The 71,828-nt window shown below is 35.1% G+C and overlaps 7 protein-coding genes across 8 annotated transcripts; 2 read left to right on the top strand and 5 right to left on the bottom strand.

The window, feature by feature from the left end:
* Positions 1 to 29,766: 29,766 nt before the first annotated feature.
* On the top strand, positions 29,767 to 31,569 carry LOC139891091 (ABC transporter G family member 10-like). Of its 2 annotated transcripts, XM_071874018.1 has the most exons (2): positions 29,767 to 31,372; positions 31,433 to 31,569. In XM_071874018.1, exons 1-2 carry the CDS (start codon positions 29,767 to 29,769, stop codon positions 31,567 to 31,569), a joined length of 1,743 nt encoding a protein of 580 aa, XP_071730119.1. The 2 variants fall into 2 exon arrangements, with proteins under 2 accessions (XP_071730119.1, XP_071730118.1); XM_071874017.1 differs by having other exon boundaries at positions 29,767 to 31,569.
* A 583-nt stretch (positions 31,570 to 32,152) lies between these two features.
* Positions 32,153 to 35,575, bottom strand: LOC139891090 (protein DJ-1 homolog B-like). The gene is made up of 8 exons (XM_071874016.1): positions 35,366 to 35,575; positions 35,086 to 35,286; positions 34,674 to 34,823; positions 34,379 to 34,564; positions 33,606 to 33,686; positions 32,893 to 33,093; positions 32,678 to 32,818; positions 32,153 to 32,591 (listed from the first exon to the last, which is right to left on the bottom strand). Exons 1-8 carry the CDS (start codon positions 35,492 to 35,494, stop codon positions 32,391 to 32,393), a joined length of 1,290 nt encoding a protein of 429 aa, XP_071730117.1. The 5' UTR covers positions 35,495 to 35,575; the 3' UTR covers positions 32,153 to 32,390.
* A 2,233-nt stretch (positions 35,576 to 37,808) lies between these two features.
* LOC139888026 (increased DNA methylation 1-like) lies at positions 37,809 to 42,424 on the top strand. The gene is made up of 9 exons (XM_071871061.1): positions 37,809 to 37,894; positions 38,421 to 39,730; positions 39,813 to 39,933; positions 40,138 to 40,220; positions 41,057 to 41,301; positions 41,402 to 41,488; positions 41,639 to 41,738; positions 41,905 to 42,094; positions 42,178 to 42,424. Exons 2-9 carry the CDS (start codon positions 38,471 to 38,473, stop codon positions 42,366 to 42,368), a joined length of 2,277 nt encoding a protein of 758 aa, XP_071727162.1. The 5' UTR covers positions 37,809 to 37,894; positions 38,421 to 38,470; the 3' UTR covers positions 42,369 to 42,424.
* A 303-nt stretch (positions 42,425 to 42,727) lies between these two features.
* LOC139891089 (transcription factor IIIA-like) lies at positions 42,728 to 45,174 on the bottom strand. The gene is made up of 6 exons (XM_071874015.1): positions 45,002 to 45,174; positions 44,559 to 44,693; positions 43,796 to 44,075; positions 43,468 to 43,700; positions 43,231 to 43,374; positions 42,728 to 43,139 (listed from the first exon to the last, which is right to left on the bottom strand). Exons 1-6 carry the CDS (start codon positions 45,134 to 45,136, stop codon positions 42,960 to 42,962), a joined length of 1,107 nt encoding a protein of 368 aa, XP_071730116.1. The 5' UTR covers positions 45,137 to 45,174; the 3' UTR covers positions 42,728 to 42,959.
* Positions 45,175 to 45,945: 771 nt separating this feature from the next.
* LOC139891088 (uncharacterized protein At2g24330-like) lies at positions 45,946 to 49,689 on the bottom strand. The gene is made up of 6 exons (XM_071874014.1): positions 49,461 to 49,689; positions 49,102 to 49,346; positions 48,304 to 48,448; positions 48,042 to 48,151; positions 47,167 to 47,566; positions 45,946 to 46,505 (listed from the first exon to the last, which is right to left on the bottom strand). Exons 2-6 carry the CDS (start codon positions 49,336 to 49,338, stop codon positions 46,162 to 46,164), a joined length of 1,236 nt encoding a protein of 411 aa, XP_071730115.1. The 5' UTR covers positions 49,339 to 49,346; positions 49,461 to 49,689; the 3' UTR covers positions 45,946 to 46,161.
* Positions 49,690 to 57,990: 8,301 nt separating this feature from the next.
* LOC139891087 (ubiquitin-conjugating enzyme E2 36-like) lies at positions 57,991 to 60,940 on the bottom strand. Its single transcript, XM_071874013.1, has 8 exons — positions 60,905 to 60,940; positions 60,751 to 60,778; positions 60,265 to 60,351; positions 59,626 to 59,684; positions 59,153 to 59,194; positions 58,982 to 59,055; positions 58,203 to 58,300; positions 57,991 to 58,111 (listed from the first exon to the last, which is right to left on the bottom strand). Exons 1-8 carry the CDS (start codon positions 60,938 to 60,940, stop codon positions 58,074 to 58,076), a joined length of 462 nt encoding a protein of 153 aa, XP_071730114.1. The 3' UTR covers positions 57,991 to 58,073.
* A 4,936-nt stretch (positions 60,941 to 65,876) lies between these two features.
* LOC139888025 (14-3-3-like protein C) lies at positions 65,877 to 68,328 on the bottom strand. Its single transcript, XM_071871060.1, has 6 exons — positions 68,187 to 68,328; positions 66,988 to 67,294; positions 66,785 to 66,872; positions 66,303 to 66,412; positions 66,060 to 66,208; positions 65,877 to 65,989 (listed from the first exon to the last, which is right to left on the bottom strand). Exons 1-6 carry the CDS (start codon positions 68,257 to 68,259, stop codon positions 65,877 to 65,879), a joined length of 840 nt encoding a protein of 279 aa, XP_071727161.1. The 5' UTR covers positions 68,260 to 68,328.
* Between the last annotated feature and the right edge of the window lie 3,500 nt (positions 68,329 to 71,828).

The raw sequence follows: 71,828 nt of genomic DNA, 5'->3' as shown, positions 1-71,828 counted from the left end.
CTTGGGTGGTCAATTGTCTATATGAAACATATTTCAATTAATCAAGTCTTAACAAGTTTGATTGCTTAACATGTTGGAAACATTTAATCATGTAAATATCAATCTCAATTAATATATATAAACATGGAAAAGTTCGGGTCACTACAGTTCCTATGGAAATCGTACCCTGAAAAAGTCGTTTATTTATTAATAATTGTTATTATTAATACTTTTGATTTATCGAATGTATGTTATTACATTTACATGTTGCCATGATTGCCCGTACTTGACTTTAATTGCCCGAAACGTCTTTGTGACACACGAAACTTTCACGAATAATATTTTTAGAATATTATTTACTTTCATGATTGATATTATTAATCATTTTAATTAACTAAAGTTATTAGTTAATTACTTGGGACTTTATTAGTGTTAATGGACTTTTACTTGGATTAATTTGTTAATTAATACATACTTGGGCTTTATGATTGAACATGGGCTTATAAGCCCACCCTACTTCTTAGTTGGACTATTTAGCCCATTCTCACATGTAAGTATTATTTGAAACTAAACTTGATGGCTTAACTTGTATAGAATCTAGTTACTAGTTTGGTTATACATCCTTCCCATGTAAACACCTCCATTAACCAACTTTGTAAAGCTTTACATGCAAGTAACTAGTGTACAAAACCCTTCCTCTTGATCCCTCCCAAACCGTCAACTTGAAGGGTACAAGGGAGGTGTTTTTGTTTCATTTTGTGCATTACTTCTTACTCATAATTCTCTCATTCCAAAACACACTTACTTGCTTTCATTATTTTCTCTCTTTTTCTCTCAAGTCTTGTAAGTAACAAGCTCACTTCATCTTCCTTTTCTTTTGTAAAAACTGTGGCCCAACACCCCTATATCATCATCATCTTTGTTCTTTGATGTTGTATAATTACTTGATACTTGTTAGTTGTTGTTGTTACTTAGTTACATGAACTTTGTTGTTGTTATTTTCTTTACTAGTTACAAGAATCAAACTCTTTAGTTTCATTCTTCATTTTATCTTGTAATTACAAGAACACACAAGAACTAAACTTACTAGTTTATGTTCTACATATGTTGTTTCAAAGATTGTAAGTTCATGGTTGTAAAGCATACTTGTAATTCATGTTAGTAAACTTTAGAGTTTACTTTCTTAAAGATCAAACTTTGGTTTGAATCTTTAAAGTATGAACCACCATGAATTATTTACTTGTTTACTTAGTTTATTACTTCATATTATGCACTTTAAATTCATTTTTTTTTGTTGGTTAATATTGGTCAAATGTTACTAGTTAACTTTGATCTCATTAATCTTGAACTAAAGTTAACTTTAAAAGTTCAAGAACATGTAAGTAAGCTTCTTTAATTATAACTTTATACACTTATGTTAGATCTAGACTTTTGAGTCTTGGATCTTCAAGTTCAAACTAAGAACTATGTTCTACAACTCAAGATCTTGATTTCATAAGTTTACTTTCAAGTTTGTAACTTATTATTAGTTTTAAAGTTCATGTATGTGTTAGATCTAAGACTTTGATGTAACTTTGGTTCATCAAAACACTTGCAACACTTAAGTGAGTTGTGCTTCATGTCTTAGACTTACACTAGGGTTATGATGGTCAAACCTTGGTGAAAATGATGCAAACACATCAACGAGTTGTACACTTGAAGCTATATGCATCAAGGATGAGAACCATGATAAGCATCGAGCACCAAGAACCACCGGAACCTACTGACCCTACTGTTTTACTGTTACTGTGTCTGACCCGTACGATCTAGGCTACTGTAATTATAATTTTCAGATAGCTCTATTAGAGTAGATAACTTTTCATATAGGACTCATCTTAATCCGAGTAATGGTTTAGGATTTATGGCCCTCCGATCGTCACTATGTCCATTTAACGTTGTGCTGAAAATTCTGACCTACTCGCACTTAGACCGTCGCCACGGTCAAACTAAGACGATTTTGCTTCTGTAATTCTTACCACAACTAAAGGACTCATATACGGATCCATGGCCACTGGTCTCACCTTATTTCAGTAGGTGTAGAGGCCGTGGTGACTGACCGAACTCAGCCTTTGTTTTAAACTCCTTTCATGGACGAAACTTACTTTACACCTTTTGTATAAAGATGAATGATGATGACCCTTAAGACCTTATTTACATACTTTTAAACCTATTTGGACAATTTACTGACTTAGTACTATTTGACTTAGCTTGAGGACCCGTTGGACAACCTTCATTACTTGCTTACTTTCCGAGTCATACTTACCGCTACTTTATCATTGTGAGTTATAGCATTCCCTTTTTACTTTAACTTATTTTGGGAACTGAGAATACATGCGGATTTTATATTTTACATACTAGGCACGAGTACTTAAACTTTATATATGTGTGGGTTATACAACGGCATAAACATTCCCTTTAGCTCGGTAACGTTTAGTCATTGGTTTTTGAACCGGTGAACGCGAATCTTAGATATGGATCCATAGGGTTTGACATCCCCACTCGGGCTAGTCGCGCTAGCATTTAACGAGTGTTTAATACTTCGTAAACATACGCACTTGCCAAGTGTACTTTCAGGGGGTATAAATGTTATGTTAATTACCAAGTGCCCACGGTTAACATATACTTTATCATACTGTTTTGAAACGCTCTTTGTAGCACTGAAATCTCGTGGCCTACCTTACATTACTGTTATACTTAAACTATAGCTCACCAACCTTTGTGTTGACATTTTTAAGCATGTTTTTCTCAGGTGCTTAAGGTTATTTGCTTCCGCTGTCTTGCTAGTCTTACCGTAGACACCCGCTGCTCTAGTGTTATCACCGCATGAACTGTTTATCTTGCATTCAAACCTTAATACATTTGAAACTATGTTTTGTAACGACCTAAGGGTCACATACATTTATTCATGCTTGCTATTCGTAGAAGCATACTGTTGGTGTAAAACAATTGACGTCGGTTATGACGTCATCTTTTTATCGTGAATGCAACTTCTTTTATTACAGCATGTAGTACTTAACCTTGTAATGATCCTGTTGTTGATGATTCGTACACGATGGTTTTGTACGGGGCATCACATTTGGTATCAGAGCATTGGTTTTAGGGAATTAGGTTGCATTAGTGAGTCTAAGACCGACCCGAGTAGGATTCACTAATAGGACTAATCTACAACTTGCCAGTTTACTTGTTTCCGCTGAACTTACTGCATGCTGCTGCTTACTTTTACTGCTATATGCCGTATACTACTACATGATTTCACTACTGCATGCTATTATATGCTTTCGATTGCATGATACTTGTCGTTATTGTCATGCTACTTACTGTTATACATGATTTAGACTGTTGGCTTAATACGTGCTTGCTTTATGACTTACTGACATGGAAAAATTTATTTTTCCTTGTTCAGATGTCGGATACTCCACCTGCTATCATTTTGGGCAGTTCAGACTCGTCAGCCACCCCACCTGCTGCTGCTGCCGACACACCGATCCCGCTACCCACGAGTGACCCCGGCGCTTCATCTTCCGGGACTAGCAGCCAGGTGCCTGCCCCAGTGGTTACTTTTAGCGGAGCCCAGGACCCTTCAGAGATTCCAGCTCCATCTGCCCCCGGGCCCTCAGGATCACAGCCCCGCTCCGGTGAGATTGTGATTCCTGCGGAGTTCGGGGAAGGTCCTTTCCGTAACCGGTATCGCCATTGGTGCCGACAAGCCCCTGATGGACGTCTCATTCCGATCGGACCCGCTCGTTACCAACAGATGATGGCCGCTCAAGGACGGCCAGTTCAGCCACCCGTACAGCCACCACATGATTCGGACGACCCGTCATCCACTGATGCTTCATCCGACGACACCTCCTCAGACGAATCCAGTGATGATGAGGACCCTGCTGATATACCTATACAGGCACCCTCTACCCCGCCGAAGAAGCGGTACCGTTTTGATGGCACTGTCATTCCAGGGGTGAATGGAGGTTGTGCTTTCACTGACGCATTTGGTCGGCGTCGTAGGATTACTGCTCGTAAGCGGCTTGTGCCGTACCCTGCCGACCCACAAGTGTGTAAGGCACCCTGTTACGTACTGACTATTTCTGGAGCCGGAACATCTGCACCCCGTTATGTAATGTCTGCACCACCGGCACCACCCGCACCACCAGCATCGCCAGCACCGCCTGCCCCACCATCTCCCACTGTCGAGGAATTGACAAGGGAGGTGGAGATCCTCCGAGCTCGAGTTGCTGAGCTAGAGGACCAGATGGCCCATGTTATGGACATCCTTCACCCACCTTCACCGTAGGGCTTTTGTATTTAGATTTCATTATGTAATCTAGTTGTAGTTTTATGTTTCACTTATGTATTGTACGGACTTATTCAGATGTATGAAACTTATTATTATTAATGGAACTTTGCGTTATTTAATTCTTGCACGATGTTCTATTTACATTACTGTACGATGATTATGTGGTATTTGTACCTAGATGCGTTATTTAATAACATGTAATGTTTTGATTCCATGTTGGTTACCATATACTGTATTATTACTATTTGCATACTGGATTTTGACTTGAGTCAAAATTTTTGTTTAGAACACCATGGCTAACGGTCGATCCACACCTACTGCTGCTCAAATTGAAGAGATGATCCAAGAACGTGTAGCCGCAGCCATTGCAGAAATGCAACTCCAAGCTCCACCGCAACCGCCACCACCACCGGTTATTCAACCCGTTCGAAATGGGTGTACTTACAAGGAATTCCAGAGCTGTAAACCACATAACTTCAGCGGCACTGAGGGACCAGTTGGTCTCACCAGATGGTTCGAGAAACTTGAATCAGTATTCCGAGTTAGCAACTGTTCAGAGGACAGCAAAACCAAATTTGCTTCTTGCACGCTATCTGACAGCGCGCTCACGTGGTGGAACACAATGGCACAGGCACAAGGCATTGGTGAGGCGTATGCTACGCCATGGGAAGAATTTAAATGTGCCATGATTGAGGAGTATTGTCCGAGAACCGAGATACAAAAGATGGAAATGGAATTCATGCAGTTAAAGGTCGTTGGGAACGACCTTGATGGTTATAACAGGAGATTTTTGGAGTTAGCCCTGATGTGTCCGACAATGGTCACCCCAGAATTCAAGCGTATGGAGAGATACTTTTGGGGACTCCCTAAGTCCATCAAGGGTAATGTCACCTCGTCCAAGCCACTGAATGTTCCCAAAACGATGCGCATGGCGCATACTTTAATGAATCAAATAACCATTGATGAACCGGAGAAAACTAAGTCTGAAGCGGGTACTAGTGAGAAGCGCAAATGGGATAACCACAACAACAACAAAAACAGGGGAAGGAACTATGATCAAAACCCGGCGAAACGACATGAGGGTTTCAGGGGAAACAACAACGGTGGAAACCCCAATCCGAACACCAACACGAACCCGAACTACAAAGGAACCCTACCACAATGCAAGAGGTGCTACAAGCACCATACTGGATATTGTAATGTTGTTTGTGAGAAGTGCCAACGGACTGGGCATGTTGGAAAAGACTGCAAGGTCACCACTTTGAATGGGAAGCCGAACCCCACAGGGCCGAGGAAGTGTTACGAATGCGGACAGATGGGCCATTTCAGAAATGCGTGTCCAAATAAGCGAAAAGATGGCGGACCACCCCGCACTAGAACTTTCAATGTTAATGCAAGGGACGCACACTTGGTGACAGGTATATTCACTATCAACAATCTTTTAGCTTCTGTCTTGTTTGATACTGGTGCGGATAGAAGTTATGTATGTAGACATTTTTGCGATAAGATTAATTGGTCATTAGTCCCGTTAAAAGAGCGTATGCTTGTCGAGGTCGCTAATGGAAAACTTGAAAAGGTTGACCATATTAGTCGTGGAGCTATTATCAACATAGCTGGTGCAAATTTCGAAATTGATTTGATACCCATCAAATTGGAAAGTTTTGACGTGATCGTCGGTATGGATTGGTTGAGTAAGATAAGGGCCGATATTATCTGTGGAGATAAAGCTCTTCGTATACCACAAGGAGATGGCGAGCCACTGGTTATCTATGGAGATAGATGTACCTCGAAGTTGAACCTCATTAGTTGCGTGAAAGCGCAAAAGATTATGAAGAAGGGACGTCTTGCTGTCCTAGGGCATGTGAAAACGGTAGAAACTGAGGTGAAGAGCGTGAACGATGTTCGAATTGTGAACGAATTTTCTGATGTTTTCCCTAAAGAATTTCCTGGATTACCGCTGCCAAGAGCAGTAGAGTTTCAGATTGATTTAGTGCCAGGAGCTGCACCTGTAGCTCACGCACCTTATAGACTCGCACCTTCCGAGATGCAAGAATTACAAAGCCAACTACAAGAACTACTTGATCGAGGATTTATCCAACCAAGTTTCTCGCCTTGGGGCGCACCTGTTCTGTTTGTGAAGAAGAAGGATGGATCCTTCCGTATGTGTATCAACTACCGTGAGCTCAACAAATTGACTATCAAGAATCGGTATCCTCTTCCTAGAATTGACGATCTTTTTGATCAACTACAAGGATCGAACGTTTACTCAAAGATCGATTTGCGATCCGGTTATCACCAGTTGAGGGTGAAGGAAAGTGACGTGATGAAAACTGCATTCAGAACTCGTTATGGTCATTATGAGTTTCTCGTAATGCCATTCGGTTTGACCAATGCACCTGCCGTATTCATGGATCTCATGAATCGTGTCTGCAAGCCGTACCTGGATAAGTTTGTTATCATCTTCATAGATGATATCCTCATCTACTCTAAGAGCGAAGAAGAGCATGAGCAACACCTCCGACTAGTACTTGAACTCTTGAGACAAGAGTAGCTTTACGCCAAATTCTCCAAGTGTGAATTTTGGTTGAAGGAAGTCCAGTTTCTGGGTCATGTTGTGAGCGACCAGGGTATCAAGTTGATCCCACCAAGATTGAAGCTATCAGCAACTGGGAAACTCCCACTACTCCGACCCACATTCGCCAATTCCTAGGTCTCGCCGGTTACTACTGAAGGTTCATTGAAGGATTTTCTCTGATTGCGCGTCCTTTGACCGCGCTGACTCACAAGGGCAAGAAGTTCATTTGGGAACCCGCACACAAATTAGCATTCCAAATTTTGAAGAAGAAGTTAACCACCGCACCTATCCTATCTCTTCCTGAAGGCAGTGACGACTTCGTCGTTTATTGCGATGCTTCGAAGAGTGGTTTTGGTTGTGTACTGATGCAACGATCAAAAGTTATTGCCTATGGCTCCCGCCAATTGAAGATTCACGAGCGGAACTACACTACTCACGATCTTGAACTTGGAGCCGTTGTCTTTGCACTCAAATTGTGGAGACACTATCTTTATGGAACTAAGAGCACTATCTTCACCGATCACAAGAGTCTCCAGCACATCTTCGACCAGAAGCAACTGAATATGAGACAGCGTCGATGGATCGAGACGCTGAACGACTACGATTGTGAACTTCGCTATCATCCTGGCAAGGCCAATGTTGTAGCTGACGCTTTAAGCCGAAAGGAGAGGATGGAACCTCTTCGTGTTAGGGCTCTGAACATCACCATTCATTCGAATCTCAACAGTCAGATTAGAGTAGCCCAAGATGAGGCTCTCAAGAAGGAGAATATAACTCATGAACATTTGAACATACTTGTCTCTCGATTCGAGGTTAGGGATACTGGACTCCGATGTTATGCCGGAAGAATTTGGGTACCTCTTTATGGAGATCTACGGAACCTTATACTTGATGAAGCACATAAATCGAGATATTCGATTCATCCTGGAGCGGGCAAAATGTACCACGACCTTAAGGAACAGTATTGGTGGCCGAATCTTAAGAAAGACATTGCAACTTATGTTGGGAAGTGTTTGACTTGCTCGAAGGTTAAAGCCGAGCATCAGAGACCTTCTGGTTTACTTCAACAGCCGGAAATCCCGTAATGGAAGTAGGAAAGGATCACAATGGATTTCATTACCAAGCTTCCAAAGACGGTGGGCGGATACTATACCATTTGGGTTATTGTTGACCGCCTTACTAAATCTGGACATTTCTTAGCAATGAAAGAAACAGATACAATGGAAAGACTTGCTCAACTATACATCAAGGAGGTTGTATCTCGTCATGGCGTACCTTTGTCGATCATCTCAGATCGTGATCCCCGTTTTGCTTCTAGATTCTGGCGTTCTTTGCAAGAAGCCATGGGAACTCGTCTTGACATGAGTACTGCTTATCACCCTCAAACTGACGGGCAAAGTGAACGAACGATTCAGACCTTGGAAGACATGTTGAGTGCATGTGTCATCGATTTTGGAAAGGCCTGGGAAAGGCATTTGCCATTAGCCGAATTCTCGTACAACAACAGTTATCACTCAAGCATTAATGCCGCACCTTTCGAAGCATTGTATGGCCGTAAGTGCCGATCCCCTATTTGTTGGGCCGAAGTAGGCAAAAAGCAAATCACCGGACCCGAGGTAGTCCATGAAATAACGGAGAAGATTGCTCAGATTCAAGCTAGACTTAAGACTGCCCGTGATCGTCAAAAGAGTTATGCCGATCTTAAACGTAAGGACTTTGAATTCAACGTTGATGATAGTGTAATGTTGAAGGTTGCACCTTGGAAAGGTGTAATCCGTTTTGGAAAACGTGGAAAGTTAAACCCACGATACATTGGTCCTTTTGAAATTTTGGAACGTGTTGGACCCGTTGCTTACCGTTTGGATCTACCAGCACAATTGAGCTCAGTTCATCCTATCTTCCACGTTTCAAACTTGAAGAAGTGTCTTGCTGCACCTGAACTTATCATACCACTTGAGGAACTTACAATTGATGACAAACTCCACTTTGTGGAAGAACCTGTTGAGATTATGGACCGTGAGGTCAAGACTTTGAAACGCAACAAGATTTCGATCGTCCGAGTACGATGGAATGCCAAACGAGGACCTGAGTTTACTTGGGAACGAGAGGATCAAATGATGCGGAAGTATCCTCACCTTTTCTCGACTCCTCCATCTACCTCAGCTTAAAATTTCGGGACGAAATTTTCTTTAACAGGTGGGTAATGTAACGACCCTGGATTTTCCAACGTTTATTTATTAATAATTGTTATTATTAATACTTTTGATTTATCGAATGTATGTTATTACATTTACATGTTTCCATGATTGCCCGTACTTGACTTTAATTGCCCGAAACGTCTTTGTGACACACGAAACTTTCACGAATAATATTTTTAGAATATTATTTACTTTCATGATTGATATTATTAATCATTTTAATTAACTAAAGTTATTAGTTAATTACTTGGGCCTTTATTAGTGTTAATGGACTTTTACTTGGATTAATTTGTTAATTAATACATACTTGGGCTTTATGATTGAACATGGGCTTATAAGCCCACCCTACTTCTTAGTTGGACTATTTAGCCCATTCTCACATGTAAGTATTATTTGGAACTAAACTTGATGGCTTAACTTGTATAGAATCTAGTTACTAGTTTGGTTATACATCCTTCCCATGTAAACACCTCCATTAACCAACTTTGTAAAGCTTTACATGCAAGTAACTAGTGTACAAAACCCTTCCTCTTGATCCCTCCCAAACCGTCAACTTGAAGGGTACAAGGGAGGTGTTTTTGTTTCATTTTGTGCATTACTTCTTACTCATAATTCTCTCATTCCAAAACACACTTACTTGCTTTCATTATTTTCTCTCTTTTTCTCTCAAGTCTTGTAAGTAACAAGCTCACTTCATCTTCCTTTTCTTTTGTAAAAACTGTGGCCCAACACCCCTATATCATCATCATCTTTGTTCTTTGATGTTGTATAATTACTTGATACTTGTTAGTTGTTGTTGTTACTTAGTTACATGAACTTTGTTGTTATTATTTTCTTTACTAGTTACAAGAATCAAACTCTTTAGTTTCATTCTTCATTTTATCTTGTAATTACAAGAACACACAAGAACTAAACTTACTAGTTTATGTTCTACATATGTTGTTTCAAAGATTGTAAGTTCATGGTTGTAAAGCATACTTGTAATTCATGTTAGTAAACTTTAGAGTTTACTTTCTTAAAGATCAAACTTTGGTTTGAATCTTTAAAGTATGAACCACCATGAATTATTTACTTGTTTACTTAGTTTATTACTTCATATTATGCACTTTAAATTCATTTTTTTTGTTGGTTAATATTGGTCAAATGTTACTAGTTAACTTTGATCTCATTAATCTTGAACTAAAGTTAACTTTAAAAGTTCAAGAACATGTAAGTAAGCTTCTTTAATTATAACTTTATACACTTATGTTAGATCTAGACTTTTGAGTCTTGGATCTTCAAGTTCAAACTAAGAACTATGTTCTACAACTCAATATCTTGATTTCATAAGTTTACTTTCAAGTTTGTAACTTATTATTAGTTTTAAAGTTCATGTATGTGTTAGATCTAAGACTTTGATGTAACTTTGGTTCATCAAAACACTTGCAACACTTAAGTGAGTTGTGCTTCATGTCTTAGACTTACACTATGGTTATGATGGTCAAACCTTGGTAAAAATGATGCAAACACATCAACGAGTTATACACTTGAAGCTATATGCATCAAGGATGAGAACCATGATAAGCATCGAGCACCAAGAACCACCGGAACCTACTGACCCTACTGTTTTACTGTTACTGTGTCTGACCCGTACGATCTAGGCTACTGTAATTATAATTTTCAGATAGCTCTATTAGAGTAGATAACTTTTCATATACGACTCATCTTAATCCGAGTAATGGTTTAGGATTTATGGCCCTCCGATCGTCACTATGTCCATTTAACGTTGTGCTGAAAATTCTGACCTACTCGCACTTAGACCATCGCCACGGTCAAACGAAGATGAGTTTGCTTCTGTAATTCTTACCAAAACTAAAGGACTCATATACGGATCCATGGCCACTGGTCTCACCTTATTTCAGTAGGTGTAGAGGCCGTGGTGACTGACCGAACTCAGCCTTTATTTTAAACTCCTTTCATGGACGAAACTTACTTTACACCTTTTGTATAAAGATGAATGATGATGACCCTTAAGACCTTATTTACATACTTTTAAACCTATTTGGACGATTTACTGACTTAGTACTATTTGACTTAGCTTGAGGACCCGTTGGACAACCTTCATTACTTGCTTACTTTCCGAGTCATACTTACCGCTACTTTATCATTGTGAGTTATAGCATTCCCTTTTTACTTTAACTTATTTTGGGAACTGAGAATACATGCGGATTTTATATTTTACATACTAGGCACGAGTACTTAAACTTTATATATGTGTGGGTTATACAACGGCATAAACATTCCCTTTAGCTCGGTAACGTTTAGTCATTGGTTTTTGAACCGGTGAACGCGAATCTTAGATATGGATCCATAGGGTTTGACATCCCCACTCGGGCTAGTCGCGCTAGCATTTAACGAGTGTTTAATACTTCGTAAACATACGCACTTGCCAAGTGTACTTTCAGGGGGTATAAACGTTAAGTTAGTTACCAAGTGCCCACGGTTAACATATACTTTATCATACTGTTTTGAAACGCTCTTTGTAGCACTGAAATCTCGTGGCCTACCTTACATTACTGTTATACTTAAACTATAGCTCACCAACCTTTGTGTTGACGTTTTTAAGCATGTTTTTCTCAGGTGCTTAAGGTTATTTGCTTCCGCTGTCGTGCTAGTCTTGCCGTAGACACCCGCTGTGAAATGTCCCGTTCTTATTGATTAAAAACGTTCCATATTAATTGATTTCGTTGCGAGGTTTTGACCTCTATATGAGATGTTTTTCAAAGACTGCATTCCTTTTTAAAACAAACCATAACCTTTATTTCATCAATAAAGGTTTAAAAAGCTTTACGTAGATTATCAAATAATGATAATCTAAAATATCCTGTTTACACACGACCATTACATAATGGTTTACAATACAAATATGTTACAACAAAATAAGTTTCTTGAATGCAGTTTTTACACAATATCATACAAGCATGGACTCCAAATCTTGTCCTTATTTAAGTATGCGACAGCGGAAGCTCTTAATAATCACCTGAGAATAAACATGCTTAAAACGTCAACAAAAATGTTGGTGAGTTATAGGTTTAACCTATATATATCAAATCGTAACAATAGACCACAAGATTTCATATTTCAATACACATCCCATACATAGAGATAAAAATCATTCATATGGTGAACACCTGGTAACCGACAATAACAAGATGCATATATAAGAATATCCCCATCATTCCGGGACACCCTTCGGATATGATATAAATTTCGAAGTACTAAAGCATCCGGTACTTTGGATGGGGTTTGTTAGGCCCAATAGATCTATCTTTAGGATTCGCGTCAATTAGGGTGTCTGTTCCCTAATTCTTAGATTACCAGACTTAATAAAAAGGGGCATATTCGATTTCGATAATTCAACCATAGAATGTAGTTTCACGTACTTGTGTCTATTTTGTAAATCATTTATAAAACCTGCATGTATTCTCATCCCAAAAATATTAGATTTTAAAAGTGGGACTATAACTCACTTTCACAGATTTTTACTTCGTCGGGAAGTAAGACTTGACCACTGGTTGATTCACGAACCTATAACAATATATACATATATATCAAAGTATGTTCAAAATATATTTACAACACTTTTAATATATTTTGATGTTTTAAGTTTATTAAGTCAGCTGTCCTCGTTAGTAACCTACAACTAGTTGTCCACAGTTAGATGTACAGAAATAAATCGATAAATATTATCTTGAATCAATCCACGACCCAGTGTATACGTATCTCAGTATTGATCACAACTCAAACTATATATATTTTGGAATCAACCTCAACCCTGTATAGCTAACTCCAACATTCACATATAGAGTGTCTATGGTTGTTCCGAAATATATATAGATGTGTCGACATGATAGGTCGAAACATTGTATACGTGTCTATGGTATCTCAAGATTACATAATATATAATACAAGTTGATTAAGTTATGGTTGGAATAGATTTGTTACCAATTTTCACGTAGCTAAAATGAGAAAAATTATCCAATCTTGTTTTACCCATAACTTCTTCATTTTAAATCCGTTTTGAGTGAATCAAATTGCTATGGTTTCATATTGAACTCTATTTTATGAATCTAAACAAAAAAAGTATAGGTTTCTAGTCGGAAAAATAAGTTACAAGTCGTTTTTGTAAAGGTAGTCATTTCAGTCGAAAGAACGACGTCTAGATGACCATTTTAGAAAACATACTTCCACTTTGAGTTTAACCATAATTTTTGGATATAGTTTCATGTTCATAATAAAAATCATTTTCTCAGAATAACAACTTTTAAATCAAAGTTTATCATAGTTTTTAATTAACTAACCCAAAACAGCCCGCGGTGTTACTACGACGGCGTAAATCCGGTTTTACGGTGTTTTTCGTGTTTCCAGGTTTTAAATCATTAAGTTAGCATATCATATAGATATAGAACATGTGTTTAGTTGATTTTAAAAGTCAAGTTAGAAGGATTAACTTTTGTTTGCGAACAAGTTTAGAATTAACTAAACTATGTTCTAGTGATTACAAGTTTAAACCTTCGAATAAGATAGCTTTATATGTATGAATCGAATGATGTTATGAACATCATTACTACCTTAAGTTCCTTGGATGAACCTACTGGAAAAGAGAAAAATGGATCTAGCTTCAATGGATCCTTGGATGGCTCAAAGTTCTTGAAGCAAAATCATGACACGAAAACAAGTTCAAGTAAGATCATCACTTGAAATAAGATTGTTATAGTTATAGAAATTGAACCAAAGTTTGAATATGATTATTACCTTGTATTAGAATAATAACCTACTGTAAGAAACAAAGATTTCTTGAGGTTGGATGATCACCTTACAAGATTGGAAGTGAGCTAGCAAACTTGAAAGTATTCTTGATTTTATGAAACTAGAACTTTTGGAATTTATGAAGAACACTTAGAACTTGAAGATAGAACTTGAGAGAGTTCAATTAGATGAAGAAAATTGAAGAATGAAAGTGTTTGTAGGTGTTTTTGGTCGCTGGTGTATGGATTAGATATAAAGGATATGTAATTTTGTTTTCATGTAAATAAGTCATGAATGATTACTCATATTTTTGTAATCTTATGAGATATTTCATGCTAGTTGCCAAATGATGGTTCCCACATGTGTTAGGTGACTCACATGGGCTGCTAAGAGCTGATCATTGGAGTGTATATACCAATAGTACATACATCTAAAAGCTGTGTATTGTACGAGTACGAATACGGGTGCATACGAGTAGAATTGTTGATGAAACTGAACGAGAATGTAATTGTAAGCATTTTTGTTAAGTAGAAGTATTTTGATAAGTGTATTGAAGTCTTTCAAAAGTGTATAAATACATATTAAAACACTACATGTATATACATTTTAACTGAGTCGTTAAGTCATCGTTAGTCGTTACATGTAAGTGTTGTTTTGAAACCTTTAGGTTAACGATCTTGTTAAATGTTGTTAACCCAATGTTTATAATATCAAAAGAGATTTTAAATTATTATATTATCATGATATTATGATGTACGAATATCTCTTAATATGATATATACATTAAATGTCGTTACAACGATAAACGTTACATATATGTCTCGTTTCAAAATCATTAAGTTAGTAGTCTTGTTTTTACATATGTAGTTCATTGTTAATATAATTAATGATATGTTTACTTATCATAATATCATGTTAACTATACATATAACCATATATATGTCATCATATAGTTTTTTACAAGTTTTAACGTTCGTGAATCACCGGTCAACTTGGGTGGTCAATTGTCTATATGAAACCTATTTCAATTAATCAAGTCTTAACAAGTTTGATTGCTTAACATGTTGGAAACATTTAATCATGTAAACATCAATCTCAATTAATATATATAAACATGGAAAAGTTCGGGTCACTACAGTACCTACCCGTTAAATAAATTCCGTCCCGAAATTTTAAGCTGTTGAAGGTGTTGACGAATCTTCTGGAAATAGATGCGGGTATTTCTTCTTCATCTGATCTTCACGCTCCCAGGTGAACTCGGGTCCTCTACGAGCATTCCATCGAACCTTAACAATTGGTATCTTGTTTTGCTTAAGTCTTTTAACCTCACGATCCATTATTTCGACGGGTTCTTCGATGAATTGAAGTTTTTCGTTGATTTGGATTTCATCTAACGGAATAGTGAGATCTTCTTTAGCAAAACATTTCTTTAAATTCGAGACGTGGAAAGTGTTATGTACAGCCGCGAGTTGTTGAGGTAACTCTAGTCGGTAAGCTACTGGTCCGACACGATCAATAATCTTGAATGGTCCAATATACCTTGGATTTAATTTCCCTCGTTTACCAAATCGAACAACGCCTTTCCAAGGTGCAACTTTAAGCATGACCATCTCTCCAATTTCAAATTCTATATCTTTTCTTTTAATGTCAGCGTAGCTCTTTTGTCGACTTTGGGCGGTTTTCAACCGTTGTTGAATTTGGATGATCTTCTCGGTAGTTTCTTGTATAATCTCCGGACCCGTAATCTGTCTATCCCCCACCTCACTCCAACAAATCGGAGACCTGCACTTTCTACCATAAAGTGCTTCAAACGGCGCCATCTCAATGCTTGAATGGTAGCTGTTGTTGTAGGAAAATTCTGCTAATGGTAGATGTCGATCCCAACTGTTTCCGAAATCAATAACACATGCTCGTAGCATGTCTTCAAGCGTTTGTATCGTCCTTTCACTCTGCCCATCAGTTTGTGGATGATAGGCAGTACTCATGTCTAGACGAGTTCCTAATGCTTGCTGTAATGTCTGCCAGAATCTTGAAATAAATCTGCCATCCCTATCAGAGATAATAGAGATTGGTATTCCATGTCTGGAGACGACTTCCTTCAAATACAGTCGTGCTAACTTCTCCATCTTGTCATCTTCTCTTATTGGTAGGAAGTGTGCTGATTTGGTGAGACGATCAACTATTACCCAAATAGTATCAAAACCACTTGCAGTCCTTGGCAATTTAGTGATGAAATCCATGGTAATGTTTTCCCATTTCCATTCCGGGATTTCGGGTTGTTGAAGTAGACCTGATGGTTTCTGATGCTCAGCCTTGACCTTAGAACACGTCAAACATTCTCGTACGTATTTAGCAACATCGGCTTTCATACCCGGCCACCAAAAATGTTTCTTGAGATCCTTGTACATCTTCCCCGTTCCAGGATGTATTGAGTATCTGGTTTTATGAGCTTCTCTAAGTACCATTTCTCTCATATCTCCAAATTTTGGTACCCAAATCCTTTCAGCCCTATACCGGGTTCCGTCTTCCCGAATATTAAGATGCTTCTCCGATCCTTTGGGTATTTCATCCTTTAAATTTCCCTCTTTTAAAACTCCTTGTTGCGCCTCCTTTATTTGAGTAGTAAGGTTATTATGAATCATTATATTCATAGATTTTACTCGAATGGGTTCTCTGTCCTTCCTGCTCAAGGCATCAGCTACCACATTTGCCTTCCCCGGGTGGTAACGAATCTCAAAGTCGTAATCATTCAATAATTCAATCCACCTACGCTGCCTCATATTCAGTTGTTTCTGGTTAAATATGTGTTGAAGACTTTTGTGGTCGGTATATATAATACTTTTGACCCCATATAAGTAGTGCCTCCAAGTCTTTAATGCAAAAACAACCGCGCCTAATTCCAAATCATGCGTCGTATAATTTTGTTCGTGAATCTTCAATTGTCTAGACGCATAAGCAATCACCTTCGTTCGTTGCATTAATACACAACCGAGACCTTGCTTTGATGCATCACAATAAATCACAAAATCATCATTCCCTTCAGGCAATGACAATATAGGTGCCGTAGTTAGCTTTTTCTTCAATAACTGAAACGCTTTCTCTTGTTCATCATTCCATTCAAATTTCTTCCCTTTATGCGTTAATGCAGTCAAGGGTTTTGCTATTCTGGAAAAGTCTTGGATGAACCTTCTGTAGTAACCAGCTAGTCCTAAAAACTGGCGTATGTGTTTCGGAGTTTTCGGGGTTTCCCACTTTTCAACAGTTTCTATCTTTGCCGGATCCACCTTAATACCTTCTTTGTTCACTATGTGACCGAGGAATTGAACTTCTTCCAACCAAAATGCACACTTTGAAAACTTAGCGTACAATTCTTCCTTCCTCAATACTTCTAACACTTTTCTCAAATGTTCACCGTGTTCTTGGTCATTCTTTGAGTAAATAAGTATGTCATCAATGAAAACAATGACAAACTTGTCAAGGTATGGTCCACACACTCGGTTCATAAGGTCCATGAACACAGCTGGTGCATTAGTTAAACCAAACGGCATGACCATAAACTCGTAATGACCGTAACGTGTTCTGAAAGCAGTCTTTGGAATATCATCTTCTTTCACCCGCATTTGATGATACCCGGAACGTAAGTCAATCTTTGAATAAACAGACGAGCCTTATAATTGATCAAATAAGTCGTCGATTCTCGGTAGTGGGTAGCGGTTCTTGATGGTAAGTTTGTTCAACTCTCGGTAGTCGATACACAACCTGAATGTACCATCTTTTTTCTTGACAAACAAAACAGGAGCTCCCCATGGTGATGTGCTTGGTCGAATGAAACCACGCTCTAAAAGTTCTTGTAATTGGCTTTGCAGTTCTTTCATCTCGCTGGGTGCGAGTCTGTAAGGAGCACGAGCTATTGGTGCAGCTCCTGGTACAAGATCTATTTGAAATTCAACGGATCGATGTGGGGGTAATCCCGGTAATTCTTTCGGAAATACATCGGGAAATTCTTTTGCAATGGGAACATCATTGATGCTCTTTTCTTCAGTTTGTACTTTCTCGACGTGTGCTAGAACAGCATAGCAACCTTTTCTTATTAGTTTTTGTGCCTTCAAATTACTAATAAGATGTAGCTTCGTGTTGCCCTTTTCTCCGTACACCATTAAGGGTTTTCCTTTTTCTCGTATAATGCGAATTGCATTTTTGTAACAAACGATCTCCGCTTTCACTTCTTTCAACCAGTCCATACCGATTATCACATCAAAACTCCCTAACTCTACTGGTATCAAATCAATCTTAAATGTTTCGCTAACCAGTTTAATTTCTCGATTCCGACATATATTATCTGCTGAAATTAATTTACCATTTGCTAATTCGAGTAAAAATTTACTATCCAAAGGCGTCAATGGTCAACTTAATTTAGCACAAAAATCTCTACTCATATAGCTTCTATCCGCACCCGAATCAAATAAAACGTAAGCAGATTTATTGTCAATAAGAAACGTACCCGTAACAAGCTCCGGGTCTTCCTGTGCCTCTACCGCATTAATATTGAAAACTCTTCCACGGCCTTGTCCATTCGTGTTCTCCTGGTTCGGGCAATTTCTAATAATGTGGCCTGGTTTTCCACATTTATAACAAACTACATTGGCATAACTTGCTCCGACACTACTTGCTCCGCCATTACTCGTTCCGACACCATTTGTTCCTTTCGTTCTATTAACCCCTGGTCCGTAGACCTCACACTTCGCCGCGCTATGACCATTTCTTTTACACTTGTTGCAAAATTTGGTGCAGAACCCCGAGTGATTCTTTTCACACCTTTGGCATAGTTGCTTCTGATTGTTGTTGTTGTTGCGGTTATTATTGTTGTTGGGATGATTGTTGTAGTTGCTGTTGTTGTTGTTGTTGTTGTTGTTGGGCCGTTTGTTGTAGTTGCGATTGATGTTGCGATTGTTGGGATAATTGTTGCGATTATTGTTGTAATTGCTGTTGTTGTTGTATTGGTGAGTCTTATCACCGTTTTCCTCCCACTTTCTTTTGACTTGCTTCACATTGGCCTCTTCAGCAGTCTGTTCTTTAATTCTTTCTTCAATCTGGTTCACTAGTTTGTGAGCCATTCTACATGCCTGTTGTATGGAGGCGGGCTCGTGTGAACTTATATCTTCTTGGATTCTTTCCGGTAATCCTTTCACAAACGCGTCGATCTTCTCTTCCTCATCTTCGAATGCTCCCGGACACAATAGGCACAATTCTGTGAATCGTCTTTCGTACGTGGTAATATCAAATCCTTGGGTTCGTAACCCTCTAAGTTCTGTCTTGAGCTTATTGACCTCGGTTCTGGGACGGTACTTCTCGTTCATCAAGTGCTTGAATGCTGACCACGGTAGTGCGTACGCATCATCTTGTCCCACTTGCTCTAGATAGGTATTCCACCATGTTAACGCAGAACCTGTGAAGGTATGCGTAGCGTACTTCACTTTGTCCTCTTCAGTACACTTACTTATGGCAAACACCGATTCAACCTTCTCGGTCCACCGTTTCAATCCGATTGGTCCTTCGGTTCCATCAAATTCCAAAGGTTTGCAGGCAGTGAATTCTTTGTAGGTGCATCCTACACGATTTCCTGTACTGCTAGATCCAAGGTTATTGTTGGTATGTAGCGCAGCCTGTACTGCGGCTATGTTTGAAGCTAGAAAAGTACGGAATTCCTCTTCATTCATATTCACGGTGTGTCGAGTAGTCGGTGCCATTTCCTTCAAAATAGTTAAATGGAACAAGTTAATCATACAGAATATTAAGAGTAGTTAATAGTATTTCGTAGCATAATATGAACTCATTTATAAAAGCTTTTTCTTCATATTAGCGTTTTATAAGTTTAAATTCGGGTAGTACCTACCCGTTAAGTTCATACTTAGTAGCTAATATACAATTCAACTACTACAATTCTATATGAAAAACTGATTGTAATAATATTTCGCGTTCAAACTTTTATACAATATTTTACAAACTTACAATACCGCTTATTTTACATAAAGCATGAAATATAGCACACAATAACTTTGATACAAGATAGTTGTGAAGACAATTCTAGCTAGTACACAAGTCGTTCGGCAAAGGCAATAAAGACACGTAATTCATACGTCCAGAAACAAGTCATGCATTCTGGTTTTACTAGGACTACTTCCCATCCTTGGTCTTGTGCAATATAACCGTTATGGCCGTTGATAAGACAGCGTGTTGTAACGTCATCAAAGGGACGAGGGTTACGTAATGTCCAACAGTCCCGTAATAATCTAAAAACCTCATTTCTTACCCCAATTACCGACTCCGTCACTTGTGGAAACGTTTTGTTTAATAGTTGTAGCCCGATGTTCTTGTTCTCACTTTGGTGAGAAGCGAACATTACTAATCCGTAAGCATAACATGCTTCTTTATGTTGCATGTTAGCCGCTTTTTCTAAATCACGAAGTCCAATATTCGGATATATTGAGTCAAAATAATTTCTTAACCCGTTGCGTAAAATAGCATTTGGGTTCCCCGCAATATATGCGTCAAAGTAAACACATCGTAACTTATGGGTTTCCCATTGTGATATCCCCCATCTTTCAAACGAAAGTCTCTTATAAACCAAGACATTCTTGGAACGTTCTTCGAATGTCTTACAAACTGATCTCGCCTTAAATAGTTGTGCCGAAGAATTCTGGCCGACTCTAGACAAGATTTCATCAATCATGTCTCCGGGTAGGTCTCTTAAAATATTGGGTTGTCTATCCATTTTGTGTTTTTAAACTGTAAAATAGACAAGAGTTAGATTCATAAAAAAAAAATACTTATTAATACAAGCAATTTTTACAAATATCATAAAGCATAAGCACACTATATTACATATATTACACCACACGAATATAACTATCTTATTCCGACTCGCTCGTTTCTTCTTGTTCGGTTTTGGTTCGTTTTGCCAAGTTTCTAGGGATATATGATGTTCCCCTAATACGAGCCGTCGTTATCCACATTGGTTTAGAAAAACCTGGTGGTTTAGAGGTTCCCGGGTCATTGTTACAACTTAAGGACTTCGGGGGTTGACGATACATATAAAGTTCATCGGGGTTGGAATTAGATTTCTCTATTTTTATGCCCTTTCCCTTATTATTTTCTTTTGCCTTTATAAATTCAGTTGGGGTAATTTCTATAACATCATCGGAATTCTCGTCGGAATCCGATTCATCGGAGAATTGGTAATCCTCCCAATATTTTGCTTCCTTGGCGGAAACACCATTGACCATAATTAACCTTGGTCGGTTGGTTGAGGATTCTCTTTTACTTAACCGTTTTATTATTTCCCCCACCGGTTCTATTTCTTCTTCCGGTTCCGATTCTTCTTCCGGTTCCGATTCTTCTTCCGGTTCCGACTCTTCTTCCGGTTCCTCTTCGGGAACTTGTGAATCAGTCCACGAATCATTCCAATTTACATTTGACTCTTCATTATTATTAGGTGAGTCAATGGGACTTGTTCTAGAGGTAGACATCTATCACATAATATCAAACACATTAAGAGATTAATATATCACATAATATTCATATGTTAAAAATATATAGTTTCCAACAAAAATGTTAAGCAATCATTTTTAAAGAAAACACGGTCGAAGTCCAGACTCACTAATGCATCCTAACGAACTCGATAAGACACACTAATGCAAATTTTCTAGTTCTCTAAGACCAACGCTCGGATACCAACTGAAATGTCCCGTTCTTATTGATTAAAAACGTTCCATATTAATTGATTTCGTTGCGAGGTTTTGACCTCTATATGAGATGTTTTTCAAAGACTGCATTCCTTTTTAAAACAAACCATAACCTTTATTTCATCAATAAAGGTTTAAAAAGCTTTACGTAGATTATCAAATAATGATAATCTAAAATATCCTGTTTACACACGACCATTACATAATGGTTTACAATACAAATATGTTACAACAAAATAAGTTTCTTGAATGCAGTTTTTACACAATATCATACAAGCATGGACTCCAAATCTTGTCCTTATTTAAGTATGCGACAGCGGAAGCTCTTAATAATCACCTGAGAATAAACATGCTTAAAACGTCAACAAAAATGTTGGTGAGTTATAGGTTTAACCTATATATATCAAATCGTAACAATAGACCACAAGATTTCATATTTCAATACACATCCCATACATAGAGATAAAAATCATTCATATGGTGAACACCTGGTAACCGACAATAACAAGATGCATATATAAGAATATCCCCATCATTCCGGGACACCCTTCGGATATGATATAAATTTCGAAGTACTAAAGCATCCGGTACTTTGGATGGGGTTTGTTAGGCCCAATAGATCTATCTTTAGGATTCGCGTCAATTAGGGTGTCTGTTCCCTAATTCTTAGATTACCAGACTTAATAAAAAGGGGCATATTCGATTTCGATAATTCAACCATAGAATGTAGTTTCACGTACTTGTGTCTATTTTGTAAATCATTTATAAAACCTGCATGTATTCTCATCCCAAAAATATTAGATTTTAAAAGTGGGACTATAACTCACTTTCACAGATTTTTACTTCGTCGGGAAGTAAGACTTGACCACTGGTTGATTCACGAACCTATAACAATATATACATATATATCAAAGTATGTTCAAAATATATTTACAACACTTTTAATATATTTTGATGTTTTAAGTTTATTAAGTCAGCTGTCCTCGTTAGTAACCTACAACTAGTTGTCCACAGTTAGATGTACAGAAATAAATCGATAAATATTATCTTGAATCAATCCACGACCCAGTGTATACGTATCTCAGTATTGATCACAACTCAAACTATATATATTTTGGAATCAACCTCAACCCTGTATAGCTAACTCCAACATTCACATATAGAGTGTCTATGGTTGTTCCGAAATATATATAGATGTGTCGACATGATAGGTCGAAACATTGTATACGTGTCTATGGTATCTCAAGATTACATAATATATAATACAAGTTGATTAAGTTATGGTTGGAATAGATTTGTTACCAATTTTCACGTAGCTAAAATGAGAAAAATTATCCAATCTTGTTTTACCCATAACTTCTTCATTTTAAATCCGTTTTGAGTGAATCAAATTGCTATGGTTTCATATTGAACTCTATTTTATGAATCTAAACAAAAAAAGTATAGGTTTATAGTCGGAAAAATAAGTTACAAGTCGTTTTTGTAAAGGTAGTCATTTCAGTCGAAAGAACGACGTCTAGATGACCATTTTAGAAAACATACTTCCACTTTGAGTTTAACCATAATTTTTGGATATAGTTTCATGTTCATAATAAAAATCATTTTCTCAGAATAACAACTTTTAAATCAAAGTTTATCATAGTTTTTAATTAACTAACCCAAAACAGCCCGCGGTGTTACTACGACGGCGTAAATCCGGTTTTACGGTGTTTTTCGTGTTTCCAGGTTTTAAATCATTAAGTTAGCATATCATATAGATATAGAACATGTGTTTAGTTGATTTTAAAAGTCAAGTTAGAAGGATTAACTTTTGTTTGCGAACAAGTGTAGAATTAACTAAACTATGTTCTAGTGATTACAAGTTTAAACCTTCGAATAAGATAGCTTTATATGTATGAATCGAATGATGTTATGAACATCATTACTACCTTAAGTTCCTTGGATGAACCTACTGGAAAAGAGAAAAATGGATCTAGCTTCAATGGATCCTTGGATGGCTCAAAGTTCTTGAAGCAAAATCATGACACGAAAACAAGTTCAAGTAAGATCATCACTTGAAATAAGATTGTTATAGTTATAGAAATTGAACCAAAGTTTGAATATGATTATTACCTTGTATTAGAATAATAACCTACTGTAAGAAACAAAGATTTCTTGAGGTTGGATGATCACCTTACAAGATTGGAAGTGAGCTAGCAAACTTGAAAGTATTCTTGATTTTATGAAACTAGAACTTTTGGAATTTATGAAGAACACTTAGAACTTGAAGATAGAACTTGAGAGAGTTCAATTAGATGAAGAAAATTGAAGAATGAAAGTGTTTGTAGGTGTTTTTGGTCGTTGGTGTATGGATTAGATATAAAGGATATGTAATTTTGTTTTCATGTAAATAAGTCATGAATGATTACTCATATTTTTGTAATCTTATGAGATATTTCATGCTAGTTGCCAAATGATGGTTCCCACATGTGTTAGGTGACTCACATGGGCTGCTAAGAGCTGATCATTGGAGTGTATATACCAATAGTACATACATCTAAAAGCTGTGTATTGTACGAGTACGAATACGGGTGCATACGAGTAGAATTGTTGATGAAACTGAACGAGAATGTAATTGTAAGCATTTTTGTTAAGTAGAAGTATTTTGATAAGTGTATTGAAGTCTTTCAAAAGTGTATAAATACATATTAAAACACTACATGTATATACATTTTAACTGAGTCGTTAAGTCATCGTTAGTCGTTACATGTAAGTGTTGTTTTGAAACCTTTAGGTTAACGATCTTGTTAAATGTTGTTAACCCAATGTTTATAATATCAAAAGAGATTTTAAATTATTATATTATCATGATATTATGATGTACGAATATCTCTTAATATGATATATACATTAAATGTCGTTACAACGATAAACGTTACATATATGTCTCGTTTCAAAATCATTAAGTTAGTAGTCTTGTTTTTACATATGTAGTTCATTGTTAATATAATTAATGATATGTTTACTTATCATAATATCATGTTAACTATACATATAACCATATATATGTCATCATATAGTTTTTTACAAGTTTTAACGTTCGTGAATCACCGGTCAACTTGGGTGGTCAATTGTCTATATGAAACCTATTTCAATTAATCAAGTCTTAACAAGTTTGATTGCTTAACATGTTGGAAACATTTAATCATGTAAACATCAATCTCAATTAATATATATAAACATGGAAAAGTTCGGGTCACTACACGCTGTTCTAGTGTTATCACCGCATGAACTGTTTATCTTGCATTCAAACTTTAATACATTTGAAACTATGTTTTGTAACGACCTAAGGGTCACATACATTTATTCATGCTTGCTATTCGTAGAAGCATACTGTTGGTGTAAAACAATTGACGTCGGTTATGACGTCACCTTTTTATCGTGAATGCAACTTCTTTTATTACAGCATGTAGTACTTAACCTTGTAATGATCCTGTTGTTGATGATTCGTACACGATGGTTTTGTACGGGGCATCACAATTATAAATATTATTATTATTATTATCATCAGTATTATTATAATAACTATATTATTATTATTACTATCATTATTAGAATTTTTATGTATTTTATTATTATTATCATTTTTATTATCAACATTAACATTGTTATTAGTATTACCATTTTTATTATTATTATTTTATTATAAGTATCATTATTATTAAAATTACTCCTATTATTAATATTATAACAAATAAATATTAATTATATAAAAATATATTTAATACATATAGCATAACTGCATTAATAATTTTATAATAAATAATAACTATTTATCTAAAGTAAATAAAGTAAATATATCTAACTAAAATATTAATGAAAACTATAGTTTTTTAAATATAATAATTATATCACAAATAATAATACATAAATTTGTTCGATTTCATTATATGTGTTAATATATATATGAATGATATAGGTTCGTGAATCCGAGGCCAACCCTGCATTGTTCAATGTCGTCATGTGTATTTTTACTACAAAATACAGTATCGTGAGTTTCATTACCCCCTTTTTAAATGCTTTTGCAATATATATTTTTGGGACTGAGAATACATGTGCTTTTATAAATGTTTGACGAAATAGACACAAGTAATTGAAACTACATTCTATGGTTGAATGATCGAAGCCGAATATGCCCCTTTTGCTTGGTAGCCTAAGAATTAGTAAACCGATCTACTAATTGACGCGAATCCTAAAGATAGATCTATTGGGCCTAACAACCACCATCCAAAGTACCGGATGCTTTAGTACTTCGATGTTGTTTTATCATGTCCGATGGATGTCCCGGAATGATAGGGGATATTCTTATATGCATCTTGTTAATGTCGGTTACCAGGTGTTCAATCCATATGAATGATTTTTGTCTCTATGCATGGGACGTATATTTATGAGAAATGGAAATATGAAATCTTGTGGTCTATTAAAAATTATGAAATGATTATTTATGATAAACTAATGAACTCACCAACTTTTTTGGTTGACACTTGAAATCATGTTTATTCTCAGGTACGAAAGAAATCTTCCGCTGTGCATTTGTTCATCTTAGAGATATTACTTGGAGTCATTCATGGCATATTTTAAAAGACGTTGCATTCGAGTCGTCGAGTTCATCAAGAATATTATCAAGTCATTTATAGTTTAGATATATTATGAAATGGTATGCATGCCTGTCAACTTTCGATGAAATGAAAGTTTGTCTTTTAAAAACGAATGCAATGTTTGTAAAAAGTATCATATAGAGGTCAAGTACCTCGCGATGTAACCAAATGTAATGTATTCGTCCAGATGGATTAGGACGGGTCCTTTCAAAGCTCGTTTAGGCTCGCAAGCTTGTTCGAGTTCGAGCTCAGTCTCAAGCTCGTTTAAGCTCGGATCAAATCGAGCTTTTAACGAGTCGATCTCGAGTAGCTCGCGAGTAGCTCGGCTCATTTACACACTAATCACAAACTATAAGTTTCAGCGATAACTCTAACTACCTTACTAAACACTTAGAAAAATTAACATCAGCTTCAGAAAAATTAAACTTCAGCTTCTAGCTCAAAATATAAGTTATTGTTTTCCGCTCCAGTCATAAGCTTCTAACTCCATCTAGTTCGACCATACACCCATAATTTTATTGATAAGTGGATTTTACTGTTTTATGGGCCGATAAGTTTGGCCCAATAGTTGACCCATGAAAAAACTTGGTAGTTGGCCGCGTATATGATGTGATGAAGGGGCTTAAACTCTTAAAGGCTTGTGCACGTGTTTACTTTTTTAAAAAACTATATGTATAATAGTAGTGTAACTAGTGGAGGACCCCTCGCTCCGCATCGGGACTTCGTTTCGGATATAATTTGTTGTGTTTGGTTCGTAAAATTATTTCGTGTTTAACGGTTATGTCGGTTAAACCAATCCCAAGTCGTACGAAAATTTAAAGGCGGTTAAAAATTTAGGTGGATTTGTTGGGGAGTTTTATGGAAAATAAAGAAGTTACGATTTGGCCCCTAAACTTTAACTTTAGACCCCTATGGAGTTTACATTTTTTATCCTAGGAATTTGCGTTTGGCGCCCAAAAGTTTATAATGGTTCTCAATGTTTAGTGTGGTGCCATTGTGGGTACAACCTTTTTGCACAACATATAAATGATTAATGCATGGAGAAAAACAATTCATAAAGTCTTTGTCTTTTAGAGATGTAGAGAATAACACACACACACACACACACACACACACACATATATATATATATATATATATATATATATATATATATATATATATATATATAATGAGTTACGTAGTTAACTTATAATAAGAAAAAAAGTTAAACAATAATAAAGTGAAAAATTATGTGGTTGATTTAATAATAATAATAATAATAATAATAATAATAATAATAATAATAATAATAATAATAATAATAATAATAATGAATAGTTGTTAGTTAGTAAAAATTATGGGATCGATTTATAATAAATGAGAAGTGTAATGGTTAAAGTATAAAATGTGAAAACTATGTGGTAAATTTGTAAAAGTTATAAAGTTAAGTATTATAAAAGGAGTGATTGAATTGTAAAAATACAAAAAATTTGAGGAGTGTTGTGAAATTATTAAGAGATACTATTCATTTGCTCTATATCATTTAAATATATAGAGTAATAAGAACATATAGAAGATGATTCTACTTTATAGGTCACGTATTTTCTGTATCATGTTAAACAACCTGCCCAAAATTTGACCCAATCAACTTTTCATGAGATCAATTAACACGTAATCACGTATTCTAATCAAGTCCTTTCAAAAATTTTCATGCTATTATTCTATTTTCTGTGTGTTAAAAATAAGAACTTTTTGAGTTCAGGCTCACCAAATTCTAAGGTCTTTTTATATTTGTTGGGTCTAGTAAATTAGTAATAGGTCGGAATTCTAGTCATCAATACAAATTAAGAATTCCATGATTAATAGCAACTTTTATTAGAATGTATTTGCGTAATAAGAATAAATCGAACAAACAAGGTCATTGAATTGTATGATGTTAAGTTCATTTTGAAATATATAGTTATAGTTATAATCAATAATTTTCAATAACATGGACACGTTTTATAACACAAAAGGATTGAGTTATTGGAATGACTAATTCCAACCATGATCCCCTTCCTTTCCAAGATCATGCCTAATCCTGCGATTACATCAATCAAGTTGTTAATTATGCTAAAGATATAATCAATCTTGAACATTCGTTATGCGCTCCAACTTGATTTCTGGAATATCTCGAATCTGGATGAAAACTCGGTCTAAAAAAATCCACTGTAGCAATATTTAGTCTGAAAAATATAAGTGGTCGATGTTATTCCACACTATCCAATCTAAAGATAGAGAATCTCATAAAATTTCAAACATCAACAATTACACGAAATTCAACAATTTTTTACTTATATACATACAAGGTTGGAGATCTCGGATCTCGGGGAGATCTCGTTTGAACATTTTTGGGAGATCTCGGCATCTCGGAAAAATCTCGGGGAGATCTCGGATGTTGACTTACGTTGACTTTGTAGTTTTTATAATATAAATATATACAAATAAATCAATATATGTATATTTATATACATTTCTATAAGATTTTACAAGGAAATCTAAGAAATGAGCGAGAAAATCTGAAAAATTACGAGATCTTATGAGAAAATTCGAGAAATGAGCGAGAAATTTCGAGAAATCGTGGATTTGACCTAGTTTGACCCCGTTGAGCAAGAAATCTCGGGAGATGAACATCTCGTCTCGGCGGCTTTCCAAAAAAGAGATCTCGGAGAGATCTCGGGGAGAAATAAGGAGATTTACAACACTGTATACATATATGCTAAAGGACGCTTTGTGTTTTAGCGTTTTGCCTTTAGCTCAATTGATTATTTTTTTAAACTACTATTTACACTTTTCTGATTGGTCAAAAAAAATATTTTTTTTAGAAAAAGTCGTGATGTGGCTTTTGTTTTGGAGGTGTACTTTGTTTTTTTCTTATTTTTCTAATTATTATTCATTCTTGTATTATTTTATGTACAAAAATGATCGACTATATTATTTTTATAGAGGATTCTGATGTTACATATGATGTAGTGTTTGATGTATTAATTTTTATCATATGTGTAAACTGGGTTTTGTTATTAATCTTTCCCAACAAAATTCTTATACTCGTATACTCGTATCGTATATACGTAGTACGGAGTATTAGATAAAACTCGAGTAGATTGTTATTTAGATTAAATACAAACTTAAATTATTGAATTAAAAATGTGTACTTTTAATTTACACCATTATACATCAAACTATAAAGATTTTTTCCCAAAATAAACCAAACCAAACACTACATCATATGGTCAACCAGCAGCTCACCTAGTAACATGACACACACAAACACACTCATTGTGTGTATTTCAGTATTAACCAAAATTCCACCCTACCCCCACCAAATTTATTCATTCCAAGGGCAAAATAGTCAACTATCCTTTTGCATGAAAACACACATTACATAAGTTAGTTGTGTTAGTTCATCTCTTTTCTTCTCTTTGCATCAAACTCCCAAATAACCCTTGATCTTCTTCTTTAAACCATTCTTACTTTACAAACATTTACACAAATGGAGCTGCCGGTCAGGTCACCCGCGGCCGGCCATCGCCGGAGAACTTCATACAAGATTGAAACCAAGAATCTTGCATACAAAAGCTCCAACCTTTATGAAGAATTCAAGTGGGGTGTTCATAAGTACTTCAAGAAACCTACAAAGTTCATCTTAAATGATGTGAGTTGTGAAGCTCAGCCCGGTGATCTTACTGCGGTTGCAGGCCCAAGTGGGGCCGGAAAGACAACTTTGTTAGAAATTATTGCAGGAAACATATTATCCGGCCAGGTCTCCGGACATGTTTTGATCAATAATCACCCTATTGATACGAAACAATTCCGAAGACTGGCCGGATATGTGACACAAGATGATGCTTTATTTCCATCATTAACCGTTGAAGAAACACTTTTGTATAGTGCTTTTTTAAGGTTAAGATGTGGTCGGAAAGAAACAGTTGATCGTGTCAAGATTCTAATTAGCGAGCTCGGTTTGGACCGTGTGTCGGGTTCCAGGATTGGAGAAGGTTCAAATAATGGGATCTCAGGTGGTGAACGAAGACGGGTTTCAATCGGGGTTGAGTTAGTTCATGATCCGTGTGTGATTCTAATCGATGAACCAACTTCAGGGCTTGACTCTAATTCGGCTTTTGGTGTTGTATCTCTTCTTAAATCTATGGCGATAAATCGAGGTAAAACTATTGTGTTAACGATCCATCAACCAGGATTTCGGATCTTAGAGCTTTTAGATCGAATTATTTTACTCTCGAATGGATACGTTCTCCATAACGGATCACTAAAATCACTTGAACATAGACTCAAAGTCTCGGGCCATTGTATTCCGCCTCGTGTTAATGTTCTTGAATTTGCCATTGATGTTGCCACCACTTTGATCATACAAACACCAAAACCATCAACCGAACAAATCAAAATTCACGAAAAACAAGTGAAAGGTATTGAATTTCCATACCCGAATACTCATTTCGAAGAAATAATGATTCTTAGTACTAGATTTTTCAAAAACATATTCAGAACCAAACAATTATTCCTCACAAGAATCATTCAAGCCATACTTTCGGGCTTAATCCTCGGAACCATCTTCGTAAACATGTCAAACAACAAAGGCAAACTCTCATTACAAGCTCGATTAGGGTTTTTCGCTTTTAGTCTCACCTTTTTACTCTCATCATCCACGGAAGGATTACCAATATTTTTACAAGAAAGAAGAATTTTGATGAGAGAAACATCAAGAGGTGCATATAGAGTGTCATCATATGTAATCTCAAACACACTCATATTTCTCCCATTTCTTCTAATAATTGGGATTCTTTACACGATTCCCGTTTACTGGCTCGTAGGATTACGAACTGAAATCGACAGTTTTTTCTACTTTGGATTGGTTGTATGGATGGTAATCTTGATGTCAAATTCATTCACAGCATGCTTTAGTGCACTTGTACCAAATTTCATCATGGGGACCTCTGTTATATCTGGATTAATGGGCTGTTTCTTTCTATTTTCTGGCTATTTTATAGCAAAAGATAGCATACCAAAATACTGGATATTTATGCATTATATGAGTTTATTCAAGTACCCATTTGAATGTTTTATGATAAATGAGTATGGAGGTCAAGATGGAAGGAGTATGTGTTTGGAAACTGAAGATGGAAAGTGCATATTGTATGGAGATGAGTTCTTGATGCAGCAGCAGATTAAGGAGATACAGAAATGGAGTAATTTGGGAGTGATGTTTGCCTTTATAATTGGATATAGGCTGTTGTGTTTTTTGATTTTGTGGTTTAGATGTCATAAAACCAGGAACTGATTTTTTTTCTTTTGTATTATTATTAACACAAAGAGTCATTATTTACTCTATGATTTTTTTTTTAAATTGTATTATTGTATTCATGTTACTGATCATATTGATTATTTATTTTACCACAATCTTTTGGGCTTGTGATACAACTGAAAAAACCTATGTATGTTGTGTTCAATTTAATTGTCTACCGTTATCATCCATACGGTCTTGGCCTCTTGGGTCACCCTATTGGTATCTGAGGAGCCATCAAGTTCGAACTTCACTCGAGTCAATGAGTGTATATATTTGTTATGAAGTGTACATATACCTGGCAAACGGGTGACAAACCGGTCAGGTTGAGTAAAGATCAACTGAGTATATTAAAATGTGTCAGCTTTATGGGTCAAACGGGTTGGATCGAGACCCGGTCCGGGTTGATTGATTGGGTTGAGACCAATTTTCATCTTAAAATTTTAGGTCGGATTGGATAGTGAGTTAGTGACCCATTTTCAGATTTCAGTTTCGCATTTCAATTTTGCATTGCAGTTTTTATCTTCTCGTTTCGCTATCACGTTCAAATTTCAGTTTCGCGTTTCATCCATAATCGAGAAGTGAATAACAAGAAACTTCTAATATAAGGACCACAACCTCATTTATTCATTATCATGCATACAAAACTCACATCACACATCTAATCCCAAGTAATAGGGTTAACTTATTAGTAAAATTTGTGTTACTAATGACCATCAAGTGGGCAACTATACTTGGCAACAAGAAACTATTCTTGATGCATTGCTTAGTTTTGGCAACTAAGATTCACATAAACGACCGATCAAGAATACTAAGACTTACACAACGAGCATTGCATTAGCGATCTCCAACGCTTTATCACGACCCAATAGCTTCTCTACAATGGCCAATGAAAACTCCAAAGAGGTCCCGGGCCCTCTGCTAGTGATAAGTTTACCATCTACCACAACTCGGTTTTCAGCTTCGCTTGGGTCTGAAAGTTTATTACACATTGCAGGGAATGCAGTCGCTTTCTTTCCCTAATTACACATATAACAAATCGTGTAAAAATGCAAATAAAAATGACACGTGATTAGTGTTACCATTAACATATCATAATAGATACCTTGAGTAACCCATGAGGCTCGAGCACAAGGGCCGGGGACGCACATATAGCACCATAATATCTGTCAGACTCACTCTGCTTCTTCAGCAAGTTTACAAGCGGTTCAGAGCTCGCAAATTCTTGGGCCCCACCAAGTCCACCCTAAATACATCGAATTTAATAACTGAATGGTGTAGGTTGTTAACAGTTCATGAACTAATTTGAAATGAACTTACTGGTAACACGATAAGGTCGTATGAAAGTTTGGCAGCTTCATCAAGAAGCATGTCTGCAATTAGTTTTACTTTACGAGAAGCTAGAATTTCAAGTTTATCCCCAATTGATGCCACCACAACTTCCGCTTTGGCTCGTCGGAGTACATCGATTATCATAACGGCTTCCATCTCTTCTGAGCCGTCGGCAATAGGTACCAGAATCTAAAAGCATAATACATTAATAAATATGTAGAAGTGTTGAATAATGTGGGTCGGGTAATGTGGCAAAATGGGTGATTGTGGTAAAGAAGTACAGCTAAAGTTGACTAAACACACTTATTTACTTAAATTTGAATTCATTTACAATGAATTTGTCACATATGATTACAAAACAATTATAATTAACTATATCCTAATCTCTTGAAGAAACGGGTTACTTTGAACGACTTTTAACTGACCCGTCTCCTTTTTAGTTAATTTACTCAGACCTGTTTAGATATAGAAACATAACCCAAATGGAACCATTCATATGTAAATGAGTTAAAACTGCTACCTATATTTAGTATCAAATCAGAGTGCATTCAGTTGGTACATGCCTCAGCAGAACAAGCAAATGATTAAAATAAACTATTGCAGTTAGCATACTCACATCTTCGCATGTATTATGCTTTTAAAATAGCAAAACTAACAGCCCGTATAAGAATTAATCAAATCATTACCGACTGATTATTTACCTTGGGTCCAGAGCTAATTGTCCATGGCACCTTATTCAGCTCGGAAACAATAAATTGATCGTTCTGCTTAGAAGGCATCAACTGAACACAATAAAACAAATTATTTCAATATATCATCTAGAGAAAAAACACTCATAGTCTACTAAAATAAATTGCAACTGCGTAAACAACAATAATAAACAGTCTACTAAAATAAATAAGGTCTAGCCTAAACATTTTCCTGACCTACCGATAAGAACTCTTACAAATTTTACACGCTCATTAAAAATTTGTGATCTTACCCTAAAACTTGAATGAACTAAAGATCCACCACGAATATATAATATATTTGAGTGTAATAAATCGCATTATACTTCACCACATTGCTTCAGTAAGTTTGCAAATATCCTAAACAACTACTCAGGCTCAATTATTGTGTGGCACTAGAGATGGTGATTTCAACCCACTCAGATACAACAGGTTAATTTAGGTTTGGTTTCATTTCTAATAGTTGAACAGATTAGCCCAAAAGTAGAAACAAAACAAATCAAATGGCTCGAAATGTCATACGTAATACGTTTTATATAAACAAATAAGATTATTATTGTAATCAAAGGGCCATTGGCAAGGTACCCATCAACCTTGAGGTTGTGGTTCAAGTCCTGGCCCTCACTAAAAAGTTAGTCAATTTGACCTGAAGCTGTTTTAACATGTTACACAACCCACCCAACCCCACCCGTTTTGCTACCTGCATTCCTAACAAAAAAAGTATAACGTGGGAGCCTAGAACGAACCAGTGGTCCAGAAACTTCATCAGCTTTCTCTTTACCGAACAGCTGCTCTACTAACGCTACAGAGTACTCCATGGCAGTTCCTGGACCTCGACTAGTAATGGCTTTTCCATCCTTCTGGACGCGTGACTCGACAGTTATTGCAGATGATGACGATAACTGTTCCATAAAGGCCGGATAACAAGTTGCCTACAAACAGAAAGTTCGAATGTCAGCAAATTGATACAATGCCTTATCAACAGAGATAATATTTCATATCATATTCAAAAACTATAAGAAAACACAAAGAACTTATTACTTTTAAGCCTTTCAGTAGGCCCCACGAACCAAGTGCAACGGCGGGAGCTGCACATATTGCCGCATACAACTGACCTTCCAAAACTTGCTTTTTCACTATACCTTCCAACACATTATTGTCTTTAAGATTGGTTGCACCTGGCATCCCACCCTGCAAGGAAAATTATAAAATAATAACGAATACTCGCCACAAAATTACGGTAAGTAACTATGAAATGAATACTACAGTATATCGCATAATCGCAAACGTAAATATAAAAAAAAAAAAAAAATAAGTAACTATGAAATGAATACTACAGTATATCGCATAACAATTGTTCTCATAAAAATCAGAATATGTAAATGCACACATATAGATATAAGATCAAAAACAGTATCAACAAAATAATAATTGAGAGTTACATTGAACATACCGGAAGAGAAATAAGATCAAAAACAGTATCAACAAAATCAGAAATCAAAGCATCAGCCACAATTTTGATACCATGACAAGCATCAACACTAAGCTGTTTTTCAATAGAAGCAACGGTGACATCAGCACCGGCTCTGCGCAGCACATCGATAGTAATCACAGCTTCCATCGGCTCCGTTCCGTTGGCAATCGGAACAAGCACCTGTTGTGATCAAAAATCAAAATCAGTTAATTCAGTTGGTAATAAGTACAAACAATTAACGAAGTTGATGTCGATTTACCTTTCGTGCAGCGGATGCCATAACTGAAAATGAAATTAGGGTTTGGCGACGAGAAGTGGCGTGGAACGACGGAATACGGTGAGTGAGAGTTGTGAATGGGGAGAGAGGAGTGAGGTGGCGTAATGCCATTTTATTATACCGGTTGAGTTGAGTGATGGTGAGTCGACCCGGTCCAGTAGTGGTACCGGTTTAATGTTCTAATAAGTTCTAGATATGAAACGTGGAAAAACTACTGTGGTTTTTTTTTTTTTTTTTTGTGTGTGTGCGTGGGGTCTATTAATGGAAATTTGCAAAACCACACTATTTTAAAACCTACAAAATTTTCAATACCCGTATAATTTTCCAGCCAAAATTAATGAAGAACAAAAAAGCGAAATAAAAAATAGTATGAAAAAAACGAAATAAATAATAGTGTGAAAAAAACGAAAAGAGTAATGATTATAGTAATAATATATCGACGTCGCTAGCCGACACAAAAGTCAAAACGACATACATAAACTTTGGTCGGGAGTGGGACGATGGTTGGATCCCGCCGTTCCAAGTTCCAGGAGGAAGACAACGAAAAAAACGCCTCCCTTTCCTCACTTCTTAAGGTTGTCGCTTCCTCTTGATTCTGGTAGTTCCTTCTTTCTCGACGTCGGACTTCCATTGATGGAGATCGGCGATGTTTTTGTCGATCTTTGCTCTGCCCTTAGATCCATAGTTAATTAGGAGGCTTTGCTACCATCTGATGGCTAGGTCGTGGTTTTTGTGGGCGACGGATTTGAGTTTGAGGTAGATGTTCTTGGATTCTCCGATGATACTTTGAGATTTGGCGGCGATCTATGGTGATTCCTTTGGTGGTAGTGCATTATAGGTTAAAGAGATTATTTGTATTGGGTTATAGTGTTTATTGTATGTTATGAGGATTCCTTTGGTGTTAGTTGTCGATGTTTGGAAAACAGTTAGATGATTTGACGGTTTATTGGGTTTATTTGTTGTTGAGGATGACGATGAGTTTATTTGATGTCTCACCAACGACGACTGCTGATGATTTGTTTTGTATGTATTTTAAAAGATTCGTGATGGTGGCTTCAATGTGTTTGTGTCGTTAATGTGCTTAGTTTTGTTGTTTGTGTATCATATTATTGCTACGACGTTATGTTTACAATTATTAAATAGTTGTATGTTTAAGTAAATAATAGGATCTAACCAAGTTGACTAGTTAGAGTCAACGTCAATTGTAACTTTGGCTTTTAGTAATTTATGTTTTTACGGAAAAAATATCTTATTTCTTTCAACATTAAATTAGAAACTAGAATTAGGATTAAAATTAAAATAAATTGGATAAGTTTAGAGTTATATTAGTAATTTCAATTGCTTTTTTAACGACGGTTAGGCTTATGTTATCGCATCGTCAATTTGATCTGTGAGTCGAGTTGGACATCCTTGATGGAAAGTGACTCCGGTTAACCCGACAGTTGGAAGCGTTAGTCATGGTTTTAACGAAAACAACATTTTTCTTGAGATTTTCAACCAACCAATAAGATTTTTACTATCTATTTATTTTTCTCCACTCAATGTTCAATTAGATTTACAAAACCACCATATAAATATTTGACACAAAAATTTGACCTTTATACAGTCATAGTTAAAAACACATGTTTTCATTAAAAAAAATCCACCATTTGCATATGTCAGTCAGGGTTGATGGGCAATGGCATTCTTAGAAGTCACTGACGGGGTCCAAACGCTAACCCACTCACCTAAACATTACCTTAGACGAATCATTACAGTCATACCGCTCCTCAAGAGAAAAATCAGTGCTACCGTCCCTCTAAAGAAAACTCCTACGATAAAATCATACGAGGATCGCTTGTGATAAAAGCTCTTCCGGTCAAGGCTCAAACACATAAACATTCAAAACCTCCGACTCTCATGAAATAGATGAGATACACAAGGAGTCGAACCACGCAAATTCCTTATAAAAAGTCAACTTATCACCAACACTTTATCGTCAAATAACATATTACACTATCGTTAATCCATTCAACCCATGTGTAATTTACAATTTCAGATATCAAATTGTTACTTTGTAGAAGAATATTTATACTGATAAATTCATTTTGCCAATTTTTACATATACATATTCATATACATACATATGTAATAATATTAATGTAAAAAACGATGAATTTTCTTGAAATTCAAGTAATTGTAATTGACTGTATATATAATAATATAGTAAGGTAATAAAGTAATTATGAAAAAATGTGCAAAATTGACAGCAGCATGATGAATGAGTGACATGTGTTGAGAGGGGTTGAGCATTAATCGGTCATTCCAAAGCCCCAATCCTTCCGCCACTTCTTCAGCTCACTACTCTTTTTTTGATCATTTCAATTCCAATGTTTTTGCTTCCTTTTTTATATTTTTGATTTTTATTTTTATTTTATCCACCATAAACCTATTTTCAGGTTTTATCATCCTCACCTGGATTGTTTGATGCATGTCGTTGCAAAATATGATTGCTGAATGTTGATCATCACGGTATCTCTAATATCTTCTTCTTTTTTTATGATTTGTTTTTTTAATAATGTACATTGCAATAATTTGTTGTTATTAGCTGAATTCTATGGTGAATTTGGGAATTTGTTTGAATTATTATTAGTATCATAATCACAATTACAATTGCAAATTTTCATGTTATATTAATTATGGATTATGATTATTATGGATAAAATGTTATAAGCAATTTAATTTCATTGTGTGGTAATGCACTTGTTTATGGTTGGATAATATTTTTAATTAGTGCTAATGAATTAAATTATTACTACTATTTTAAGTGGTAATGTACTTAATTGCTGCAATTGAATATTTAACCATAACCAAAATCTGCATTTTTGGCAGCAATAAATAGTCCAGATGTGTGTTAAAATGTGTAATTCCTTAAATATTAGTATTTCATAATCTAACAATAGATCACATATATGAAGCTCAAGCTTTTTATTTTACACAAATTTTAGTTAAACTTGTTTACAGATATGAACTTAATATAAATTTTGTGTTACTGCAGGTATTGTAACTTTTGTTGGTAGTGATTGTATATGATCAAGGGACTTAATAATGAAGGGTCAAAGCAAAAAGTATTTAAAGATGTTTTATAGTCTAGGACTCAGTGAGTTGCATGATGGCGGCTTTGACGGTTCGGTAGACGATAACAACATTTTCAAAGATGTATTTCTCGGCCATGATGATAACACAAGTAGCAAAAGTTGTCTTGTAACCGCAAAAATCCATTTCGCAAGTGACAATAGTAACCCCAAAAATGTATCGTTTCCATCTAACAGTGACAACTCAGTTATGACAAGTCAGCAAAATCTTCCGAACAACGATGAAAATGCCGAAGAGTTCAGTGGAGTTAAAAGAAGAAAGGTGTCAGATCTAGAACATTCTAGTGATAAATCTTATTTAGATAAGGAAGTCGACTCGTGTTTGTGTAAGCGGGATTCTATTGTAACGTGTCGTCTAGTTCAATCATCTGCAAAAGGTATTAAATCCGGTTCGTATTTGCTTAAACGACATATTGGAGATGGGGATACCAAAAATTGTAGATTATGTTCTTCTGACATGAATAATTCAAAAGTAAATAATGTAATTAAGGTTAATGATTCACCTGCGTCACAAGAAAGTCGTTCAAGCAAGCTTTTAGTTATTACTACTGAACCCGTTGAGCTAACATCTAATAAACCAACGGATAAAAAACATAAACGTTGCAGAAAACCGTCGCGTTGTTCATATAATGGCCGAAAGGAAAAGTCAAAGTTCAAGAAATCGGTCAAACGTGAAAAGAGTAAAAAAGTGAAATCACGAGTTAGAAGAATTGTGAAGAAGTACGAAAACCGTAAAGGTAGTTGCAGGTTACGTCCGCGTACAAATAACGTGGACGAGAGTTTTTCTAGCCATGGTGTAAGAACAGTACTATCTTGGTTGATTGATTTTGGGGTTATTAGTATTAAGGAAGTAATCCAGTACAGGAACCCACGTGATAATACGGTGGTCAAGGATGGTTTAATTAACCGAGATGGTATTATGTGTCGGTGTTGTGAGAATGTGCTTTCAGTCTCTAAGTTTAAGAGACATGCTGGGTTCAGTTTAAGTTGTCCGTGTTTGAATCTTTATATGGAATCTGGAAAATCTTTTAATTTGTGCCAATTGGAAGCTTGGTCAAGTGAATATAAAGTCAAAGAGGGGACCACACGAACGGTACAAATTGACGAATTTGACCCTAATGATGATAGCTGTGGACTGTGTGGTGATGGTGGTGAGTTGATTTGTTGTGATAACTGTCCTTCGACGTTTCATCAAGGATGCTTGTCTGTACAGGTTTGTTGCGATGTGTCCAGTTGACTTTCATAGTTTAAGTCAACATCTTATAATCAGTATTTTTATGATTTTGTTTATATAGGAGATACCTGAAGGAGATTGGTATTGTTCGAGTTGCTGTTGCCGGAGTTGCGGGAACGTCGTTGGTAACAACGAGACGTCAACATCGGGTGTACTCAAATGCTTCCAGTGCAAACATAAATGTAATAATCTGCACTTAACTACACATGCTAATTGTGTAGATGACATGACATTTGAAATTTAGTTCTGGTTGCATTTTTCAGATTTCAAGTTTGCCTTTTCGTTATTTTTGTTTTGCAACAATTATCAGAATGTAAACATCTCATTTTTTTTTTTTCATAACTAACCCATGTGTGTTGCTGACAATTGTGGATCTTGTATGATAGATCATGAGGAATGTGTGAGGGTGAAGAAACTTGGAAGTGTATCAGTATCTTCTACCTGGTTCTGTGGTGAACGCTGTAAGGAGGTAAAATATGCAATATTTAAGACAAAATTTCATGGATGGTCCATGTGGTTTGTATCAGATTACATTCATGGTCCCTTTGTTTTTTTCCGTCAACGATGGTCCCGGCGGTCCCTGTCCTGGGCTAGTTATCTTTTGCGTTAAAAATTGGGACTGGGACCACCGGTGATTCAAGTTGTTGTTGCAAAAACCGGTGATTCAAGTACAAACCACAGGGACCATCCTTGACGGGAAAAAAAACATAAAGACTATGAGTGTAATCTTTTTTTTAAGGCAAGTTTTTGGAATCACTAACGGGTGAATAACCCACCCACCAGATCATTTTCCACGCACACGCGCGCTTTAGGGCGGAAACCAGAACTGCATTAGTATAGACCACATGGACCATCCGTGAAATTTTGTCAATATAAATTGGATTGGATTGAACCTAAGGTGGCAAGATGGTCAGATCTGGTGGACCTGCAAACAGTTTCTTATTTAATTATCTAAACTCTAAACAACAATAATAACAAGTGCATTTTTATTATAATTACGAAACACTACTGTCATTACAATATTAATCTCAATCTTTGAAAATAAATGTCAAGGTGTCATTATGTCAAGGTGTCATTATAATAGACTTTAGGCCAAGTTGTAGCTGGTTTTAAATATCTGACCATCTGGCCCGTTTCATTTTAGCTATAAATACCGTTTGGCTCACTTTATATAAAACCCAACCAGAATTTACACATTCTTGGGTCAAATTGTCGCTTCTTGCATCTACCAATAAAAGCACATTCATTCAGGCCACGATTTCTTGAAGTTTTTTTCAATGGTCTTTGGTATTCATTATTTTGCAGATTCACACAGGACTTGAGTCACGTGTTGGACTTATGAATTCGATATCTGATGGTTTTTCATGGACGCTTCTGAGGTGCACTCATGTTGACCAAAATGTTCTTTCTGGTCAACATTTTGTAGCTCTTGAAGTGGAATGTAATCTTAAACTAGCAGTTGCCGTTACAATCATGGAAGAGTGTTTTCTTCCAATGGTGGATCCGAAAACTGGCATCGATATGATACCCCAAGTACTCTACAATCTAGGGTGAGTTACTCTTTCTGTTTGTAACTTTTACTTTCTAAATTATCACTTCATTACATTACTAACATTTGAGCAAAATTATTTTGCTAAATTGTGTTTACAGATCAGAAATTGCACGTCTTGATTATGAGGGATTCTACACAATGGTGTTGGAGAAAGATGACAGGTTACTATGTGTAGCATGCATAAGGTACTTCTTGTACAAGTTTACATTGCAATTTCACCGTATTAGACTCCCGTTCTTATCTTTCGGTTATTTTCAGTGACATATTTTAGTCCGGTATTATAAGGTTAAATCATTACTGATGATATCATATGATATGTTTGCATTGTGATTCAGGATTCATGGGGAAAAAGTTGCAGAACTGCCCCTCATTGCAACATCCAGCAAATATCAGCGTCAGGGAATGTGTAGACGTCTCATGACCGCTATTGAAGAGGTACATCTGAATCTTTATCACTAGTAGCAGGGTCAAAATGGGCGGGGCGTGTCAGTCAGGTTGACATTAAGCCACTTTTGTTCAAATAATTAGAAGTTTTCAATTGGTAGCTAGTGTCAAATATGACTTCATGTATACCATTTTAAGCTAATCTTTATATCTTTAGCTGCTGAAATTGTTGAAGATCGAGAAACTGGTGCTGTCAGCGATCCCCGACTTAGTTGATACATGGTGCAACAGCTTTGGCTTTACACATTTGGAACCCGAAGAGAAGAAAAATTTGAACACAGTCAACATGATGGTCTTCCCGGGAACAGTATGGCTCAAGAAGCCCATGTACCAAGAGTCGACCCAGAGTAAACTCTTTTTGACCTTCAACAATTGTAAAAAAATGTTACTATGTTCTATTAACCCTGAATTCTTTTTATTTCATAAATAGATGATACTCCAATGGAAGCCATAACTTCACATCCAAAATGTGATGTTGAAGAAGGTAGGATTATAAGTATTGGCTGCAAGGAGTTGTTGCAAAAAGACCCAAACCCAAATGATGTTAGGAGGCTCTCAAGTGAAGAACACTACTCGAGATTTGAAGGCATGCCATGTGAAATGGTCTGTGATGTAAAGTGATAGATAGCTATGTAAAAAAAGATTTATGTTTCGCCATGAACATATAGGCAATTAGGTTGTACATATTTATAATTTATGGTAGAGGCACAGTAGCCAAATTTTGCAATCTGAGCAAGAAACATTATCAGCAGATACTGAAAGCATGCAAGTGCTTATTTCCTTAGTTTTACAAAGCATAGTAAATATTGGGTTGTTAGGATTAATATTACAAAATAAGTTTAGATGTGATGCGTTCGATATCACTCAACAAACTGTTAGAATTTTGATGAGGACAACTAAAATTATCCGATTAGAATGATTGACAAATCAATCGAAGTTAACATTAATTTATGATGCTATTTAGTCGTGAACTGGTGATAAAACAATATACAGATACACATATACATCATATACTTTAAGTTTAACAATACCAATTTCATATAAAGTGTGACACCAAAACTCTACTATAAACAACATTAGGATATACTTGTTTTGCAGAGCAGCATACTATGAAGACTTAGGATTGTACATCATGTTAGATAATAAGTATAATATGAGTAATACGTAGTAATAAGTATATATATAAAATATAAAATATAATCTAAAATGTAACTAATCTTCTTCACCACCCGAAAGCAACCAAGAGATGTAGTCAGAGCCTTGCAATCCATCAAATTGACTAGGGGGAAGTACTCTCTTTCTCATAAGGGTCTCTATTGTTGCAGGCAGTTTCCTTTTCCTACCACCCCGTTCCCTCGATTGAAACTCATCATCAGCTTCAACAAAATCCCCCTATAATAACCAATAACGATCCATTATGTCACGACCTATTAATTAAGATATATAATAAGACAGTTATATCACTTTCTATAAAAAATAATACCAGTGTGTAAACATGAACCCCAGATTTCTCATGGTTATCTCGCACATGCTTGTACGAAAACCTCATTCCACACCCCGAATGGCTACAGACAAAAGGCCTTTGTTGTAAATGAGCAGCCTTTACATGCATTCGAAGATTAGAAACCTGTTTTTCACATAATTCACACTTCAGATTGTTGTACTCTTTTTATTTTTATTATCAAAACATTTGGTTCACATAATGATTTAAGACTATTACCGTTGAAAATGCAAGGGTGCATCCTTCAAAACTGCATTTGATTCTTTCTTTAACCACTTTCTCGTGTGTGCGAAGATGGCGCTTAATATTCTTCTTCAATTGTTTTCCACCACATATTTCACAATTAATGTATTGATGACAACTATCAATGTGAGCCTTTAGACATTGCTCGTTTGTAAAATACTTCATACAACCAGGTTCTCCGCAAAAAGCTTCAACTGTTTTCAATGTAACTGCAATAATTAACAAATTAACCTCATCAAAATGAATCAAATACGACCAACAACAAAAGACTAGTCAACTTTGCAAGCTACAGCCACAAACTCACCATGCGAATCCTCATGCTTTCTTAACCTGGAAGCATATTCGAAAACTTTTCCGCACCCCGGTTCCAAACAAACATGCTGCTTCTTAACATTAGTATCATCACATTCATCATGCATTTCTCTTACATGTCTTGTCATGTTACCTCGGGTTGTAAACTTGCTCTTGCAGGTTTCGTTTGGACAGTCAAAAACCTTACCCTGGTGCTGGATAAGATGACGAGTCAAGTGATCTTTCCTACGGTAACTGGAGTTGCAGTCGTTAACAGGACAAATAAAGGGCCTCTGCAAAAAGAGAACCGTTTAAACAACATATGAACCCTAATTTCATGACAACTGATAACATGTATAACAATTTGTGACACAAAATGAAAGAATCTTAGAACCTCGTAACATCAGCATCAGCGCGTGAATGAGGCTCACTTGATGGAGCTTCCCAGGAGGTCCCCCTTCCTGGTACTAATCCAAACAAGGTCTCGCATTTTGGAGTTCTCTGGTGGGATCCAACGCATCACGCAACAATATCAAATTCGAATTCGGGCGTGAATTGAGGCTAACTTGATGGAGCTTCTCAGAAGGTCTCCCTTACTGATACTAATCCAATCAAGGTCTCACATTTTGGAGTTCTTCATTGGGATCCAATGCTTCACAAAACAATATCCATCATAATACCATTAACTAAACAGCAATAAATCATCAACAATCAAAAAGCATAAATAAACAAATAGTGAAATAAACAGCGTACATATATGAAGGCTTCAAGTATACCTCAAATGAATGGCTTTGCATATGCTGCCTCATATGAGCAGGTTTTCGAAAACAAGCCCCACATTCTTCACAAACATTAACCTTCTTTTCACTTTTATCCTCTTCACAATCACTTCCTTCATCTTCAATTTGATCCTAAAATTACAGCAAACAATTTATAATTATAAATCTAAAAAAACTAACTAAAACATTTAACACCTTGATGTCAACAATTTCAGTACTATAAACGTAAACGCATTCTTATATAATCATATCTATAAACAGTAATTAACATTCAACAAAGACTACAAACAGAACCTAATCTGCGTCCAATCAATCTTATCTGAAATCAAAAGATCTTGATACAAATCATGCTTCTAATCAATTGACATACAGTTTAGCAGCTTAAACTATTTTTTTTTTTTTTTTTATATTTTAAACACAAACAACCAGTAAACACGAACCTGGTGATGAGATCGAATGTGAGCAGTAATGATAGTTTTCTTCGAACGAACAATACCGCAATATGCACAGCTATAACGCCTTACGTCTCTGAAAATAGGAATTTTTCTCGATGTTTCCGTCGTTTCTTCACCCATTTTATGAGATCGTGTGTGAAAAATGGCTGCTTCAATTAAAGCTGCGCTATTTAACTACTCCGTAGTTGCTAGGGTTTTGAGCTGTGTCTGTATGATTAGGCGGGCCAGATTTTGGGCCACAAATTTGGGCTAATTAAACAAGGTGTAGAGATGACGAGCGTTTTTTTTTTTTTTTTTCCCTTTCATACTTAGAGTTTCCGATCCGCTTTGTGAGCGACCAATTCCACTACGATTATCCGCTATAAGGCCAGTCCAAAGTCATTGCAGGTGAAGCTCCGTGACCACAAAAGGATTACACTTTTTACTTATTACGTAGTATTATTTACACTATACAATGATGACAAACGGATAATATATTTTTGTAATTTACTTGACAAGGTCAATTAATTTTACTTAAACATGCGCCATAACTGAATTATTTTGTGATCATTTTTCACCATTATCCACTAGCATGTCTTAATATATTTCATCAATCTATTATTCTGACTACCTTCAGATCTACATTGAACTCCAATCACTAGCGTTTTACATGATTTACTCTGTATTATTTATGCTATCTAAAATGAGAAATTTATTGCGTTACTGGTGTGGAAGTGCAATTAATTTTATATGCATATGCTTAAACTTGTAACTTTATTCATGCCCTCTATTGATTTGTTCATCCTAAAGTAAATTTTATCCGGGAAAAGGTTCAAACCCAATCTCACGGCACCTTGGAGCAAGAGATGTCAACAAAATATTAAAATCATATACCAAAATTACTTGCTCGAATTGCAACTCCAAAGTCCAATCCCTTAACAAGATAATAAGGGCTCAGCACAAATAAGAAATATGTGTGACCTTTTCATATAACAGTATCCTCTACTCACTCCTACCATAAACATATATATCCACGATCATTCAAGACAAAAAAAAAAAAAAAAAAAAAAAAAAAACAACTCATTACAAATCTTCCACAACACCACACGCAGCCATAACAAGAGCATAATTAAGGGAGTTGAAAGATTACCCAATATGCGACACATTTATTGACTCAAAGTATCCTCACCGACCACATTTTCACTTTCTTCCACCTCACCCACTGGACTGTTGGAGGCAGATACTTTCTCACTCATATGCACACTATCTGCCACATGAGGACTATTGGTAGCAGATACTTTCTCATTCGTATTCACACCATCTGCCACAGGACTGCTTATAGGTGATGAGTTCAAGGATCCACTAACAACGGCACCTTGCATTGTCGGAGATGTAGCGGCAAGGGTGCTTGTACGTGGAGATCTGGGGCTTGAGTTCCTTGGTCTGTTCAGTGCATGACAACGAGGACAATAGTATGTAATGAAAGGAAAATCCTCCTTCCTTGCAAGACCTGTAATTATATCACATTCACTTATCATCATCATCATCATCATTATGTTCAAAAAAAAAAAAAAAAAAAAAAAAATATTTATAAAAGAACATGTATTCAGTTAAAGCTGCAATATTTGATTTAGGCATATCAGTCTAAATCTAAACTTCTTAAAGATGGAGATATTGCAAAGTACATGGGACATTCTAAAGTGGAACATGTTAGACCAAAGGAACAGCTATGAACTTGGCAATTAATACTTTATTACCCAATATAATCTAACGTCATTTTTAAGGTGGCCAATTCGATCAATTTACATATGAACATGTTGATTTGGGTTATGATTTATCTCTACCGGGTAAAATAAACCAATAACTACAACTCTAGTTCCTAGAAGATAAACAAGTTGAAACACATTATTTAAATAGTCATACTTAAGAACCTCCATAGAAGTTTATTTTATAGAATTTAAAATATTGTTACAATCAATAAAATTTGTAACCACACTTACATCATCAAAAAAGATAACAAAGCGGGCCAACCCAATCACCCACACAAACTAATATGTTTTGACTCACGTGCAACCTGCCCAACCCACCCATTTTGCAACATCTGTTAACTTCTCTGAACAAGTTGGATAAAAGGATCGGGTTAAAAAAACATAAAGATGATATTTACTTACCATTATGCATATGGCAATTGCCACATATAAGTGCGTAAGATTGTGAGGGGTCCTCTCCAACAAGTAACTGGGCAAGTCGAGCAAGCCAACCCCCATCTTGAGACCCAAAATCTGCAGGGTTATGATGCTCAACAACAACCTGATTTTGTAAAGAAACCTCATTTTCCACATGCTGAATCATTTCAATATCATTGCCTCCTTTAGACATAGCTTCTGATGCGTTTCTTTTCCTCAAACCACTAGATTTCACGTGTTCAACATCATGACTCTTACCTGTAGCTTCATTATATTGCTGCAATTCATCCCCAACAAGGGACACTTTTAATCCTGAATCTGCACCTAATTTGGATGCAAGTACAGATGCAGCAGCCGCCTTGGCTGCCGGGTCAGGATCATATTTCTGCAAAAACATATAAGTTATTTCATTTTTTTATTTATTTTTGGCCAAAAAACGAAAAACTTAGGTGGGTCGCGGGCGGGTCGCGGTTATTTCATACCCGCCGAGGGTAAAACCCGACCCGTAAATCCGTGATGCCCGTTTGAGCTACCCGCGGGAATACCCGTTTACCCACATACATATACTTAATTATATATTATTATTTATTATATAATTTAAATGTTTTAATGTATTTTCATAATTATTCGCGGGTAAAACTCGAGGGTAGTGGGTATCCGTGACTAAAAATTAGTTAAAGTGCACATTTATTGAACCCGCAGGTTGCAGGTACGGGCAGCAAATTTTACCCGTTGGCAGGTAAACGGGTACCCGCGGGCAAAGAAAAATCTTGGCGGGCGGGTCGCGGGTACTAAGAACCCGTGCCCGTCGCCCTAGGGTGCATCCCTTGTTTATGGCACATGGTAGATCAAAGCTGTACCTGAATAAGTTGCTGAGTAATATAATAATTAGTTCGCTCTTTAAGTTCATCAATTTTTGTTTGCCTTTCAGCCCGAAGCCTGTCTATAGTTTTCTGATCTCTGCTATCACCTATAGAGGATAACAAAAGTGAAAAATAATTAATAAAAAATTTTAGATGGTTTGAAGAAACTTTTAAGGAGCATAACAAAGTTTATTTACAAATAATAACAAGCGTCATTAACATGTGTTATGTTCCACATGTAACAAATATTGAAACTTACGCATTTTCGTAAAGCTAAAAAGTGCCCAATACAAAGCCGATGATAAAGCAGGCAAAAGAAATATAGGTAGAACTCTTAATGCCCTCATTTGCCAGTCCAACCCCACGGTTCTTGTTGTACTTATAGCATAACCCAATGCTATCACCTGCAAACCATATAAAATTAACATGTGGAGAAAAAAGAGCCTGAATAAAGGAACAGTTATTTATGCTTTAATTTCACCAAGCAATTTATTCGTTACGGATACTCGTCACTCATGTAATATGAATCAAGCTAAAACTAACGGGGAGATGTATTTTGCACCATTTTACCATGTTTTAACTTTATAATGATATCTCTTAAGTATAATCATCCTTTACAGTAAGTTGTTCCAGTTCATATTGAATGAACAAATCCATCTACTTATCCACAGAGCATTGTTGTCAACAGGTCCAATTTGCGTTATATAAGCAATATTTCTGAATTTCAAATTAATAACAAATTTACTTCATGAGTACACAATGTAAACCTTCACTCAACTACTTGCAAATGACATCCTTTAACCACTTTTTAAAGTAATTTGAAATACTGTGTCTCATATAACCACACAGCAAGCAAATACAAATACAAATACCAAATGCAACTCCAAATTTTACAAATTCTGTGCCAAACTAGTAACAAATGCACCTTTCCAACTCTAACTTATATCTACATGCCATTAATGAACTGATAACGAGACATCCACATCATACAATCCATAACATGACTATCAATTTCTGTATATAATTAAAAAATAATAATAATAATGGTTAAAATCACCTCAAGGAAAACAGAAGCAACAATTAGATTCCTAGCAGTTGATCTCCAATTGGACGATCTGCGTTTCATCCTAGCAACAAGTGTAGCTTCTTCTTTAGATATATATTTCAACCGTTTTTCAAAATCATCACCATGAAAATTTAACCTAAACAATCCATTCCATAATCTACTCCAAATACTCTTTCTCGTCTTCTTCTTCTTCTGTTCTCCATCTACCGGTTTCTCTTCTTCAGCCATCAATTTATCTAATCAGATTATAATCATACAGTTATTTTCAAAAAATGAAATCGGATCATGTAATTGTACAACGAATTAGCTTATATCGTATCAGAACCCTAACGAGCAAATACGTTACGTACCGGATACTTTGTAGATGGCGCGAATTGTACAGATTATGTGGATGAAATTGAACACGAAAATCGGTTGTAATTGAATCGGAACTGATCACGATTATTGGTTGAATCGATTGAAAATTGAAAGAGCAGATAGAATTAGCCGGGAAATTGAGTTGTGAATGTGTTGGTCGGAAAGGCGTAGTGTAGCAAACGGTGTGGAAAGTGGAAACGCGTATCTTGAATCTCTTCGGTTGCAAGTATATGTTGTAAATGTTATAAAACTCGATATCTATATCTATAATCTAATTTTATTATTAGTATAGATTATAATTATATATACAGATATTGTATAGTAGATTTTTTTTAGTATAAATATGTGTGTTATGAGTTCATAATTCACACACTAAAAACATATATAAAACACATACTTCTATCATATTCTCTCTATATACTTATTAGTCTACAGTCAAGAACCAGGCCACTAAAGGTAGTTATAAGCCTACTGAATTATAACATGTTATCAGCACGAAGTGCTCCGTATAATCAAGGTTTATCTAAGCAAGCACACGTCACTAATCAAGAAAATGTCAAACTTATCAAAGCTTGAGTTTGATGCCTTAGACGTATCGGGAACAAACTACACATCATGGGTTATGGACGTAGAAATAAATCTTGGATCATTGGGTATTCTAAAAACTTTAAAAGAAAACAATACTTGTTCCGATCAAGATAAAGTAAAATCAATTGCTTTTATTCGCAAACATATTGATACCACCTTAAAACATATGTTTCTCGCTATCAAAGATCCACATGTTTTATGGGAAAGTATCAAGAGTAGATTCGATAATCAAAAGGAAATATTACTCCCAGTTGCGAGGGAAGAATGGAGAAATCTAAGGTTCCAAGATTTCAAAAAGGTAAGTGAATACAGCTCGGCCATGTTAAGATCCGTTCAAAGCTTCAATTCTGTGGTCAAGAAATAAGTGATGCTGATATGATGGAGAAAACTTTCTCCACAATGCATTCTGCAAACATAACTGTGCAAGAAAATTTAAGATTGCAGAATTATAAAACTTTTTCCAAACTTCAAACTTATCTCTTAGTTGCAGAAGTTAATAAAGAATTACTGATGAAAAATCAAGAATCTCGTCCTACCGGTGCGCTAGCATTTCCTGAAGCTAATGCTATTAACAATAATAATAATAATTGAAGAAATGCACATGGACGAGGGCGTGGACAAGGTAGTGGCCATATTGGCCAAAACCATCATCATGAAAATTACCATAACAATAATAAAAATCATAACTATGTTCGAAATCACCCTTATGGTAATGGTCGTGGTCGTGGTCGTGGTCGTGGTGGTCGTGGTCGTGGACAAAGAAATAATAATCCACAAAATTATAAAATCCAAACACCATACAATCCCACAAATCACAATGTTGAAGAAGGCTCTTCAAAGAATGTTGAAGATTCTTGTTACCGATGTGGTAAAATTAACCACTGGTCTAAAAACTGCCGAACAAATCAGCATTCTGTTAATCGGTATCAAGAATTCCTAAAGGGAAAACGGAAAGAAGCAAATCTTGTGGATGACCTTGATACAAAAATCACTGAGCCAACTTGTGAATACTTTAATGAATAAATTTCTAATATCTATATATATAGATATCCTATTATATGTTCCCGTTAAATAAATGGTTGTAGATTTTCAATCTACACCATATCTAGTTTACTACATATTTCCTTATTATGTGCTATTATTTGTAACATGTTTTGAATGTAATATATTGATGAATTATGTACTCATTATTTGTTTCTCATATTTTTTTTTTTTTTTTGAAGTTCATGATGTATATTGCTGGAGTAAAAAATCAGTCAAATGGTGGAGATATTTGTATTGCAGACAGTGGTGCCACTCACACCATACTCAAATCTAAAAAATATTTCACATACTTGAAAGCAACGGAAAGAACTATACATACTATATCAGGTCCTGTGGACTTAATAAAAGAAATGGAAAAGGCAAAATTCATGTTACCAAATGGTACGAATTTTCTGATAAATAATGCCTTATTTTCTCCCATGTCAAAGAGAAATTTGTTAAGTTTCTCTGACATATACCAAAATGGATATGATTATCGGTCAGTGACAACAGAAAATGAAAAATATTTAAGTATCACTGATAAGAATCGTGTAATTGAAAAACTATCAAGACTTCATTCTGGTTTACATTATACACATATAAATGTACCTGAAGTAAATGTGGTAGTTAAAGAAAAATCATGTGATCCTGTAATGATCAGTTTGTGGCATGAGAGATTAGGCCACCCAGGATCAACAATGATGAAAAGAATAATACAAAATACACATGAACATCCATTGGCGGATCAAAGGATCCCTCATGATGCACTTATCCCATATACATCATGCTCAGAGGCGAAGCCAGGAATTGTTGTTGAGGGGGGCTTAAGTTATTGAAACATCAAACGTTTTTAGATAGTGAAAATCACACACACACACACACACACACATATATATATATATATATATATATATATATATATATATATATATATATATATATATATATATATATATATATATATTATTTAGATCGTGCATAAAAATATACATAATTATGACACATTACAAAGCTCTAAGTCAAATGATATTTTAACTTATTTCATAAAATATTTTATCAATAATAATCTTTTTTGATATATACATTTTTTAGTAACTAAAGCTTGAATGTAATATTTGTGAAGTATATTAAATTGTAGTTTTCGATAAAATATATAGACGGTATATCTATCTCATATTTACTTATAGATTTAAATTTAAACAGAAGTTTAAATGACATATATGTAAAGTGATGGGCTAAAACTAAATATATAATACTAGTTGAAGGGTAATAAATAGAAAATGACAAAAAGACAAAAGAGTTATCATGTCTCCTAACTCTCATCTCCAACTTACATCTCATATCACCTGCAACTTTTAACATCTTTTTGCATCTCGATCTAGAACTCAAAACATTTACCATTAATACACAGTTAGATACCAATTAATCCACCACAGTTGAGGGTGGCTAAGCACCCACAAGCCCCCGTACTAGCTCCGCCTCTGATCATGCTCACTTGGAAAGTTGATAATAAGACCATCACCTCTTAAGGTTGAAAAAAAATCACCAATGTTTCTTGAAAGAATTCAAGGTGATATATGTGGACCAATTCATCCACCATGTGGACCATTTAGATATTTTATGGTTTTAATAGACGCATCTAGTAGATGGTCTCATGTTTGTCTATTATCAAGTCGAAATATGGCATTTGCAAAATTTCTTGCTCAAATTATTAAATTGAGAGCACATTTCCCTGATTATACTATTAAAAGGGTGAGACTAGATAATGCCGGTGAGTTTACGTCTCAAGCATTTAATAACTTTTGCATGTCTATTGGGATTATTGTTGAACATCCCGTTGCCCATGTGCATACACAAAATGGTTTAGCTGAATCATTAATTAAACGATTGCATCTAATAGCTAGACCATTGATAATGCGAACAAAACTCCCAGTATCTGTATGGGGCCATGCAATTTTGCATGCTGCATCATTGATTCGCATTAGACCAAGCGCAAGTCATACATATTCTCCCTTGCAACTTGCTTTTGGCCATCAGCCAAATATTTCCCACCTTAGAATATTTGGTTGTGCGGTTTATGTCCCTATCGCACCACCACAACGCACTAAAATGGGTCCTCAAAGAAGGATGGGAATATATGTTGGATATGAAACATCTTCAATAATAAGATATATTGAACACATGACGGGTGATGTTTTTACAGCACGTTTTGCTGATTGTCACTTTAATGAAACATTATTCCCTAGATTAGGGGGAGAAATAAAAAATAAAGAAAATGATGTTTCATGGTGTGAACCTCAATTCATGTATCTTGATCCTCGCACAAAAGAATGCGAGACCGAAGTTCAAAAAATAATGCATATGCAAGAACTTGCGAATAAATTGCCTGATGCATTTACAGATACAAAAAGAGTGACTAAATCATATATACCAGCAGCAAATGCTCCAGCTCGAATTGAAATTCCAAAAACTGACAATAATGTCATTCTTGAGTCTTTGCCACGCCAGAAACGTGGGAGACCAATTGGTTCCAAAGATAAAAATCCTCGAAAAAGAAAATCAGCTGATAATGAGGTAAAAGAAAGTGTTCAAGAAGAACTACAAATCAATACTCCTTCTGCAGAGGAGATTGATGATGTCAATACGGAATTTTCAATCAATTATGCACATTCAAAAATATTATGGAACCGAAATGAAATGAAAAATCTTGATGAGATATTTTCATATAATGTTGCATATGACATCATGAATGATGATGATGATCCAGAACTAAAATCTGTCATGGAATGTCAAAATAGACATGATTGGAATCATTGGAAAGGAGCAATACGAGCTGAATTTGAATCGCTCAATAAAAGAAAAGTTTTCGGATCTATCATTCTCACACCTAAAGATGTGAAACCTGTGGGATATAGATGGGTTTTTGTGCGAAAAAAGAAATGAGAAAAATGAAGTTACAAAGTATAAAGCTAGACTTGTAGCTCAAGGTTTTTCTCAAAGACCAGGAATTGATTATGAGAAAACTTATTCTCCTGTTATGGATGCAATTACTTTTAGATACTTAATCAGCCTGGCAGTTTTTAAAAATTTAGAAATGCATCTCATGGATGTTGTGACTGCTTATCTTTATGGATCACTTGATAGTGATATATATATGAAGATACCTGAAGGATTTAAGGTATCAGAAGCAACCAATGCAAAACCCAAAGAAATGTACTCAATCAAGTTACAAAGGTCTTTATATGGGTTGAAACAACCGGGTCGCATGTGGTATAAACGATTAAGTGATTACTTGATAAGCAAAGGGTATACCAATAATCTTATTTGCCCATGTGTTTCATTAAGAAAACAACATCCGGATATGTGATCATAGCTATTTATGTTGATGATCTTAATATCATAGGTACAAATAAAGAGATCCATGAAGCCATTCAACTTCTAAAGAAAGAATTTGAAATGAAAGATCTCGGAAAAACCAAGTATTGCCTTGGTTTACAAATTGAACATATGCCTAATGGTTTACTTGTACATCAAACAACATATACTGAAAAGATTTTAAAACGTTTTAATATGGACAAGGCAAAATCATTAAGTACTCCTATGGTTGTTAGATCACTTAATGTTGACACTGATCCATTTCGTCCCTGTGAAGATCATGAAGATATCCTGGGACCATAGTGCAATTGGAGCTCTTATGTATCTTACAAATTGTACAAGACCTGACATTTCTTTTGCAGTTAATTTGTTGACAAGGTTCAGCTCAGCTCCTACCAAAAGACACTGGAATGGGATCAAACACATATTTCGATACCTTCGAGGAACTACTGATTTAGGATTATTTTATTCTAACAAATCGAAACAAGATTTGGTTGGTTATGCAGATGCAAGTTATTTATCTGATCCACATAAAGCTAAATCTCAAAATGGATATGTATTCCTAAATGGAGGTACCGCAATATCATGGCGTTCTCAAAAACAAACACTTGTTGCAACATCATCAAATCATGCCGAAGTGATTGCATTACATGAAGCTACTCGGGAATGTTTTTGGTTGAGATCAATGACACAACTCATTACTGATTCTTGTGGACTAGAACGCGATAAAAGTCCAACAACTATCTATGAAGATAATGTAGCTTGCATAACACAGATGAAAGAAGGGTATATCAAAAGTGACCGAACAAAACACATACCTCCTAGATTCTTCTCATACACTCAAAATCTCATTAAGGACAACCAGATTGAAATGAGATATGTTCAGTCCAGCAAAAACTCTGCTGACCTTTTCACCAAAGCACTTCCAACTGCTATTTTCAGAACACACGTTCATAATATTGACATGAGGCATGTTCAGAAGATGTAACAACTCAGGCGTTGCCTACTTGAGGGGGAGTCAACTCGATGCTGCACTCTTTTTCCCTTAGCTAAAGTTTTATCCCAATGGGTTTTCTTTAGCAAGGTTTTTTAACGAGGCAGTGCTAGTTATTCTCTAATAAAATTGTCATCCAAGGGGGAGTGTTATAAAAGTCAATATTGGATGCTAATTTTATTATTATTATAGATATTGTATAGTAGATTTTTTTGAGTATAAATATGTGTGTTATGAGTTCATAATTCACACACTAAAAACATATATAAAACACATACTTCTATCATATTTTCTCTATATACTTATTAGTCTACAGTCAAGAACCAGGCCACTAAAGGTAGTTATAAGCCTACTGAATTATAACAGTAAATATATTTTCTGAAAATTGAAATAACGTAATCTATGTATTTCATTTTGTTTGTATTATTAGACTGACATAATGATAATTGTTATAAATAAAAATATATAAATATAAATACAGTGAGAAGATCGAGTGAGAACTCAATAATAAATTAGAACCGTGAGAACGAACTCAAAAGTCAAACAACTTTATACACGGGCGAACAAAATTATCATTGTTCTAACAATATGAGATGTTGGATGATGCATCATGAAATCACGTTTGTTCGAACGTTTTACGTTAAGTTTGAACAATTATGTGTTCAAAGTCAAGTTCAAACATGATTTTATAACTGTGTTGAACAAAAATAAAATATTTTTTTGTTCGAACAATCTTTGTTCTACATTTTTCGAAGTTCGAACAAGTTGTCTGAATTCGAACAAAAGTAATCACTATGTTCAAACAATTTGAAATGTTGGAGGATGCAACATGAAATCATGTTCATTCGAACGTTCTACATTAAGTACGAACAATTATGTGTTCGAACAAAAAAAAACACTTTTTATTGTTCGAACACAAGATCTTTGTTCTACATTTTATGAATTTTAAAAAATTCCTGAATTCAAACAAAAAAAAATCTGGAAATTGTTCACCATTGGTTGTCTCTAAGGATTTTCAGGCATGTTTGGTTCTCACCTGATCCCCACCCTATAAATATAATATAACTTACTTTGTATAATTTATAAATATTTATAATTTATAAATATAAATAAAATACGATACGACATATTTCCATTAATATAAGACTAGTTTTATGAATTTCTTCTAAAGTATTGACATGGTTTTATACTTAATTTATTAATTCAAAGCTTCTTTACATGTTTAAGAAATTATATGTCGATGTTCATATAATATTTAACTTTGTAAACGGGGAAATGTATAAGATTTTCTCTTTCATTCTTGCTAGAGTGGCCGAGTAATATTATAAGATATACTAATCGGATTAGCATAAAATCGGATTATCATGTTACCATTCCTGGCCCTATCTTTGACCGTTTTAAAATGAGTTGATAGTAGTTAAGTTTAAATGGGAGACATTTTATAAGAATTACAAGAGGTCAACCATTGACTCATCCTTTCATGGACATACGGTTTAAGTTTGTATTTTGTATAATTTTAACATGCGTCCAAGTCATACTCAATCTTATAAGACATGTTCCAACTGTCATATCTTGTAGAATTTTACAACATAATTATTAAAGAGATGTCAGGGCCCCTCTTAGCCCCTTAAAAGCTTCATGACAATCATAGCTCCTTCTATTACGACTCTGTCGCTGCTACAACCCGCATCCATATCAAGCCGCAGATCCGTAGGCAACTTTTTGCTGGCTCGTAGCTTTTACAGATTTTACAGTAACCATTTCTCTTTATACATCATATGAATATGAATATGAATATGGATAAAATATATTTTCTTTCCAGTTGGATCTTTTCTATTCATGCAATAAAATGCCCATATCATTATCATTTATCATAATTTTAACATATGTTCAATGTCCATATTCAAGATCAAGTCCATTCAAAGTTGTATAATTGCCTTTATACTTAATCAATCAGTGATTTATCATGTCCCAATTTAGTTTTATGTCATTTTCTTGTCATCAGTATTCAGTAGCCACCACCTTGTTCTTGTAAAGCATTAGTCAAGGGTTTAAGTCAATGGCAATTACCCAGGGACACTTGTACAGTGGTCCTAGTATTCACTAAACCCGGAAAGCAACAGTTTCATTTAGGTGTCAACTGGCTCGTTTAGTAATAAATTGACTACTGAATGAGTCAACTCGAGTCAAATGGGCTACAAGATTGTACGATAAATCCATCCCAATCAGTTTCCACGGGCTAAGAGTTACCGGTTTTGATAACTTGTTTTAACCGCCAACTGACCTACCCATTTTGTCCCCTCTACAGAGTACAGACAGAACCATGCATAATCCACTTACAATTTCTAAAGCATCTGCAACAACCAGTTTCTTAGTTGCAATTGCAGAACTTGCATTTGTATAAATTAAACTTCCAAAAAATCTTTACTTTAATAAACACGAGAGTAACTTATCTCAAAAGACAATATTAAACATCATTAATCATCCAGGAAATAGCAGCAGCAGCAGGGTATGGAACTTTTTCCCCAGTTGCTGAAAAACTTCCTAACCGTAATTTGGCATCAATGTCAAAATTATACAATTAATTTTCTTGGGGCAGTATAGTGGGCAGTGGTGCACACCTGCTTTAAGTACCACTGGCATACAAATGAGTCCATTCTTTTGCTGCAAGTTATATACACAACAAATGAGATGAGCTTTTAAACAGCAGAAAGAATCAATGAAAAGAACAAAACCCCGTGGCTACTGCAGATACCTGTTTCAACAGCTTCAGCTTCATTTGATTTCCAGTGTTTGGCTACGTTCTCAGATAATGGATCATCTGGATTTGGAGCACTCAAAAGTGCTTGAATGCTACCACACACAGATCAACAATTAAAATATGAGTTTTGTTTTTTTTGTTTTTTTTTTTTGGTGCAATGAAAGTGGTGACTGAGGCTCAGAGAAACACGCTTGGGCACAATTTTTGAAAGTGCTTTAACTGGTATTAAAATTTCAGTAGGTTGACTATCAGTTGGTGCCTGAACTAGTTATAAAATATAGCAAGAACGTGAGTGGCATGTAATTTTTATTAATTTTTTCAGCTAAATTAGTATTTGAGCTAGGGCTGTAACAGAGTCAAGATTAAATGAAGAAAAACATATATAATTGTTTAAAAAAAGTTCATCTTATGTTGTGATTTGAATAGGAATCGGTACTCATAAAAAAACAGAGAGAGACCGGGAGAGGAATAAATGTGGTATTCCTATATTATCAGCCATTACAGAAACTGGTACTTATTTTGTTATCTTTAAATAAAATCTTTTAATCTCTTCTGGATTTAAGGTGGCCTTTTTCTTCCTTTCAGAACATGGGTAGCATAATCATAAATAGAATATTAGCATAATCATTCAAAAAAAGGGATTAACTAAAGGAGAGCTTCCATGTATTAGGCTATGAACCTATGAAGGTGATAGTGATTACAAGCCATCACTTATTTTGTAAGCAATAAAAACAACGTACTTTAACAATCAACTTCTCTTTTAAGGGTCCTACCTCAGAAGTACAGTACGAATCTGGAGAGCTGGACTCCATTTGTCTTTAAGTATATCAAGACATATCCGGCCAAGCTGCATATAGATATAAAGCTAAATTATAAGAAACGGAACTTGAAACAATCCAAAAATCAAAGTTTCACATGAAAAAACAGTAATGACAAACACAAACCTTGTCGATGTTAGGATGGTAGATCTTTGAAAGAAATCGAACCTGTAATGCAAGTTAGTCTATTAGATATAAATCCTCTCAATCATGCTGATATCAATGTAGCTATAGAAACAAGTAGTAATAATGCAAAGAAGTCCATCTTCAGTTGCACAAAGCCATAAAAATGAATGTACATTTCAGTATTTTCTTTGCTCACTAGTGTGGTAAGATGCCCTACAAGTAATAAACAGATTATCTACGAAAGTAATTAAGCATGATTGGCTAATTTCTAGTGAAGAATCATCAATAAATCTTTTCCAAATTTAGCAAGCAGTTTCATAATAGACAAGAGGCCAATGAGCAGCATACCCCAATCAAGGGATAAAATAGATTACAACAACTAAATAGCTCTCAATACTGATGTTATACCTTGTAAATGGAATGTTTTAAGAGGGCTAAAAGTTATAACCTTGTTAACACATATAATCTTGTACCTTAGGGGCAGCCATTGGGTATTCTTCTGGCAGAAATAACTCCAATTTAAAGACTCCACCTATACAACAACCAGACCATGTATGCAAATGAGTGAGTATTTTAAGACATTCCATTCAACAATATCTTAGATTAATGTATTTAATCATAAGATACAAAAGCATATAGGTCATTGTATGCTTGCACCTTGTGAATTGTGATAAGAAAAAATGGAAGGTTATGAGATTAAAAAGGGTTAGGTGGTCATAATGCACACTCGATATTCAGTCTATAATTGCATTTTTGATATTTACTTCAGTTCGTCAGATATGCAATTGAAGCTTAAAAACAAACCATTCCACACACTAGCTTCAGTATGAATTTTTAGGATACAACATGATATCTTTATAAAATTATAACTCTTCAACTACCTTCAATTTACGAAAATTTCGAAGCAATATCAGAAAGTACAAGGTTTCACATCAAAAAGTTAACGTATTTTCAAAACGAGCAACACTTGACAGATGCAGTCTTATCTTTAGAAAAAATGAAAAACGGATTCTACACTTAAAAAAGTATAAACAGCTAAACATAATCTAACACAAACAAGTCCTATTGTAAGTATAATATAACGTTATTAGCAAGTTATAGTTATCAGTTACCTTCATAAGGAGACTGCGATGGACCAAGAATCATAACATTAAAATACCGCATATTCTCTTCCGATGGCGAAGCACTTATCCCAGGAGCTATAAACCAATATCAAACAGGTATCAGCCTCAACATTAAGTAGAGAAACTGATTATCTATATAGCGCCTATTTTGCTTATAAGTAAGTAGATATAAACCTGCTTATTTAAGTTTTTATTCATTCCAAATTAAGCAAATAAAGTGTTCTCATATTAAGCAAGTTATTATTATTATCTCAATCATTTTTCAGTACTTTTATTTCTTTTTTTATAAGCTTATACTTATAAATATATGATCTCTATCAATGATTTCCTATTACAATTATATATAAATATAAATTAATTTTAACGAAAAATTGTTTCTCAATCGTAGAAATTGTCATCAGTCAATTACACCAACAATTAATAATTTAATAATTAATAATTAAAATAACAGATCGAGTTAAAGATGAGGTTTACCTGGTTCGCTGAGTAACCGCTGTGTCTCCTGAACGAAAAAATTGTAAACTTATGTTAGTTAGGGTTTACAATTTACAGAAAGTGATAGTGGTATCATTGATGCTGTACAAATTGAGTATTAAAATAGATAGATAGATGATACGGTAAGTAGTACCTTGATAATTCTTCGAGGTAGATTGCTGTTCGCCATTGAATGGAAAAAGAAACGAAGAAGAAAGGTTATGCAAAAGTTGCGCTCAAATGTATCTTCAGTATTCACAGGTAGCTGGTATCTTAATTTTTTTAAGTACCACTTGTACTCCTTTTTATTTTCTTTATAGATTATAGATTACTGTATTATTGATGGAAAAAATCAGAGTGGCCGACTTGATCGACGCGTCGTTGCTAAAAAGTTGGTCAAAGTCGGTCAACATTTTTTTTTTTTTTTTTGTAATGTTGTTAGTAATTGTTAATTGTTCATGTTTATTGTAAATATAGTTTATATTTTTAGATTCGATCTATATAATATTATATATAAATATATATTTAATTTAACTATTTTAAAAAGTCAACGTTAGTCAACGCCCGTTGCGTCACCGTTGCGCCCGACGCATCGTTTTTAGGCATGGCCGATGCGTCCCCGACTCGTGTCTTTTACAACCTTGGAAAAAATGAACCATAAATATATATATTAAAAAAAAAAAAAAATTCTAGTTTAACAATTTCCTACATTCACTTTTATATAACACCACTAGTTTATAGTTTATTAGCTACCCATCTACCTTAATGTATTACTATCATTTATGCTAGGGGCTTCTTAGATACATGTACAGAGTGTGCAACCGAATAGAGTTTAAAATTTTGTAGGAGCCTAAAATTTTGAAAAATAATAATACATATTATTGAAACAGAGAGCTGATGACAAATAGCTATTGTTATTTCATACAAAAAAAGACAATCTGTTGGCGTTGATTAGATTACACATATTACCATTACATCTTTCTTCTATGTAATGACATTTATTTGTGAATAAAATAAATTGTTATGCTTATTTTGAGAACTTTTTTGTATTGATAAATTTAATAGTGTTATCTTTTATAATTATTAAAAAATTTAATGTCTATAAGGGAGCTCAGTTTTATGTCTTGAACAGGGCCTCAAAATCATTGAGACGGCCCTGATTTATGCTAATGTCGTGTTTAAGTAAGCAGGGCTATTCGTAAATATTCAAACAAGTATAAATATAAACATAAAAATTATTAATACTTGTATAAAAGTATCCTGACACCTTCTTAAAACAAAAAACAATATTATTATAGCTTTACGTTGACAAGTATTACGTGTTGTAGACTAGATACAACATGCAACCGGTGGTTCGTGCTCCAGTGTCCCTCGTTGAAGTACCATTAAAATCGGATGCGTAGAGTCTACATGTTTATATGTTTCCTGGCTTGCAGGCTGGTATATTGTCTTAGGTGTTCACCATTTTAGCGTGTAGGCGTTTAGTTGGGTGGCCATTTGGAGTGATATGGAGCTTTTGAGCTTTTGGGCAGATCTAGTACCATGAAAATGCAGCAAGTCATCGCCTTCGCTTGATTTTCAACATTCAATTTTTTTATGATTCTATAGGCTCGTGACGTGTGAGGCAATGGTTAGTTTTCAGTTGTTCTAGTTCTATGTATTCATTTGTGTTGATTTAAATGTTGCAAGAGTTTGATCGTGTATGTTGTTCATGTGCTTGTTTCAAATGGCAGTTTAAGTTTGTTGGTCAAGTAGATCGTAGGATCTACTCAAACAAATAGTGATCTTGTCCTTCAATGCTTTTAGATCTTTGGATTAAATTAATCTTTTTTCATAAAACAAAAGATGCAACCCGCAACAAAAAACTTGTTATGATCTAACAACAAAAAACATGTTACGATCTAACAACCTGCAACAAAAAAACACGTCGTATCTTTCAATTTTCTTCGGATCCCAACAGGAAAATTTTTCCCGACAAGGATCTATACTAAACCATTTAGTGAACAAGGATGGTCAACAAAACTTTTTAAGGAACAAGTATTTCCGAGTTTGGGATACTCGTGACCCCCAGGTGGCACTAAAAAAGTGCGTTTTTTCACGTATGAGCCACGAAAGCGTGCCAATTGTGACACACCCGAGACTCCACCATCTCGACTTTTCCAAACTCGCGACCCTTGTCCCTTTTTTGACGTCTGCAACTCTTGTCTGGAATCTTGATACGTGTCATGGGGTTCCGAGTTTGAGACATCCATGATGGTGGGGGTCATGGAAGTGTCAAACTCGAAACCCCATGCCACGTTTCAAGATTCCATTCCAGACGTATCAAGATTCTAGACAATAGTTCCAAGTGTCAGAAAAAGGGACAAGGGTCCCATGTTTGGCAAAGTTGAGATGGTGAGGTCACGAGCGTGTCACAATCAGCACGCTTTCATGGCTCGCACCCGTGTTCCATCGTGGAAAAAAAAACACTTTTTGAGTGCCACCTGGGGGGTCCCGAGTTTCCCAAACTCGGAAATATTTGTTCCATAAAAGATTCTGTTGACCGTCCTTGTTCAATAAAATGGTTTAGTAAAGATCCTTGTCAAAAAAAAAAAATTTCTCTCAATAGATGTAAGGGAAGTTAGTCGAATCATTTACACGGTTTTATGTTTACTCAAATCTACATATATTAGTAGAAAATGAACAAACGTAAAGATCTAGAAAACTAAAGCTTATATGCAACTAAAAAAACACAAATAACTATACAGTCGAACTAGTAGCTCAATTTGTGTTGATCTGAACCTTGAGCTACAGATTAGTGTAGATCTGATATTTAGAGTAAAGTAGCACCAATTTTTTGTGATGTTGATGGATGATTATAATGTATAATAATGGTCGTTGAACTAGCATAACGATGAAGGCGTTCAACTACTGTAGCAATGGTTGTTGGTTGAAGAGGTTAGTTGTGGGTGCATGGTGGTGGTAGCCAGTAGTAGGTCCAGTACTGAGAGGTGGTTGGGGCGGTGGTTGGAAACAGTCACGGTATAATCTGATTAGACTGTGCATATGTGTTTTCGGGCTACATAGATAATAACAGGAATCCATAAGAGCCAGTTTGTTCTTATCACGGTAAGTACTACAGTAATACTTTTTATGTCAGATACAGTATGAAATTCTATCTAATGACTGTTAAAATCAACTTATGCTGATAGAAATATATCCCTACGACCATAACGATGAATCAATTAGAGGCAAGCAGAAAAAATAAGATGCATTGAGATGAAAAGATAAACAATCTGGATTTAAAGATGTCTTGAATGAATAAGCGACTCAAAACCATTTAACGAAGAGCCAAACAAACGAAACCTAAAACAATTTTCAAATCACTGCTTTTAATTCAAACTTACAAATAACATACATAGTACTTTCTTAGTCCAGTCCTCAAAGGATGCAAGGTTGCCGTACAATTTTACTGCATACAAGATTTTCAGTAGAAAAATATCAGACAAACTGGTGGAAAAATAAATAATCACAAAATTAGAGCTACTTATAACGTTTTTTGTTTATATATATCATTTGTAGCTCTCATTTTAGTTCTCCTTGCATCAAATACAATATTTACAATGATAAGATGCATCATGGAGGTAGTGACTTCAATCCATATTCATATAGTAACATACTGGATTGTGGTAACGTATATAGCTATTGGGCTAAACGTGTTAAATAGATAGCGGTAAAAGAATTGGAGTAAAAAGTGGCGAAAAGTGAAATTATAAAATGCGTATAAACTTTCAAATCATTTGATTAAAAGTAAAGAGTGTTACAAAAACAATAATATTTGGGTAGGTTCAAACGAGAACCACAAAAAAGGTGAGAACTAAGAGAACTTTTTAATTTCATAGTTTTATGCATATAAATGTAATCAATTATATGCAAATGTTAATTAATGCTCATATCATTAACAAACATATGCTCATTACCACAAATTACATGTTAAATTATTAATTATATGAAAAATTCACATGTTCACAAACAAATATGCACATGAGAACGTGAAACTATATATTTGATAATATAGGTAAAATATAAGTTTATTCAAACTATTTTCTGTTCTCTCTTACTCTCAATCAACATTTATGGGTGCTTTAATCTACTTACATGTGAAAATCTTTGTAAATTAAAAGTTCTTGCAGTTCTCGCCCTTTTTGTGATTCTCTTTTGAACTTTTGACTATATATATATATGCACGAAGATGTAATGACGAGTCCACTTACAGCTATATATAAATGAAATTGACCCGTTACCCACCATGCCCATATTGCTACCCTCATATCAAATAATATTCACAGAATCAAAACATCAAATGGTGAGTAGAGGAATGTGATTATAGATTACTTTACCTCTGCATCTTCTGCCCCTTTAGTGATTTCCATTTTCTGGTCCTCTGCAAACCCAAAACACAGTAATAAATAATAAGTATACGAATTCACATCGTTAAAATATCCAAATGATGGCAATTTTAGTGATAATTTAGGCAACCCAGCTATGGGCCCATGGCGTATACTAACGACATTTAAGAGCTAAAAATAATAATAAAATGTTCTTAGTAATTAAACAACAAGACACTGATAATTGATATTAGCATGATAAAATGAATAAATGAGTTTAGTACTAAAGTCCAAGAAGACTATGACCTAACAAATATAAAAGACTTCCTTGAGGCACGTGCTACACTGATATAGGGAAGCTTAAGTCAAATTAACATATGTAATAGTTACTGATATAGTGAATTAGATTCAATGTTTTGTACCCATTTAGTTATGAGTGGCATATAATAGGTTTATTTGAGTTATTTTTTCCTCTGACAGAACAAACATATACCACTAAAATCAGCTTAAACAGGTCAAACAGTCACCCTTGTTTTTTCAATGTATAGAAGTTAAACAATCTTATTTGAAAAAACCAGATTATAACTAAAATAGTTTGATTGTGTGTACCATATTTGACGTGACTTATAAATAAACAATGTTTATAGGTCAGCCAAGCCTGAATCAGCCTGTACCAAATGAAATACCCATTTGAGTATTTAACCCATTCTAAACCGCCCAGATTGCCAACTCTACCGGCAATATGTTCAGTTATCTATCCTAAGTTTCTCCAGGCACAAATTGGCTAAGCATGTTGAATGAAGGATCGATACAGGGTTCCTGATCACGGGGACACTTGGAATTAGCTGTTAAACGGATGTAATGATCAAATCCTTCATAAGATGAAGATGGAATAAGAATGAACAGACCAAACTAGCTGAAACAAATAGTACTACACAATACCTCCATCCTCTGGAATGTCTGACGTCCACAAAGTGAGGTTGTCCCTCAGAAGCTGCATAATCAAAGTGCTATCTTTGTAGGATTCTTCACTCAGAGAGTCAAGCTCTGAAATAGCTTCATCAAAAGCTTGTTTTGCCAGGTGGCAGGCCCTAATAGAAGTCAAAGTAAGAATGAAGGATACATAGGTTAGCCCGCATTCCGAATAATGTATATATAAGACGAAAGTAAAGAGTTTAAAATTACCTTTCAGGCGAGTTCATAATTTCATAATAGAACACGGAGAAGTTCAAAGCCAAACCCAACCGGATGGGGTGAGTAGAAGATAGATCAGCTTCTGCAGTGGTTGAAGCCAACTGCAAAATAGCAGATAATAAATTAATAATTTATTAGCAACAAAAGAAGGTGAGATCCACTCCCAAACATAAGTAACGGCTTTTTGTCAGCTACATATTTGCTTTGTGTGTATGGAACTTATTAAAATTAAAATAAAATTTATAATCATGTATGTCATTGCACAGATTGTAGATGAATAAGTGCATAAAAAACCAAGAAACTTCAGTTATTTTACTTATTTAAAAAAAAAAAAAAAAAAAAAGTAGAGTTGTGAAATACTAAACAAAAAGTTGCATTTTTTTAATAAAGCGTACAGATTAAGTAGTAACACTTGAACCAAATCAACTACAAAGTTGTGGTATAGGAGAAGCTACACTAAGATAATGACTTACTTGATAAGCCTTGAGTGACTGATCAGCTGCCTCTTTCTTATCATTACCAAACTTGAACTCGGCAAGATACCTATAGTAATCTCCTTTCCTGCACTCATAGAAAACCCACCAAAGCAACAAACTTCAGCTACATAGGTAATTAGGTACATTATATTTATACATTTCCCTAGCTAGGTCATATATGTATAAACACACACACTCACATTTTGTAGTAGAAAACAGTAGATTCTCCAGCAGATGAAGATGGAATCAGATGCTCATCAATTACAACCATGATGTCACTGCAAATGTCATTCAACTCTGTTTCAACCTTCTGCCTGTATTCCTTGATACGCTTTACATTCACTTCATTGCCTCTTGATTCCTCCTTCTGCTCAATCGAAGACAATATTCTCCATGATGCCCTACGTGAACCCACCACGTTTTTGTAGCCGACCGACAGCAAGTTCCTCTCTTCAACGGTCAACTCAACATCCAGTTTCGCAACCTTCTTCATCGCATCCACCATTTCTGCACAAAAACCAACAACAAAGTCATTAAAAAAAAATCCACCATTAAATAATAATAATAATAATAATAATAATAATTAATAATTATATCTGATACAAAATAACAATCAATTTTCATATGTAATACTCCGTACTCTACTACTTCTCACACACTTTATTTTACCTATTCAGTAGCGTTATCTAATTTCAATAAAACGTTGCGTCATCTTAAGCTCATAATTGACATAAATTAAAAAATTCATTCAACAATTATCAACTTAAATCAACTACACCTAGTATATGTTATTTTATAATGTTGCTCAAAATGGTCACCGCTTTCCGTTGGTAACACATCGCTGATTCTCACATCAAAACAAAACCCATATTGTCTCTAAATTCTAATAAAATCATATTATTTCTAGCCACCGAGTGATATCGACTAACATAACATCACTTACTAGTTATATCTCTCATAAATTAAGATACTAATTGAACATATAGCTTTATAACTAAGCAATAGAATTAATTTCTTTCCCATATAAGTTTACTTGTCAACAGATTTACAGATCTAATATCCACTATTCCAAATTAAAATATTAACATGATGAAAAAACTCAAATCGACAGCACAATTTAACAGCATGTACAACTACAACAAAGATAATATAAATATTATATTCATCAACTATAAAAACAAAATAAGGAATCAAAATTAAAGCAAAATAAGGAATCAACAGCATCTAACAACTTGTACAAGCGAATTATACACGTACACATCTTACACAGCTACAATATCGTAATAAGTACTAATTAAAATTCAAACTAAATTATTTCATCTCGAATCATGAACAAAATTGAATAACATCTAGAAATAGGTTGTAAAAAAAACGGATCTAGGAGAAGGAAGATGAAAACCGTCATAACGTTCGGCTTGCTCAGCGAGCTTAGCAACGTAGATATAGTTTTCACGATCAGTTGAAGAAGCCATGGCCGCACTAGATCTCTCTATCTGACCTCTTACACCGATTTCTTTATTTCTCTCTCTTTCTTTACTCTTTTTTTGTCAAAACGAGTGGAAAATGGAGAGAGATAAAAGGTGTTTTTTTATGTGACTGTGTGAGGAGATTTTACCTTTTGGTCCCTCAACTTTGTTTATTTTTTTTAGGTGAACAAAAACTTATTAGAAATTTCAAAATACCATGCGACGATCAATAAACCAAGTTAATACTGGGAATGCTCTGTAAAAATTTGGCCATTTTCACGCTTGTTGATAGTTTTTAACATGTTATAAACGTATCTAGTTTTGTCAGCATTACTCTACTAGTCTAATGCATAAATCATGAGTCTTGGAGATAACTGTTACGGAGTATATATTTGCAAATGTTCCTCGACTCAAGTGTAACCAACGTGTGTTGGGTTCAAAGTCTCGCATCACCGAAGAGCCTCTAGGCTCTAGGTAACATTTGATGTGGTGGATTCAATTTTTTGCTTGAGACAGTAAATGTGTATATATTTTTTTAGAACGGTAATTTTGGCATCGAATCCTCTAATTTGTGCCACCCACCCACCCGTTAGGAAGAAACTCCTTGCATCCATCGAGCAAAGCCCACCCGGAATGCTTTAGGTTAACTGCTTGGTCCGCACAAAGTGAAAGATACCAGAGGCACAACCTTTAGAAAACTCACCCCTCGGGATTTGAACCTCCACTTATTTTTTCAAGGATACGAGTGGGATTTGAATCAACTGAGGTTTTTTATCGCTCAACCAATAGTTCCGTGGTGTAAATGTGTATGTATTCATTGTATATAGATTTGAGACAATCAAGTTTTGCAATTGATTGTATTTAGTACTGATTTGGATCGAAACGATAGCTATATTGATTATTGATTATAACGCTTAAAATTAGTTGGGAAGTTGATTCTAAAATATTGCAACAGTGTAATGTCTTTGGCAAAAAAAATTCACCTGAAGAAGCCACATTCAACAATTTGCACCATCCTAGTGCAAGAGGTACCTAAGAAGACATGTAAACAAGTTAGCATGTATCTATAATGTAACAGATTCAACATTTCGACAAAGCACGAGTCAGAGATTTCATTGAAAGAATGTAAAACTTTATACAGGCAAAACACTAAAAATAATCGAATATTATTGCGACACACCTTAGACAAATAACTATAAGGATCTGAGAGTTTGATTACCACATCGGTAACCAGTAAAGATAACACAAATTATGTAATGTCAATGCTTCATTTAAACTAAAAAATAATAAGATCAGGAGTGCCGAAAAAGCACCATTTTCTAACCTTTCAGACCATCTGTCTATGAGAAGAAATGTTATATGATGCTATGGATAAAATCGATAACACCAAGTGTCATAGAAGAACATGTAACCCAATTGAAGTTGATTCAAAATCAAAGAGATAAATTACAACTCTAACAAAAGCGAAAAGTATGGCAAAATGTAGCAACAAGATCAGGAATCAGTCCTATGACTAGTAATCTAGCAAATCACAGTGAACTGATGTGTGGTTAACTATTTGTAAAAGAACCTATTGTTGTTGCTCGTGTTTCTTCAATAGCTTGTACATGACTACATGCCAAATGCTTTTTTTTCACCCACATCTACGGTATGAAGAAAGAACAATGTAAAGTGGGTGAAAATTCCATATCTAGGTAAGGCAACGCTGCAACCACCTACAACATAAACATGCATTACTATTATGAGTCAAAATAGTCTTTTACTAATGGGCAAATTCTATTAAAAGTTAACCCTTTTACGTGAATTTTATCTTTCAGGTAATCTATGTTTATATTGACGTTTAAAGATTTTTTTATCAAACGTTAATAAAAAAGATGAGTATTATTACTTTTAAGTTAGAACCTCGTTGAAAAATTAACGATACTCCATTCTTTTAAGTAAATCATACGCAAGAATGATCATTGGCCCTTACCTGAGGATATGGAAGACCTCGTGAATGATGATTCCTACGAACTGGATATTTAATTATTTTTCATGATGTTCGTAATATGATCGTAGAAGATTAACGGCACATGTATGTGCCAATTATCAGGTTTGCATATGTTCGTTATCCTTAGGTAAGTATCAATGATTAGGCTTGCATATGATTCACTTAAAAAAATGGAGTATCATTAATTTTTTAACGGAGTTCTAACTTAAAAGTAACGATACTCCTCTTTTTTATTAACATTTCATAAAACATTCCTTTAAATGTCAAAATAAATATGGATTATGTAAAATACGAAATTCTGTTAAAAAAGTTACTTTTAGGTGAAATTTGCCCTTTACTAATTAATGAGTCAAAAGTAGTCAGTTCGTGTCAAATCGAGTTGACCAGCAATTACGGAGTACTTCTTTTGTTCATTTCTTAAATAGATACTTTTAAGATAATAATTAAGGCAATACATACTTCTAAAGTGAACGCTTTGGAGATAGGTAAATTATTTGGTGAGGTTTGTGGTTGCAAATGGTGTTAGGACGGATGGTGTTCGCACTAGGCAATTGGTCAGTGATTAAGCATAATACAGTTAGCGTGGTTTCCTCTAGCCTTGGCTTTTCGGGAATTAGGTTTGGCTCTTTGGATTTGGATGATGGGAATCGGGTGCAATCTGAACATGTTTTGTTGCCTCAAGAAAATGCAATGGATGTTACTGTTGAGTTAATTAAAGACACAAGTATTGGAATGGCGAATTTTGTTGAAATAAAGAAGATGGACAATATATATAAAGGAAAAAAGAAGATGGTGGAGAAAGCAAAGTTAGATTTTAATCATAGGAAAAATCTTGCTACCGGAAAGAATTAGAAGAAAAACAATTCGGGTTCGTTATGTTTACATGACAACGTTGACGACATTGAGTTCGGAGACGCCATTCAAAGGTTATTCGATGATGTTAACGAGAATATCAAAGTTATTCAAGCTAAAGATGACAATGGTGCAGTCTCTAATGAAGATTTCGGAACCAAATGAGGACAACTTAACGTTTGTAGAAAGATTGGCCTGATTGAAGAAGGAGAAGAAAAAAAATAAAGAAGAATTTCTTACTAAACGGAACTTAGAATCGAACGAAGATAGGTCAGTACCGATATTGATTGGTCGAATGTCTTTGGCTTATAAAAATATAGATTAGAAGAGCATTTTGATACGAATATATGAATCTAAAGAAAAAAAATTAAAAAAGCAAAAAAGTTAAATGTGATCTTGATTATCCCATCTGTATCCGTTTTAAGCTTATCCCTGAATCCGTTCCCTACTGTTAACTGATTCGATCATTCGAATTTGTGTATATGATTCTTATTTTGCCTTGTTGAACCTCGTAACTTTTTTGACTTGCAGTCAACCACATTAGACTATTTCCAACTGTGACTGTGATATCACGAGCCGTTTATGTATTTTTTGGCCAAAAAGTGCAATCTGCTTGTGACTAGGCAATGTCAGTTTCTGAAATTGAACGATTATATAAGCGAATCGCCGAGTTGGAACTAAACCAACAACAATTCCCTGAGCAGTACGATTCAATCCATATATGATACGGATG

The sequence above is a fragment of the Rutidosis leptorrhynchoides genome, chromosome 2, assembly GCF_046630445.1.
Source record: "Rutidosis leptorrhynchoides isolate AG116_Rl617_1_P2 chromosome 2, CSIRO_AGI_Rlap_v1, whole genome shotgun sequence".
Taxonomy (NCBI): domain Eukaryota; kingdom Viridiplantae; phylum Streptophyta; class Magnoliopsida; order Asterales; family Asteraceae; genus Rutidosis; species Rutidosis leptorrhynchoides.
This window is presented reverse-complemented; position numbering and strand designations above follow the sequence as displayed.

Excerpts from the sequence above, each read along its gene's own strand:
- LOC139891091 (XM_071874017.1), top strand. The coding sequence starts at position 29,767 with ATGGAGCTGCCGGTCAGGTCACCCGCGGCCGGCCATCGCCGGAGAACT.
- LOC139891090 (XM_071874016.1), bottom strand. The coding sequence starts at position 35,494 with ATGGCATTACGCCACCTCACTCCTCTCTCCCCATTCACAACTCTCACT. Across the intron at positions 33,687-34,378 it reads ATGAAGTTTCTGGACCACTG|TTGATGCCTTCTAAGCAGAA; the intron begins GTTCGTTCTAGG and ends TATTGTGTTCAG. Across the intron at positions 32,819-32,892 it reads ACGACCTTATCGTGTTACCA|GGTGGACTTGGTGGGGCCCA; the intron begins GTAAGTTCATTT and ends CGATGTATTTAG.
- LOC139888026 (XM_071871061.1), top strand. The coding sequence starts at position 38,471 with ATGAAGGGTCAAAGCAAAAAGTATTTAAAGATGTTTTATAGTCTAGGA. Across the intron at positions 41,489-41,638 it reads CTATGTGTAGCATGCATAAG|GATTCATGGGGAAAAAGTTG; the intron begins GTACTTCTTGTA and ends ATTGTGATTCAG. Across the intron at positions 41,739-41,904 it reads TCATGACCGCTATTGAAGAG|CTGCTGAAATTGTTGAAGAT; the intron begins GTACATCTGAAT and ends TTATATCTTTAG.
- LOC139891089 (XM_071874015.1), bottom strand. The coding sequence starts at position 45,136 with ATGGGTGAAGAAACGACGGAAACATCGAGAAAAATTCCTATTTTCAGA. Across the intron at positions 44,694-45,001 it reads ACATTCGATCTCATCACCAG|GATCAAATTGAAGATGAAGG; the intron begins GTTCGTGTTTAC and ends CTGTAATTTTAG. Across the intron at positions 44,076-44,558 it reads TGCAAAGCCATTCATTTGAG|AGGCCCTTTATTTGTCCTGT; the intron begins GTATACTTGAAG and ends CTCTTTTTGCAG.
- LOC139891088 (XM_071874014.1), bottom strand. The coding sequence starts at position 49,338 with ATGGCTGAAGAAGAGAAACCGGTAGATGGAGAACAGAAGAAGAAGAAG. Across the intron at positions 48,449-49,101 it reads TTGCTTCTGTTTTCCTTGAG|GTGATAGCATTGGGTTATGC; the intron begins GTGATTTTAACC and ends TATGGTTTGCAG. Across the intron at positions 47,567-48,041 it reads TTACTCAGCAACTTATTCAG|AAATATGATCCTGACCCGGC; the intron begins GTACAGCTTTGA and ends ATGTTTTTGCAG.
- LOC139891087 (XM_071874013.1), bottom strand. The coding sequence starts at position 60,940 with ATGGCGAACAGCAATCTACCTCGAAGAATTATCAAG. Across the intron at positions 60,352-60,750 it reads GCGGTTACTCAGCGAACCAG|CTCCTGGGATAAGTGCTTCG; the intron begins GTAAACCTCATC and ends ATTGGTTTATAG. Across the intron at positions 59,685-60,264 it reads ATCGCAGTCTCCTTATGAAG|GTGGAGTCTTTAAATTGGAG; the intron begins GTAACTGATAAC and ends GTTGTTGTATAG.
- LOC139888025 (XM_071871060.1), bottom strand. The coding sequence starts at position 68,259 with ATGGCTTCTTCAACTGATCGTGAAAACTATATCTACGTTGCTAAGCTC. Across the intron at positions 66,413-66,784 it reads AGTCACTCAAGGCTTATCAA|TTGGCTTCAACCACTGCAGA; the intron begins GTAAGTCATTAT and ends GCTATTTTGCAG. Across the intron at positions 65,990-66,059 it reads AGACATTCCAGAGGATGGAG|GATTTGATCATTACATCCGT; the intron begins GTATTGTGTAGT and ends CATCTTATGAAG.